Source organism: Oncorhynchus masou, chromosome 28 (genome assembly GCF_036934945.1).
Source record: "Oncorhynchus masou masou isolate Uvic2021 chromosome 28, UVic_Omas_1.1, whole genome shotgun sequence".
NCBI lineage: Eukaryota > Metazoa > Chordata > Actinopteri > Salmoniformes > Salmonidae > Oncorhynchus > Oncorhynchus masou.
The window spans coordinates 40966809-41038897 of record NC_088239.1 but is presented as its reverse complement, the minus strand read 5'-3'; the positions used below and the strand labels follow the sequence as shown (position 1 = coordinate 41038897).

The following is a 72089-nucleotide window of genomic DNA, read 5'->3' as shown; positions in this document are numbered from 1 at the left end:
ACTGTGCATTCGGAAAGTATTCAGACCCCTTGACTTTTTCCAAATTTTGTTACGTTACAGCCTTATTGTTAAATTGATTAAACAGTTTCCTCCCCCTCATGAATCTACACACAATTCCCAAATGTATAAAAATAACAAACTACATAAGTATTCAGACCCTTTACTCAATTATTTGTTGAAGCACCTTTGGTAGCAATTACACCCTCAAGTCTTCTTGGGTATGACGCTACAAGCTTGGCACACCTGTATTTGGGGAGTTTCTACAGATTCTCTCAAATTATGTCAGGTTGGATGGGAAGTTTTGCTGCACAGCTATTTTCAGGTTTTCATCAAGGATCTCTCTGTACTTTGCTCTGTTCATTTTCTTCTCTGATTGTGACTAGTCTCCTTGCCACTGACTTGGTGATTCCAAACTTCTTACATTTAAGACTGATGGAGGATACTGTGTTCTTGGGGACCTTCAATGCTGCAGAAATGTTTTGGTACCCTTCCCCAGATCTGTGCCTTGACAAAATCCTGTCTCGGAGCTCTGAGGACAATTCCTTCGACCTTATGGCTTGGTTTTTGCTCTGACATGCACTGTCAACTGTGGGACCTTATATAGACAGTGTACCTTTTCAAATCATGTCCAATCCATTGAATTTACCACAGGTGGACTCACGCTGTAGATACATCTCAAGGATGATCAATGGAAACAGGATGCACCTGAGCTCAATTTCGAATCTCATAGCAAGGGTGTGATTACTTATGTAAATAAGGCATAGGCCCCCAAATAATCATAGACCCACTCAATTGGGAGGCAGGTGCACCCACTGGGGAGCCAGGTCCAGCCATTCAGAATATATATGTTTTTTTTCCCTCACAGAAGGGCTTTATTACAGACATAAATACTCCTCAGCAATTTATGGGATCTTTTTTTTCAGCTCATGAAAAATGTGACCAAACACTTCACATGTTGTGTGTATTTTTGTTCAGTAGAGTTTATTTATTCAGAAGAGACAAAAATAGAGATTACTTTAACACAAATACCACACAAAATAATGTAAACAATTACAATCAATACACACAATTCAAGTGAGGTATATAATCGACTTGTACACCAATATATTTTTGTTTTAGATCCTGTATACAGACCATTGCAGTGACTAGATCTTCATAGAGTAAACCCATGCTGTACTGAACGTGTGTACTGTTTTCTGTGGTTCAGGCCAGTCATGTAAGGGGAGTGGTGCTGAGTCTGAGACCAGGTTGAGTGTGGAGGCTTTGAGACAGGGGATGGGGGCCTAGGATGGGGGCTCAGACCTAGGGTGTTAAAACAACCAACCCAACTACGTCTGAGTGACTTTATTTCCTTTGACACGTGTCCTGTCTGAATCTCAACGTAATGTTTTTAAAACGTGTGCCTCACCACTCGTTTGAGAGGCGAAAATAAAAGTTGTGTCTCCTGATGTGTTGGATTCATCTCCGGCCAAATGACAGCCCACACTGAGCCGAGAGACACTTGGGTTAGCAGGATAATGTTGAACAAAAAAATTCTAACTTCCCCTAACATAACCCCCTTCATATGTTTCATGGACTCAGTGTAGTCATATTCCATTTGATCATACCCATCTTGAGGTTTGGACTGAAGCGCTCTCTGTGTAATTACAGACGTTAAGATGTTATTCTCTGCTAGCTATAGGCGTGTGTATGTATTTCTGTCTGCGGACATGGATGGTTGATTGTGTCTATTGTCGCCATAATTGTTTCATGTTGTCGCATCTCATCACGGCTGGCTATAGGATTCATGTGTACTTAAGTTGCCATGGCATTAAGAATATTCACAGCTATACTGTATTTTCAGTGCTTGAAAAGTGAAGAAGTATTTATACATTTCGATTCGTGTCTAAGAAAACAACAAGGAGCTCTACAACCTAAGAGAGTCTCATTCGATTTTAAATCTGTATAGATTTACTCACCGGCTACTTTTGTAATGTGGTGGTGGTGGAGCTGCAGTAAAAACATGTTTTTAAGCTGGTGACTACCCTGTGTTAATGTTAGAGCTGAGCCTCAGGGTGCACCTGGGGGTGGGCGGTGGAACAACAGGAAAAAAGACTAATAGTGTATTTTTATTTAACTAGGCAAGCCAGGGTAGCCTAGTGGTTAGAGCGTTGGACTAGCAACTGAAAGGTTGCAAGTTCAAACCCCTGAGCTGACAAGTTACAAATCTGTCGTCATGCCACTGAACAGTTAGTTAACCCACTGTTCCTAGGCTGTCATTGAAAATAAGAATTTGTTCTCAACTGACTTGCCTAGTAAAATAAAGGAAAAAATTTAAGGTAAGAACAAATTCTTATTTACAATGACGGCCAAACCTGGATGATGCTGGACCAATTGTCCGCCGCCCTATGGGACTTCTAATCACAGCCAGGTGTGATACAGCCTGGATTCAAACCAGGGACTGGAGTGACACTGTCACGTTCTGACCTTAGTTCCTTTGTTTTAGTATGGTTAGGGCGTGAGTTGGGGTGGGCAGTCTATGTTCCTTTTTGGAATTTCTGTGTTTGGCCTGGTATGGTTCGCAATCAGAGGCAGCTGTCAATCGTTGTCCCTGATTGAGAACCATACTTAGGTAGCCTGGTTTCACTTTTGAGTTGTGGGAACTGTTTCGATTTTGTTATTTCACGTTGTCGTGTTTTGTTTTGTTCAGTGTTCATTATTCTTATTAAACAATATGGACACTTACCACGCTGCGCATTGGTCCTCCGATCCTTCCTACTACTCCTCCTCGTCAGAGAAGAAGACCGTTACAGAATCACCCACCACCAAAGGACCAAGCAGCGTGGTAACGGGCAGCAGCAGCGATCTCCAGAATCCTGGACATGGGAAGAGATCCTGGATGGCAAGGGACCCTGGGTACAGCCGGGAGAGTATCGCCGCCCCAAGGCAGAGCTGGAGGCAGCGAAAGACCGTTACAGACACCTCTTGCACTGAGATGCAGTGCCTTAGACCGCTGCACCACTCTGGAGCCCTAGTGTATATACTATGGTAGGAATACTATAGTATTAACTGTAGTGTTTTTGTATTTACAGCTTACTATAGTATAAATACTGTACTATTTAAAAATATATGTATATACTGACTGTATTATAACAATTACTGTAGTGTTTTTGGAGACCGTCGTATACTGTAGCATTTACTGTGGTATTTTTGTTATATTATCTTTGACATATTAGCGTAGGCTTTCTTCTTGAGGAAACCTACTGGAGAAATACTAAAAGAGCGCATTTTCCATAACCTGTAGGTAGGTCGGTAGGTAGGACTAGGTTCTGAACAGAGACTTCAGAGCGTCTGTTCTTTTTAATAACCTGTAGGGGACACAATATATGATTTATACTAGTAGGCATGTAGGATTCTCACTTACGAGTGGCACACATTGGGATATGGGGGATGCGGGGCCAGGGTTATACAAACTAAATACTGTAGTATTTACTGTAGTAACAAAATGTTGTGTTTTTGCAGACTAGTGTTTTTGCAGACATTTGTTGTATTCACAAAAGTGTTTTTTTGTGGATAATACTGTAGTATTTACTATATTTTTCGACAGTATACTAAATACTACACATGGTCGAGGGATACTACAGTGTGTAGTATAGTATTGCACAGTATACTACAGTTTACTACATAATTCTACAGTAAGTACTGTAGTATTATATCGTAAACTATATTTTTTATGCAGGGAGGGTTGAGGGCTTGGTGGGTCAGGGCTGGAGGGCTTGCTGTCTGGCTGGGGGAGGTCTGGCTGGGGAGGCCTGACTAACTGGCTGGCTGGCTGGTTGGTTGGTTGGGGAAGGCTGTGTGGGTTGGGATGGCTAGGTGAGTTGAGGAGTAGGGTTGGCTGGCGGCTGGCTGTGGGAGAGCTGGATGGATTGTGAAGAAAGGCTGACTGATTGACTCCCTCCCTCCCTCCCTCAGCCTTTCTGAGGTTGCCCCACAGCTCCATGTCATCACCAGTGAGGTTATGGTGAAGGAAGGGTTAGGGTGTGTTCTGAAGTACAGCTCTCTGTTTGGACCAGCAGGGCCTCCCTATAGGGTCGCCTGAGGTGGGGTTGGGCTGGGGTGGGGTGGGTGCTTAGTGGGTGTGGGTGGGACGGTGGGAAAGGGGCTCCTCTCACGATGACAACCAGATGGCAGAGGAAAAACATTTACTGGACTGTGCGTCAATCTAACATTGTTCTATTTAATTGATAGTTTGTTTCATAAGGATTCTTCCCTTTACCTTTTACCAATGCATACTTTTCACTGAAAACATGTTTTTTTTCTTTGTGTGTGTGTGTGTGTGTGTGTGTGTGTGTGTGTGTGTGTGTGTGTGTGTGTGTGTGTGTGTGTGTGTGTGTGTGTGTGTGTGTGTGTGTGTGTGTGTGTGTGTGTGTGTGTGTGTGTTCACGTGTACAACTGAAGTTGAGTGAGTTCATGTCAAAGAGAGGAAGAAGATAATATAGATTTACTTTACGAGATGGGGGCATCAAATAAAAATTACAGAAATGCTTTTGGATTGAGAATGACGTACTAAAGAGAGAGAAGTTGAGTTTTTCTGGTTTTGTGGGATGGTATTTTTAATAACAGTGAGAGAAGGAAGGCAGAGCTAGTGGCCAGTGTGGCCAGAAGGCAGCAGTTGACTTGGGGAAGTTTCCCTGTCCGTTTCTCCCTCCCTCCCTCTCAGACATCTCGTTTGGGTGAGGAACTCTGCCAGCAGGGTAGTACACACCTGTGTCCCAAATGGTACCCTATTCCCTATATAGTGCACTACTTTAGACCAGAGCCCATACTACTATTGGCTCTGGTCAATAGTAGTGCACTGTGTAGAGAAAATTGGGACTTACCCCAAGATCATTATACTGTTGCTTTGCCAGTGGGTCCTGCTATGTAATTATCCAACACACACACACACACACACACACACACACACACACACACACACACACACACACACACACACACACACACACACACACACACACACACACACAATTTCTATTTTCAATGAACATGCATCCATAGAGATACAGGCAGACATACAGTCATGACTGAAATTATTGGCACCCTTGATAAAGTGATAAAGATGAATCCTTTGTGGCTGTTAGTAGAGCATTTTTTAAATATTTTTAAGACGGGGTTACAAATTATTGGCACTCCAATTTTCAATACTCCGACACCTTCCCTTGCGAGGAAAACGGCATTGAGCCTTTTTCTAAAATGTGTTATGATATTGGAGAACACGTTGGGAGGGATCTTAGACCATTCCTCCATACAGAATCTTTCCAGATCCTTCATATCCTTCATCTGCTCTTATGGACTTCCCCTCTTCAATTCCAACCACAGGTTTTCAATGGGGTTCAAGTCCTGAAACAAAATGTTGATTTTGTTTTGGCTGAAAGATCCACAACCAGGTTTTTGGATAAAATATCAGTCAAGTTCATGATGCTTTTGACCTTAACAAGGGCCCCAGGACCAGTGGAAGCAAAATAGCCAGATAACATCAAAGATCCAGCACCCTATATTAAAGTAGGTATGGGGTTCTTTTCTGCTTGTCAATGCCTTCTTTCCATACCAAACCCACCATTGGTGTGTGTGGCCAAAGAGCTCTATTTTCATGTCATCTGACCACAGCACTTTTATCTACCTCCACCGGTTTCCATTTTTTTGACGTCATCAAAATAGAGCTCTTTGGCCACGCACGCCAGTGGTGGGTTTGGGATCGAAAGAAAGATGTGATACGCAGAAAGGTACCCCCATACCCCCAAAAAATAATCTATTTCGCAAAGCTGTGGTCTGAATTGAAGAGCGCAGTCCATAAGCGCAGACAAAAGATAAAAGATCTGGAAAAGATTCTATATGGAGGAATGGTCTAAGATCCCTCCCAATGTGTCCTCCAATCTCATAAAACTTTTTTGAAAAAAGCTCAGTGCCATTATTCTCGCAAGGTGCGATATTTTAAGCAGTGCTTAATTTAACAGGATCCGGCACCACTCCGTTTCGTTACCTATTTGGCCGGATCCGGTACCTCTCATGGCATGACAAATTCATTTTCACTTTTTGCAATGTAAAAATTCAAACAGACAAATTCATTACAGTTACATCTTAATTCTCCTGCCCCCCCTAAAAAACTGTCCAGTATTCTAAGAATTGATGTTAGAGACCAATGTGTGGCTGTCGCTGTGTGAGAAACACGGCTGTATCACTCCCATAAGTAGAATGATCAATACTATTATTATTTTTTAATTCGCCAAAGTTATAGAATTATTGATGTCTTTTAAAAAATAAATAAAATAATTCAGAATAGCCTACTACACCATGAGAAGGATTAGCCCCTTTTTTTCAATTTTCACCGAAATTGACATACCCAAATCGAACTGCCTATAACTCAGGCCCTGAAGCAAGGATATGCATATTCTTGGTACCATTTGGTACCATTTGAAAGGAAACACAAGTTTATGGAAATGCGCATCATTGGGTGACTCAGTGAAACTGGAAAGCATTTCTAAGACTATAATTTTCTCCTCATATTGTAGCATTCAATATGTCTCCACACACCTAGGCCTAGGCTGCTCCCGAGTGATGCAGCAGTCTAAGGCACTGCATCTCAGTGCTAGAGGCACCTCTACAGACCCTGGTTTGATTCCAGGCTGTAGGGTGGCGCACAATTGGCCCAGCGCTGTCCGGGTTAGGGTTTGGCCGGGCTGGCCGTCATTGTAAACATGAATTTGTTCTTAACTGACTTAACTGACTTGTTCTTAACTGACCTTTATTTGATAAAGGTCAAATAAATACAAATAAAGGCTATTGATGGATTCAAGACAAGGTCGTTTTTATTGATCTCAGTTTATCAGTGTCAAAGTAGCCTGCCATTTCAATCATTTGAGATTCTGCCAAAGTCTCCAGTCGTGTAAAATGAGGTATGAAATCCATTTATAAAAGATCATGTTTTCCCGGGCTCTAGGCTACTAAAAATGTTCCCCATGTGTGCAACTTTTGTAAGTGCTCCTACTCTACTGCTCTATGCCACTACCCAAATGCGATGATATGCATGCAATGATTTTTATTAGGCTGCAATTTCTGAGGAAGCCAGCTCTTGAAAGAGTAGTGTCGATGTAGATGGTAAAAATCTATTGAATGATACTAAAAATGCTGGTCAGGAGTTTGAAGTCCTGGATGCTTGGTTAACATTAGACAACAACAAAAAATACACCAGGGCTAATCATTTGGAGCCTGGTTTGCTTAAGTGTGCAGCACCCCTTATTGCTGGCCCGGTAGCCCACATTTTTTATATAACATTGTAATCAGGAAGAGTTCCAAAAGCATGGAAATCCACAAATGTGCTGCCACAAGGGTGGGGATACAAATGATCTTGACAACTATCACCCCATTTCAAGACTACCTTCTTTAGCTAAGATTCTTGAATCCTTGGTTAATGTACAACTTTGTTCCTTTTTAGCTGATAATTGTATTCTTAATATAAACCAATGAGGGTTTAGGCCTGGGCATAGTACTACCACAACAACCACGCCTAGTTGTCTAATGAACTTATCCTCTGCAGCAGAGGTAACTCTGGGTCTTCCTTTCCTGTGGTGGTCCTCATGAGAGCCAGTTTCATCATAGCGCTTGATGGTTTTTGCGACTGCACTTGAGCAAACTTTCAAAGTTCTTGAAAGTTCCATATTGACTGACCTTCATGTCTTAAAGTAATGATTGACTGTCGTATCTCTTTGCTTATTTGAGCTGTTCTGGTCTTGGTCTTTTTCCAAATAGGGATATCTTCTGTATACCCCCTACCTTGTCACAACACAACTGATTGGCTCAAACGCATTAAAAAGGAAATGACAAATTAACTTTTAAGAAATTGAAATGCAATCCAGATGACTACCTCATGAAGCTGGTTGAGAGACTGCCAAGACTGTGACAAACTGTCACAGGCAAAGGGTGGCTATTTTAAGAATCTTAAATATAAAATATATTTTAATTTGTTTAACATTTTTTTGGTTACTACATGATTTCATGTGTTATTTCATAGTTTTGATGTCTTCACTATTATTCTACAATGTAGAAAATAGTAAAAAATAAAGAAACACCTTTGAATAAGTAGGTGTTCTAAAACGTTTGACCGGTAGTGTATACTGTACTAACACATATACTGTATTAAAGCTGCAATATGTAACTTTGTGCACGAACCGACTAAATTCACATAGAAATCTTAGTTGTAGAATGGTCATTCTCTTTGAAAGCATGTCTAAGAAGAGGTAGATATGTTCTATGTGCACTATTTCTACTCTTCCCGCTCTTAAGTTTAGTTTTTGCGTCTTTTGGTTTTGTACACCAGCTTAAAACAGCTGAAAATACAATATTTTGTTACGGAAAATACATTAGTCAGCAGTTTAGATGGTACATTGATTCTGTACACTATACTTGCTTGAGTTCTCTACACTTACTATTAGAATTTTAGTAACTAGGAAATGGAGGAGCGATTTATAAACATTAAGGTGTTCCAGCACACAGCTTTGACCTATCACCTACTGCAATGTTGGTCTATTGTACTTCAAACAATGTTTATGCAGGTTGCTTAAGATTTAACCTTCTCAAACAGCCTAATTCATACTCTTAGATGAAGTGTTCCCAATATAATGTGATTTGTACTGCATACAAGTTAAAGTATTGGACTCTTCACACACCACACTAAACCATTCCACTACCTTTTCAAGCTTTTTTTATTATATAAAAGCAAGCAATGCTTGATTGAGCGAGCTGTTTTGTCTTATAGTAATGTAGTGCCAGCCTGTATTTGTGCAAAACGTAATTGAGAAGAATATATATTTCATAACATCTCTTTTTGGTCAGTAGATGCCGAACATAACAACAGGTGGGAGTTTCTCCCATTCTTCTCAACAGAGCCTCTCAAGTTCTGTCAGGTTGGATGAGGAGCATCGCTGCACAGCTATTTTCAGGTTTCTCCAGACATGTTCAGTCAGGTTCAAGTCCAGGCTCTGGCTGGGCCACTCAAGGACATTTGTCCCAAAGCCACTCCTGCATTGTCTTGACTGTGGGCTTAGGGTCATTGTCCCGCTGGAAAGTGAACCTTAGCCCCAGTCTGAGGTTCTGATCGCTCTGGAGCAGGATTTCATCTAGGATCTCTCTGTACTTTGATCCACTCATCAAATCAAATCAAATCCAAAATCAAATCAAATGGTATTGGTCACATACACGTGTTTAGCAGATGTTATTGCTGGTGTAGCGAAATGCTTGTGTTTCTAGCTCCAACAGGGAAGTAATATCTAACAAGTAATATCTAACAATTTCACAACATATACCCACTACACACAAATCTTAGTAAAGGAATGGAATTAAGAATATACAAATATATGGACGAGCAATGTCAGAGCGGTATAGACTAAGAGTAATATAAAATACAGTATATACATATGAGATGAGTATTGCAAAATATGTAAAAAATTATTAAAGTGGCTAGGGATTTCAAGTCTATGTGGCAGCAGCCACTAATGGCTATATAACAGTCTGATGGCCTTGGGATAGAAGCTGTTTTTCAGTATCTCGGTCCCAGCTTTGATGCACCAGGAACTGACCTCGCCTTCTGGATGATAGTGGGGTGAAGTGGCAGTGGCTCGGGTGGTTGTTGTTTTGCTGTGGGGATCTTTTTCAGTGGCAGGGACATACCGCCTGGTATGGCAACTGCACCGCCAGGAACAGCAGGGCTCTCCAGCAGGTGGTGCGGTCTGCCCAATGCATCACCGGGGGAAAACTACCTGCCCTCCATGACACCTATAGCACCCGATGTCACAGTAAGGTTCACCATGCTTCACCGTAGGGATGGTGCCAGGTTTCCTCCAGATGTGACGCTTGGCATTCAGGCCAAATAGTTCAATCTTGGTTTCATCAGACCAGAGAATATTATTTCTCATGGTCTGAGAGTCCTTTGAGTGACTTTTGGCAAACTCTTTTGGCTGTCATGTGCATTTTATTGTGGAGTGTCTTTCGTCTGGACACTCAACCATAAATGCCTGATTGGTGGAGTGATGCAGAGATGGCTGTCCTTCTGGAAGGTTCTCCCATCTCCACAGAGGAATTCTGGAGCTCTGTCAGAGTAACCATCAGACTCTTGGTCTACTCCCTGACCAAGGCCCTTCTCCCCCAATTGCTCCGTTTGCTGGGCGGCCAGCTCTAGGAAGAGTCTTGGTGATTCCAAGCTTCTTCCATTTAAGAATGATGGAGGCCACTGTGTTCTTGGGGACCTTCAATGCTTCAGAAATGTTTTGGTAGCCTTCTCCAGGTAATTTGGTCTCGGAGCTCTATGGAAATTCCTTCAGTTTTAATTTTAATACATTTGCAAAAATTTCAGATTTTTGTGTAGATTGATAAGGATCAGGCTGTAAACATAACAAAATGTGGGAAAAGTCCAAGGGTCTGAAAACTTTCTGAATGCACAGTAATTTATTGTCCAGCGCCCGGTTTCCCAAAATCATCTTAAGTCTAAGTTCATCATTAGAACTTTAGTAGGCACATTGTTAAATCTCAGAGCTGTTTCCCAAAACCATCGTTACCAAGGTTGCACTTGAAAACACTTGCTTTTTACCAACTGCCTCAGACCACTCATAAAACAGCTGTAGATGTCTGTAGATGGGGTTTTTTGCCCTTGCGCATCACTTTATACACAGAAGATCTCTGCTAAATATGGAATCAAGATGTTTATCTGTCTGTGACCAACAATAACTTCAGAATGAAGTTGAATACAATACAAAGTTGGCAATGTCTTTGCAATTGTTATAAACAAGCAAAGGGTAAAAATATGCTTCAAATGAAAACCGAGATGACTGCATTAAAAGATACAGTAGGCTACATAGGCCTATATATTTCAATCATATTGAAATCTATTTCATGTTCAATCAATTAACTTCTATTTTGCTCATTTTAGGCTACTGTCTTACATTTTTTTCTCAATTTAATGATGTGTAGATCTAACGTGCCGAATTTTCAATTTAGTGCATAGCCCAAGCATTGAAATAAGCAGCCTCAATATTTGCAGCCATATATGCCAATTTATTTCTAGTAGCTGATCCGTTATCAGTGTTCTAATGGTAAGGGCAAGACTTGAATTGAGAACGCGGATCTGAGAGTAGAGCTGGCTTTATTTCGATCCTGTCAGTATCTCTGATGACTCACTTAGAAGGACCTACGCCGACATCTTTGGGAATTTTTTGGGGGTGTTCACTCACTGCAATGCACAGGCAATGTGCTAATTGCATGTGCATTGGCCAGGTTTAGATTCAAAATAGAGTACCATATTATGAGTCATAATACCCATAAAACTTAACAGTCTGTTACACACGCCTCTATGAAGAGGGAACGAAACACCCTGCTACAACTAAACTCTCCGTGAAGTGAAAGAGGTATGGACTGTAGGCGGATGACAACAGGCAGAATGTGGTACCGTTTACAAGGACTTTATTCCTTTACACGGTCATATGGGGAAAAGGGGCTGGACAGAACCAAAGCAAAGAAAGTAAATCTCAAAGCCCCCTCTCCTATCTTACCTGCATAACCAATACTTACCTAATTTAGCACCACCTGGTGCCCTAACCAAAATACAGGGGGTGGTCCGCCCAGGTCTTACCTATTGTGCCTAGACAATGAATATACTACGGGTATATGTATGCCCGCGGGCCTCTTGCCTAAGCACTCCCTAGGTGCCTTCCCCTTCCCCCCTGGGAACAAATGAAACAGGAGAACAAATAATTTCTCAAACAAACTAAGAAACAAAGGACATCAAATAAGCTCTATCTGAGCAACAAACTCACAGAACACACCAACTGCTACCAACAACTAACATAGTAAATTATCCACAGCCATCAGCCTCCTCTCTCAGCAATGATTCTCTATCACATTCAATCCCTCTGCAATGGCCTCCCAGCAATGACTCTTTTCTGAACAGGACACTGGCTTTTATATAGCTTCTGAATGAATGTGTAACTGGAGACAGCTGCGTCTTGACGAGGGGGCGGGGTCAGCTCTCCAATTAGCCATGGAGTCAACCAATCAGCTGCTTGAGGGATTTCAGGAAGCCATTTCCTGAAAAAAAAACATGCAAATACACAAACTACAACACATAAACTGGGGAACGTAACACGTCCACCACAAAAATTGCAAACCTAGTTTTGCAATAACAAAAGCCAACGCATCCCCAGTTAGTAAACCTGTGATAGAGCATCAGCAACCACATTCGCCGAGCCCTTCACATAAGCGATCTGTACATTATATCCTTGTACAATCAGAGCCCACCGCATAAGGCGGCGGTTCTGGTTGTACATTTGTTTCAAGAACACCAATGGATTATGGTCCGTGAAGACCATAACAGGCAAGGCACTGGAGCTCACATATACCTCAAAGAACTTTAAGGCAAGCAATAAAGCCAGCGTCTCTTGTTCAATTGTAGAGTACCTTGACTAACACGAGTTGAACTTACGGGAGAAGAAACTGATGGGCCGATCCACTCAGTCTTCATCTTCCTGTAAGAGAACCGAACCCACCCCCACTATACTAGCATCTACCTCCAACTTAAAAGGTTTGTCAAAGTTGGGGGCGGCAAGCACTGGGGCACTACAAAGTAGCGCTTAGCGGACTCAAAAGCATAGTTACAGTCCTTGGACCACTTGAATGGTACCTTGGGACTAAGCAGAGATGAAAGGGGAGTACTACCATTGAGAAATTCTTACAGAATGTACGATAGTACCCTACCATCCCTAGGAATCTGCGCAACTGGCGGCGAATCGTGGGAGCAGGAAAAGCAACAATTGCTTCCACTTTGCCAGTTACTGGGCGCACTTGACCTCGTCCCACTTGTTTCCCTAAGTAAGGGAATTCACCCCTGTAGTGGACAAAAATGAATGGCAAATTATTGGCATAGTACAAACCATGTACACATTGGTCAATACCACCCAAATCGGCGTTGATTCATGCAAAGTTTACTTCAAATGCCATATGGCTATTGCCAGTTGTAACACTTCAAAAATCCAACAGGTGGCGTGTGCGCTCCACCGTGGTTTTTCATATTGATATTGGACTCCAAGACAACATCCAAAAGCCAAATTTTGAAAAAATGGATTTTTTGTCAAAAACTTATCACCCCTTAAAAAAGTGCTTTCTGGACCGTTTTTTGAAATTCTTTCGCTTTTTTTGTCAATTACACATGTGTAAGAACTGTATGAATATACTTTTGTCCAATTTTATTATCATTATTTTTTTATTTTTTTTTACTTGCGCATTATTGCATGTGTTTTGTCCATCTGCAATATGATTTCATAGGAAGTCAGAAGTCAAAAGTCAATAATTGCAAAATGTCATAAAAAACTTCACACACCCCTAAAAAAGTGCTTTCTGGACCGTTTTTCGAAATTTTTTCGAATTTTGTGTCAATTACACACGTATAAGAGCTGTATCAACATACTTTAGTCATATTTTATTATCATAATGGTTGTTTTTTTTTACTTGTGCATAAGGCATATGTTTTGTGGGGGCCAAATGTCATAAGAAATTTGACATGCTCAAAAATCCTTCAGAAATGCAAAATTGACTGGCCTGATGAACTCAGGATGGCCGGGCAGTGATTGTTGTTCCTTTCAATCACTCGTGGTGTTGATTTCATCATGTCCATTTGTTTATGTTTTCTCACTTTTGCAAAGTCACTGTGCATTTGCAATATGGTTAACTGGGCATTCACCATCACCAATTTGTCATGCTATAAAAATCGTGCAGGAATGTCAAATTGACTGGCCCGATGAACTCGGGATGGCTGGGCAGTGATTCTGGTACCTCTCCATCGCTCGTTTGGGTTGATTTCAGAATGTCACTTTTGGTGATGGTACCTCACTGTTAAAACATATTGCAAATGTTGTCTCACTTTTGCAAAGTCACTGTGCATTTGCCATATGGTTAACTGGGCAGTCACCATCACCAATTTGTCATGCTATAAAAATCATGCAGGAATGCCAAATTGACTGAACCGATGAACTCGGGATGGCTGGGCAGTGATTCTGGTACCTCTCCATCGCTCGTTTGGTTTGATTTCAGAATGTCACTTTTGGTGATGGTACCTCACTGTTAAAACATATTGCAAATGTTGTCTCACTTTTGCAAAGTCACTGTGCATTTACCATATGGTTAACTGGGCAGTCACCATTACCAATTTGTCATGCTATAAAAATCATGCAGGAATGCCAAATTGACTGAACCGATGAACTCGGGATGGCTGGGCAGTGATTCTGGTACCTCTCCATCGCTCGTTTGGGTTGATTTCAGAATGTCACTTTTGGTGATGGTACCTCACTGTTAAAACATATTGCAAATGTTGTCTCACTTTTGCAAAGTCACTGTGCATTTGCCATATGGTTAACTGGGCATTCACCATCACCAATTTGTCATGCTATAAAAATCATGCAGGAATGCCAAATTGACTGGCCCGATGAACTCGGGATGGCTGGGCAGTGATTCTGGTACCTCTCCATCGCTCGTTTGGGTTGATTTCAGAATGTCACTTTTGGTGATGGTACCTCACTGTTAAAACATATTGCAAATGTTGTCTCACTTTTGCAAAGTCACTGTGCATTTGCCATATGGTTAACTGGGCATTCACCATCACCAATTTGTCATGCTATAAAAATCATGCAGGAATGCCAAATTGACTGGCCCGATGAACTCGGGATGGCTGGGCAGTGATTCTGGTACCTGCAGTCAATTTTAACAGTGAGGTACCATCACCAAAAGTGACATTCTGAAATCAACCCAAACGAGCGATGGCTCGTTTGGGTTGATTTCAGAATGTCACTTTTGGTGATGGTACCTCACTGTTAAAACATATTGCAAATGTTGTCTCACTTTTGCAAAGTCACTGTGCATTTGCCATATGGTTAACTGGGCAGCAATTTGTCACCATCAGGAATGCCAAATTTGTCATGCAGTGATTAAAAATCATGCAGGAATGTCTCACCAAAAATTTGTTAACTGGGCACCAATTTGTCATGATGCAGGAATGCCAAATTGACTGGGATGAACTCGGGATGGCTGGGCAGTGATTCTGGTACCTCTCCATCGCTCGTTTGGGTTGATTTCAGAATGTCACTTTTGGTGATGGTACCTCACTGTTAAAACATATTGCAAATGTTGTCTCACTTTTGCAAAGTCACTGTGCATTTGCCATATGGTTAACTGGGCATTCACCATCACCAATTTGTCATGCTATAAAAATCATGCACTGGGCATTCACCATCACCAATTTGTCATGCTATAAAAATCATGAATGCCAAATTGACTGGCCCGATGAACTCGGGATGGCTGGGCAGTGATTCTGGTACCTCTCCATCGCTCGTTTGGGTTGATTTCAGAATGTCACTTTTGGTGATGGTACCTCACTGTTAAAACATATTGCAAATGTTGTCTCACTTTTGCAAAGTCACTGTGCATTTGCCATATGGTTAACTGGGCATTCACCATCACCAATTTGTCATGCTATAAAAATCATGCAGGAATGCCAAATTGACTGAACCGATGAACTCGGGATGGCTGGGCAGTGATTCTGGTACCTCTCCATCGCTCGTTTGGGTTGATTTCAGAATGTCACTTTTGGTGATGGTACCTCACTGTTAAAACATATTGCAAATGTTGTCTCACTTTTGCAAAGTCACTGTGCATTTGCCATATGGTTAACTGGGCATTCACCATCACCAATTTGTCATGCTATAAAAATCATGCAGGAATGCCAAATTGACTGGCCCGATCACCAATTTGTCATGCTCATGCAGGATGGCTGGGCAGTGATTCTGGTACCTCTCCATCGCTCGTTTGGGTTGATTTCAGAATGTCACTTTTGGTGATGGTACCTCACTGTTAAAACATATTGCAAATGTTTTCTCACTTTTGCAAAGTCACTGTGCAAAATGGTTAACTGCAGGAATCACCAATTTGTCATGCTATAAAAATCATGCAGGAATGCCAAATTGACTGGCGATGAACTCGGGATGGCTGGGCAGTGATTCTGGTACCTCTCCATTGATTTCAGTGTCACTTTTGGTGATGGTTGATTCCAAATGAACGTCCATTTGGTGATGTTTCTCACTCTTGCAAAGTCACTTTTGTGCATTTGCCATATGGTTAACTGGGCAGTCACCATCACCAATTTGTCATGCTATAAAAATCATGCAGGAATGCCAAATTGACTGAACCGATGAACTCGGGATGGCTGGGCAGTGATTCTGGTACCTCTCCATCGCTCGTTTGGGTTGATTTCAGAATGTCACTTTTGGTGATGGTACCTCACTGTTAAAACATATTGCAAATGTTGTCTCACTTTTGCAAAGTCACTGTGCATTTGCCATATGGTTAACTGGGCATTCACCATCACCAATTTGTCATGCTATAAAAATCATGCAGGAATGCCAAATTGACTGGCCCGATGAACTCGGGATGGCTGGGCAGTGATTCTGGTACCTCTCCATCGCTCGTTTGGGTTGATTTCAGAATGTCACTTTTGGTGATGGTACCTCACTGTTAAAACATATTGCAAATGTTTTCTCACTTTTGCAAAGTCACTGAAAATTTGTGCAGGAATGCCAAATTGACTGGCCCGATGAAGTCGGGATGGCTTGGCAGTGATTCTGGTACATCTCCATCGCTCGTTAGGGTTGATTCCAGAATGTCCATTTGGTAATGTTTTCTCACTCTTTCAAAGTCACTGTGCATTTGCCATATGGTTAACTGGGCATTCACCATCACCAATTTGTCATGATATAAAAATCGTGCAGGGATGCCAAATTGACTGGCCCGATGACCTCGGGATGGCTGGGCAGTGATTCTGGTACCTCTCCATCGCTCGTTTGGGTTGATTTCAGAATGTCACTTTTGGTGATGGTACCTCACTGTTAAAGCATATTGCAAATGTTGTCTCACTTTTGCAAAGTCACTGTGCATTTGCCATATGGTTAACTGGGCAGTCACCATCACCAATTTGTCGTGCCATAAAAATCATGCAGGAATGCCAAATTGACTGGCCCGATGACCTCAGGATGGCTGGGTAGTGATACTGGTACCTCTCCATTGCTCGTTATGGTTGATTTCAGAATGTCGCTTTTGGTGATGGTACCTCACCGCTTAAACATATTGCAAATGGACAAGAGTCACCTGCAAGTCACCGTCCATCAGTCAATTTGATATCATTTTGACACCAAACTGATACAAACTGACACCAAACCCACTTTTCCCAACTCGTTTAGGAGCCAAGTATCACATACTTCAGAGCTGGCCCAAAATTCACAAGGCCTTCGGTACAAAACATTAAAAAAACATAAAACACATAGTTACTTTCTAGCTGCGGGGCCAGTTCGGACATTATGTGTAGTCCTATGTGAGGCGACCCCGAATCCCGAGTTTCGGCTCGATAGGTCATTTGGTGTCCGAGTAAAAGCCTAATTGGTGCTGAAAATCCACTTTTTTCCATGCCTTGCTACGGGGTCCTTGAATGAGCTATCGGACAGAAACGTTGGGGTCCGTGTCTATGGGCCAAGCCGGTTTCAATGCACCTAGTCTTGTGTCTCTGAGACTTTTCTAAATGTCGCCATTTTCGTAATGGTCAAAATGAATTGAAGTCATTGCAAATGTTCGACGCTGTTTCTCGGTCCGAGAACCTTCTAGAGCGCCGTAACTCACCACGCACTATCTACCTGAGGTCTAGAACAGGATTCTAAAGTTTCGGAACTCTAGGTCTGACGGTTCTTTTTTAGCTCGAACTATTGGAGGCACTGTCAGTCTCTACACACCCCAATACGTCCCTCCATCCAAGTTGTGTATCTGTGTGATTTATTTTTCCTTTGAATTTTTATGGGAAAAATGACTGATTTACAGTTCATGGGGGTTGTCTAATCACACATATGAAGTTTTGGACAGATCTGATTTTTTTAACCCTTCCAAACAGCCCCTGAGACACCAATTATGGCACTTCCGGTTGGCACAGGAAGCTATAAATATATGATTGACATAGAAACCTACGGAATCCTGAGTTTTAAGTCTTTAAGTTGAGAATTGACTGATCTACACAGGGTTGAATAATGCAGAGTCATTTCCACCTTTGGAGGTGATGTACATCCAAATACCTTTTGGGTCAATTTAACCACTTCCGGTTGCTCCAGGAAGCTTAGAATCGACACAGGTAGACCTCATAGTGGTCTGATGGAATGTCATAGAAGACAGGTTCATACAGCAATCATAACCCATATAGACTCCAGGTTGTATTTAGGGGAGCAGGCAATGTATTCCTATGGGGAGAGAAGTCAATGCACACTGTTTTTATGTAAACACCTTCTTTTAACTGTGAAGGGTTAATGTCACACGGTCAAGGTTAGGCTTGCACAGATCGGGAGGACCTTAGGAACAGTCCTGTGTTTGAATTGTCCTTCTAAACCTAACGGTTCCGCCGCTGTCACCCAAAATCAAATGACATTGTGGTGCAGGCTTCATTGTGGGCCTATTTTTCTCATGGTCGCTGCGCTTAGACCGAGCGAGCTACGGTCAAGCGGGATATCTCGTTGAACTCGGCACGGCCTTGGGATTATGTTTATGCCATTGCCTGCTCTCTGTGTCTTTAAACACCACGCTTTGTCACTCCATCCTTGCTGTGTGTGTGTGTGAGAGCTTTTCTTTGACATCTGTTGGGAGAAATGACTGATTTACAGTTCATGGGGGTTGCCTAATCACACATATGAAGTTTTGGACAGATCTGATTTTTTTAACCCTTCCAAACAGCTCCTGAGACACCAATTATGGCACTTCCGGTTGGCACAGGAAGCTATAAATACACACATGTCTTGACTGACATAGAAACCTACGGAATCCTGAGTTTTAAGTATTTAAGTTGAGAATTGACTGATCTACACAGGGTTGAATAATGCAGAGTCATTTCCACCTTTGGAGGTGATGTACATCCAAATACCTTTTGGGTCAATTTAACCACTTCCGGTTGCTCCAGGAGGCTTAGAATCGACACAGGTAGACCTCATAGTGGTCTGATGGAATGTCATAGAAGACAGGTTCATACAGCATTCATAACCCATATAGACTCCAGGTTGTATTTAGGGGAGCAGGCAATGTATTCCTATGGGGAGAGAAGTCAATGCACACTGTTTTTTTGTAAACACCTTCTTTTAACCTCTTACACTTATGGTGGCGCTATTTCATTTTTGGAAGAAAAACGTTCCCGTTTTAAACAAGATATTTTGTCACAAAAAGATGCTCGACTATGCATATAATTGCTACTGTTCGAAAGAAAACACTCTGACGTGTCCAGAAATACAAATATCTTCTCTGTGCGTGCCCTTTAACGTGAGCTTCAGGCAAAACCAAGATGACTTGGCATCCAGGAAATGACAAGGATTTTGAGGCTCTGTCTTTCATGATCTCCTTATATGGCTGTGAACGCAAGAGGAATGAGTCTGCCCTTTCTGTCGTTTCCCAAGGTGTCTGCAGCATTGTGACGTATTTGTAGGCAGATCGTTGGAAGATTGACCATAAGAGACCACATTTACCACGTGTCCGCCCGGTGTCCTGCGCCGAAATTGGTGCGCAAAAGTCACCTGCCAGTATTTTTCCATGGGGCACAGAGAGAAGCAAGCTTCCACGAACTGCATGTCAATGAAGAGATATGTGAAAAAACACCTTGAGGATTGATTCCAAACAACGTTTGCCATGTTTCGGTCGATATTATGTAGTTAATCCGGAAAAAGTTTCACGTTGTAGGTGACTGCATTTTCGGTTCGTTTCGGTAGCCAGGCGCAATGTAGAAAACGGAACGATTTCTCCTACACACAGACGCTTTCAGGAAACACTGCGCATTTGGTATGTGGCTGGGAGTCTCCTCATTGAAAACATCAGAAGCTCTTCAAAGGTAAATGATTTTATTTATTTGGTTATCTGGCTTTTGTGAAAATGTTGCGTGCTACATGCTACACAAAATGCTATGCTAGCTTTGCATACTCTTACACAAATTAGTCAATTTCTATGGTTCAAAAGCATATTTTGAAAATCTGAGATGACAGTGTTGTTAAGAAAAGGCTAAGCTTGAGAGCAAACGCATTATTTTAATTTTATTTGCGATTTTCAGAAATCGTTAACGTTGCGTTATGCTAATGAGCCTGAGGCTTAGTCACAATCCCGGATCCGGGATGGGGAGTTTCAAGAGTTAATGTCACACGGTCAAGGTTAGGCTTGCACAGATCGGGAGGACCTTAGGAACAGTCCTGTGTTTGAATTGTCCTAAACCTAACGGTTCCGCCGCTGTCACCCAAAATCAAATGACATTGTGGTGCAGGCTTCATTGTGGGCCTAATTTTCTCATGGTCGCTGCGCTTAGACCGAGCGAGCTACGGTCAAGCGGGATATCTCGTTGAACTCGGCACGGCCTTGGGATTATGTTTATGCCATTGCCTGCTCTCTGTGTCTTTAAACACCGCGCTTTGTCACTCCATCCTTGCTGTGTGTGTGTGTGAGAGCTTTTCTTTGACATCTGTTGGGAGAAATGAGTGATTTTACAGTTCAGGAGGGTTGCCTAATCACATATGAAGTTTTGAAAAGATCTGACCTTTTTAACCCTTGGATACAGCCACTATGACACCATTTAAGGCACTTCCTGTTGGCACAGGAAGCTATAAATAAACTCATATCCTCATTGGGGTATGCCTTTACAGAATCCTGAGTTTTAAGTCTTTACGTTAAGAACTGAGTTATTTACGGAGGGTTTAGTGAGTGTGTGTTATTTCAGAAAATCATAGAAAATCACAGAAATGTCACAGAGCTCCACAGCACACTTTAAAAATATTCGTATGAACACCCTGCAACTGGATCTGTAACCGTTGAAAAAAAAAACACCTATATCTGAACATCACAATCTGGTCATCGTACGATTTCTCTTAAATGACGATAGATAAATGGCTGATTTTTTTTTTATTGACACCGGAGGCTCCTTGACTTTGACGTGAAGTGAAAAAATCATTTCTCTATTTTCATTTTGGACCTTTAATCCCAGAAATATGGCCATAACTCAAAAACCGTTGAGGCCTAGACGCCATCTTGTTCGGGGCCATCTGCCCATTATGCCAAACCTACGCTCACCAAGTTTCAGCTTCGAAATATTTTCAGTTTTCGAGATATGGCCCGTCGTGATTCGGGATGTTTTGTCCAATAGCAATATGATTGCTTATGCCCTCTTGTGGGATCTTCCGGCATAGCGGAAAAATGGACCAAAATTTGATTATTTTATAAAACGAAAACCGAATGTCCGACAAAGTTCATTTGATGACTTCCCGGTAGGTCTGGCCCTGCCGCTCGGCCCGACGCCGTCCGCGAATTTTAAAAATGTTTTCGGACGTCTAGTAAGGGACCGTACATTTCCAATATGGACTTACTCACTAACCATACGGTGATTGTCAAAAAGTTCCCTTAAGGTATGTAAGTCACTGTAGCCTTCCCAAACTCACACTTGGCCAAATTGAGGGTTAAAGAAGCATTCTCCAACCGCTGAAACACACTTTTCAAAGTGGAGAGATGATCAGACCAAGTAGACGAATGAATCACCACATCGTCAAGGTAAGCAGTACAATTTGGCACATCTGCAAACACAATGTTAACTAGCCGCTGAAAAGTAGCAGGTGCATTACACATGCAAAAGGGCATCACAGTGAATTGTACAAAGTTATCTGGCGTAACAAAAGCCGATATATCAGAAGCTCGAGAGGTCAGAGGCACCTGCCAATAACCTTTTAGCAAATCTAACTTACTAACGTAAGCAGCAGAGCCAATTCTATCAATACAGTCATCTAAGCGAGGTAGAGGAAAAGAATCAGACTTTGTAACTGCATTTCCGCGATGATAGTCCGTATATAAGCGGGACGTACCGTCAGGCTTAGGAACAAGAATACATGGGGAACTCCAGGAGCTGTTACTGGGTTTTGCCATGTCATTCTGTAATAAATAAGCTACCTCACTTTTCATTACCTCCCTTTTCTTAGCATTAACCCGGTACGGATGCTGATGTATAGGAACAGCGTTCCCCACATCCACGTCATGTTCCAAGATGGATGTGCGACTTGGAATGTCCTTAAACACACTGAGAAAACTGTTTATCAATAGGATAAGATCCTTAGTTTGATCGTTATCCAAATCTTCCATTTGAGAGGGTAACTTCTTCAGCATCTCTGAATTACATAGGCGAATTACACCTTGCCGTAACGTATGGCGTAACTCCAACCCGTCCTCCTTATCCTCATCTAGGTCCCAGCCAGGCTTCAGCACCACCGCAGCCACACTTGAGACGGCGTGCTGGACCGGCTTACTTGAGGAGCTGTCGGGAGAATCACGCACATAATATGTTTTCAGCATGTTAACATGACACACACGGGAAGAACGCCTTCGATCTGGTGTCTTTATCACATAAATGGTGTCATTGAGTTTCTTTTCCACCAGATATGGTCCAGAAAAACGTGTTGACAAATATGAGCCAGGGATTGGCAACAAAACTAAAACTTGATCCCCTGGTACAAATGAACGGCCAACAGCCTTTTTGTCATAATGCAACTTCATGCGTTTTTGAGACAAGGAGAGAGAATTTTGGGCTAACTCACATGCGGCGTGCAGTCTCTCCCGCTTTTTACTGACATAATCCAACACATTTTTAGGGGCGCTACTGGGTGTAGGAGATAAGATATGCTCCTTCAAAACTTTCAGCGGACCCCGTGGGGTGTGTCCAAACACAAGGTCAGCAGGGCTGAACCCTAAGGACTCTTGTATCGTTTCCCTTATAGCAAGTAGGACAAAGGGCACCCCCTCATCCCAATCAGTACTGGTATCCATACAATACTTGCGTAGCATTGCCTTCAGCATCTGATGCCAGCGTTCGAGAGCCCCTTGACTCTCTGGACGATACGGACTGGAGACCTGATGGGAAATACACAATGTCTTTAACACATTTGAAAACAGTTTAGACATGAAGTTGGATCCCTGATCAGTTTGGATTACTTTAGGGAGTCCAAACGTAGAGAAGAACTTCACTAGTGCCTTCGCCACAGTCTTAGCCGTAATAGTACGGAGAGGAATAGCCTCTGGGTATCGAGTAGCACTGCACATTATTGTTAGTAGGAACTGGTTACCTGAACTGGTTTTCGGCAATGGACCTACACAGTCATTATCACTCTTTCAAACGGTTCCCCCTCCATAGGAATCGGGCAGAGCGGCGCTCGAGGAACTGTTTGATTCACTTTCCCAGTGAGTTGACATATGTGACATGTTTTACAAAATTGGACCACGTCAGACTTCAAACCTGGCCAGAAGAAATGACAAAGGACCCGGTTATAAGTCTTTGTGATCCCAAAATGTCCAGACCACGCCTGAGTGACAGCACCTGCTGTCGGAACGGTGTAGGAACAACCACTTGACACACTTCACTCCAGTCATTAATGGTGTCATGAGATGCCCATTTCCGCATCAAAACTCCTGCTTCCATATAAAGTAGGCGGTCTCTCTTGTTTTAGCTTCCTCAATGGAAATTACCGAAGCAAAACACTTGCGAAGACTGGTGTCTTCTTTTTGACATTCAATCACCTTCTCGGGGGTGACAGACAAAATAATGTCATGTAATTGGGGCACAATTTCATTTTCCCCTGCCTTAGTTTTTACGGGGGTAAAAACTGTTGGCATTGTAGAAGGCATACTCGGTGCATTGTCTTCTACCTCAACATTCTCAAAAATGGAACTAGTCAAATCTCCTAGCTTGCGAGATTGTGCCCTCGTTAACACACAAGCAGGAAAAACATGTGGAAATGCTTGAACCAATTTCTCATCTGTAGTTCTGATTTCTGGCTTGTCTACTACCTCTAACACAGGAGTGACATTACCACCAGCAATATCATTCCCTAGTAGCAATGTGACTCCTTTTACTGGCAGTGTAGACACTACACCAACACAGAAACGTCCTGATACCAAGTCTGACATTAAGTGGACCCAGTGTAATGGTACAGGTACGGTTTTTGTCTCTATCCCCTGTAATATGACATGTGAGCTACAATACGTTTCAGGAGACCAGGGTAAAGCATCAGTAATGATTACTGACTGCGCCGCCCCGGTGTCTCGTAGGATTTGGATAGGCTTTTGATCAGCTTGTTCTCCTGTTAAGGAAACATTACCGGCAGAGATAGACGGAGCATAGACAGGATCCGGTTTCTCAAATGCTGAATCAATAATTCGATCCAATGGACGACGAGCCAGAGACTTGACTAAACCCAAACTTTTCATTTTTGGGGATGGTGACTGGGACGGTTGCGGTTTATTTTTCAAAACTGGGCAGTCCGCAATCACGTGACCCTTTTGGTGACAGTAAAAACATTCACGGATTTCATGAAAAGGCTTAGGGTTGTCAGGGGAAAAGCGACCTGAACGAGGAACTAATGACCGGCCTTCAAAAAGTGGTGCACCAAAGACAGTCTTGTGTGTCAAGCGTACTCATCTGCCAACACTGCTGCTTGGGCCAATATCGTCACCTTCTGTTCATTTAAATGAACTACAATTCTTATCTGGGAGGTTGCTTTTAAAGTCCTCCAACAGCATCAACTCCCGAATCTCAGCAAAGGTGTAATCTTTGCTGGCTGAACACCAGCTACTAAACAGAGACTCTTTGTCCCTTGCAAATTCAACAAATGTACGGTGAGATGTTTTTTTGTGGTTCCTGAAGCGCTGCCTATAAGCTTCAGGCACCAACTCATACCGCAACACGGTAGTTTTAACTGTATCGTAGTGTGAACTGTCTTCCAGGGAGAGAGCAGCTATTACTTCCTGAGCTTTCCCAGACAATTTACATTGTAAGAGGAGCGGCCAAACCTCGAGTGGCCAATGCAGCGCAGCGGCCACACACTCAAACGCAGAGAAATAAGAATCAACTTCCGACTCCCGGAAGGGAGGGACTAAAGCTATGTTTTTACTCACATCGAAGTGGGTTTGATGATGAGCAGCTTGTGGAGTTACACTGGAGCCAGCGTCTAGCTCCAGTTGTCAGATCCTCACCTCCTTGTCAGCTTCTATTTTCCTAATTTCAAGTTCAAAATTCATCTGTCTCTCTTTATCTTTTTGCTCCATTTCTAACCGAGCCAGCCTTACCTTCAGCCTAGTCCCATCTGAACGACCCAAAGCAGAAGATAAAGGATCGAATCGGGGCAATATAAAGGGGGTACGAGGAACCCCTTCCTCCGCCCTGTCCTCCGACTTGGCATTGGAAGGTCTACCCGTCTCCTCTCCTTGCAGTGAGAGAATCCGTTCTCTCACTTAACCCTCCCTGACTAGCACCAAAAGCTCAGCCTTTAGGGCTTTCTCAGGGAAAACAAATCCATAATGGTCAGCTATAGCTATAAGGTCTACTTTACGAAACCTCACCAAACAATCAATAGAGGGCGCTTAAATAAACTTGGCGATGGCTGATGCAGCCATCTTATACAATGCAGTCTCCTGAACACACTAACTAAACAAGTCATCCAAACTCACAACCTGCCATCACACCTCAATCACTAACCACAAAGAGCTCAGAGTAGCAGGGTCCGGTGGGTTTAATGGAAATATCCCGGATGAGCCCCCATTATGTTACGCACGCCTCTATGAAGGGGGATTGCAACACCCTGCTACAACTAAACTCTCCTTGAAGTGAAAGAGGTATGGACTGTAGGCGTGAGTAAGGATGACAACAGGCAGAATGTGGTACCGTTTACAAGGACTTTATTCCTTTACACGGTCATATGGGGAAAAGGGGCTGGACGGAACCAAAGCAAAGAAAGTAAATCTCAAAGCCCCCTCTCCTATCTTACCTGCCTAACCAATACTTACCTAATTTAGCACCACCTGGTGCCCTAACCAAAATACAGGGGGTGGTCCGCCCAGGTCTTACCTATTGTGCCTAGACAATGAATATACTACGGGTATATGTATGCCCGCGGGCCTCTTGCCTAAGCACTCCCTAGGTGCCTTCCCCTTTCCCCCTGGGCACAAATGAAACAGGAGAACAAATAATTTCTCAAACAAACTAAGAAACAAAGGACATCAAATAAGCTCTATCTGAGCAACAAACTCACAGAACATACCAACTGCTACCAACAACTAACATAGTAAATTTTCCACAGCCATCAGCCTCCTCTCTCAGCAATGATTCTCTATCACATTCAATCTCTCTGCAATGACCTCCCAGCAATGACTCTTTTCTCAACAGGACACTGGCTTTTATATAGCTCCAGAATGAATGTGTAAACTGGAGACAGCTGCGTCTTGACGAGGGGGCGGGGTCAGCTCTCCAATTAGCCATGGAGTCGACCAATCAGCTGCTTGAGGGATTTCAAACTACAACACATAAACTGGGGAACGTAAACACAGTCAAACAAGGAAATGTTCCAATCGTTTTTCCACCATTCATTTTTCCCATAGAGGAAGTTAGATACACTTAAAATAAGGGCTTACCCTGGCGTGACATGTTAATAACCATGTAAATGTCTCTAGGACTGATTTTTTTTTTACTTGGGGCAAAAAAAGTGACTGAATGCAGCCGGCCGCACCCGGGAGACCAATGGCCCAGCGTCATCTGGCTTAGGGAAGGGTTTGGCCGGCAGGGATGTCCTTGTCCCATCGTGCACTAGCAACTCCTGTGGCAGGCCGGGCGCAGTTCACACTGACGGTTGCCAGGTGTACAGTGTTTCCTCCGACACATTGGGGCAGCTGGCTTCCGGGTAAAGTGGGCATTATGTCAAGAAGCAGTGCGGCTTGGTTGAGTTGTGTTTCGGAGGACACACAGCTCTCGACCTTCGCCTCTCCCGAGTCCGTACAGAAGTTGCAGCGACGAGACAAGACTGCAACTACCAATTGGATACCACGAAATTGGGGATAAAAAGGTGTAAAATGTAAATATATATATATATATATATATACACACCTTATTTTATCCTTGTGTTGTATGAAGCACTTTAAAAAATAACATTCATCCATCGGACATGACAATGACATTAATGCATGCCAGTAGCTAAACAGTTAACTAGCGAGATAACCAGCCAAACGACACTATCTGTAACGGCGTTCTTGTTTAGTTGAAGGAGAGTCGGACCGAAATGCAGCGTGTAAGTTACTCATGTTTATTAAGTGAAAGACAAAAACGAACGAACTAACACGAATAACTATTAAATACAAAAAAACAACAAAACAGAACGAAACCTAATACAGCCTGACTGGTGAAACTAGCACAGAGACAGGAACAATCACCCACGAAATGCAAAGCGAAAAACAGGCTACCTAAATACGGTTCCCAATCAGCGACAACGAGAAGCACCTGACTCTGATTGAGAACCGCCTCAGGCAGCCAACCTAATTAACACCACACACACCCCTAATCAACTAGAATCCCAAACACTACAAACCCCAAAACGAAAATACAATACATAATAACCCCATGTCACACCCTGGTCTGACTAACTAATAAACTAAAACACACAATACTAAGACCAAGGCGTGACAGAACCCCCCCCCCCCTAAGGTGCGGACTCCCGAACACACCTCAAAACCATAGGGAGGGTCCGGGTGGGCATCTGTCCATGGTGGCGGTTCCGGCTCCGGACGTGGACCCCACTTTATAATTGTCATTGTTCCTCCCCTTCGCATCCATGGATAATCCACCCTAACCGCCGACCATGGCCGAATAGTCCTCACCCAGAACCCTACATAATAGAAGAGCAGCTCGTGACTGAGGGGCAGCTCGGGACTGAGGGACAGCTCGGGACTGAGGGACAGCTCGGGACAGAGGGGCAGCTCGGGACAGAGGGGCAGCTCGGGACAGAGGGGCAGCTCGGGACAGAGGGGCAGCTCAGGACTGAGAGGCAGCCCAGCACTGAGAAAAAGCCCAGTACTGAGAAAAAGCCCAGCCAGGAAGTAGAATCCGGCAGATCCAGGCTGACTGGCGGATCCTGGCTGACTGGCGGATCCTGGCCGACTGGCGGATCCTGGCTGACTAGCAGATCCTGGTTTACTGGCGGATCCTGGATGACTAGCAGATCTGGAAGAGTCTGGATGACTGGCAGCTCTGGAAGAGTCTGGATGACTGGCAGATCTGGAAGAGTCTGGATGACTGGCAGCTCTGGAAGAGTCTGGATGACTGGCAGATCTGGAAGAGTCTGGATGACTGGCAGATCTGGAAGAGTCTGGTCGACTGGCAGATCTGGAAGAGTCTGGTCGACTGGCAGATCTGGAAGAGTCTGGTTGACTGGCAGATCTGGAAGAGTCTGGTTGACTGGCAGATCTGGAAGAGTCTGGCTGACTGGAATGGTCTGGCTGACTGGCAGATCTGGAAGAGTCTGGCTGACTGGCAGATCTGGCTGCTTCATGCTGATTGACGGCTCAGGCTGCTCCATGCAGATTGACAGCTCTGGCGGCTTCCTGCAGATTGGCAGCTCCATGCAGACTGGCAACTCCATGCAGACTAGCAGATCTGGAAGAGTCTGGCTGACTGGCAGATCTGGAAGAATCTGGTTGACTGGCAGATCTGTAAGAGTCTGGTTGACTGGCAGATCTGGAAGAGTCTGGCTGACTGGAATGGTCTGGCTGACTGGCAGATCTGGAAGAGTCTGGCTGACTGGCAGATCTGGCTGCTTCATGCTGACTGACGGCTCAGGCTGCTCCATGCAGATTGAGAGCTCTGGCGGCTTCTTGCAGATTGGCAGCTCCATGCAGACTGGCAACTCCATACAGACTGGCAGCTCAGGCTGCTCTATACAAACTGACAGCTCTGGCTGCTTAATGTAGACTGGCAGCTCAGGCTGCTCTATACAAACTGACAGCTCTGGTTGCTTAATGTAGACTGGCAGCTCAGGCTGCTCTATACAAACTGACAGCTCTGGCTGCTTAATGTAGACTGGCAGCTCAGGCTGCTCTATACAAACTGACAGCTCTGGCTGCTTAATGTAGACTGGCAGCTCAGGCTGCTCTATACAAACTGACAGCTCTGGCTGCTAAATATAGACTGGCAGCTCAGGCTGCTCTATACAAACTGACAGCTCTGGCTGCTTAATGTAGACTGGCAGCTCAGGCTGCTCTATACAAACAGGAGGCTCCGGCAGCGCTGTAGAGGAGGAAGGCTCTAGAACCGCTGAACAGACGGGAGACTCCGACAGCGCAGGAGAGGGAGAAAGCGCTGGCTGCGCTGAACAGACAGGAGACTCCAGCAGCGCTGTAGAGGAGGAAGGCTCTAGAACCGCTGAACAGACGGGAGACTCCGACAGCGCAGGAGAGAGAGAAAGCGCTGGCTGCGCTGAACAGGCGAGGCGCACTGAAGACCTGATGCGTGGTGCTGGCACTGGTGGTATTGGGCCGAGGACACGCACAGGAAGCCTAGTGCGGGGAGCTGCTACTGGAGGGCTGGGGTGTGGAGGTGGTTCTGGATAGACCGGACCGTGCAGGCTCACTGGAGCTCTTGAGCACCGAGCCTGCCCAACCTTACCTGGTTGAATACTCTCGGTTGCCCTGCCAGTGCTGTGAGGAGAAATAGCCCGCACTGGGCTATGTAGGCGAACCGGAGAAACAGAGCGCAAGGCTGGTGCCATGAAAACCGGCCCAAGGAGACGCACTGGAGAACGGATGCGTAGAGCCGGCTTCATAGCATTTGGCTCGACGCTCAATCTAGCCCGGCCGATACGCGGAGCTGAAATATACCGCACCGGGCTATGCACCCGCACTGGGGACACCGTGCGCACCTCTGCATAACACGGTGCCTGTCCGGTCTCTCTAGCCCTCCGGTATGCACAGGGAGATTGCGCAGGTCTCCTACCTGACGCAGCCATACTCCCTGATAGCCCCCCCCCCCAAAATAATTTTTGGGGCTGCTTTTCGGGCTTCCATCCAAGTCGCCGTGCTGCCTCCTCATATTTGCGCCTCTCCGCTTTAGCCGCTTCTAATTCCTCCTTGGGGCGGCGATATTCACCTGGCTGAGCCCAGGGTCCTTCTCCGTCCAGTTCGTCTTCCCATGTCCATTCACCGAATAATTCCTCCTCCCTTTGTTGCTCCAGCTGTCGCTGCCTGTTAACACGCTGCTCCTGATTACGCTGTTCCTGCCTGTTGACACGCTGCTCGGTCCGAGAGTGGTGGGTGATTCTGTAACGGCGTTCTTGTTTAGTTGAAGGAGAGTCGGACCGAAATGCAGCGTGTAAGTTACTCATGTTTATTAAGTGAAAGACAAAAACGAACGAACTAACACGAATAACTATTAAATACAAAAAAACAACAAAACAGAACGAAACCTAATACAGCCTGACTGGTGAAACTAGCACAGAGACAGGAACAATCACCCACGAAATGCAAAGCGAAAAACAGGCTACCTAAATACGGTTCCCAATCAGCGACAACGAGAAGCACCTGACTCTGATTGAGAACCGCCTCAGGCAGCCAACCTAATTAACACCACACACACCCCTAATCAACTAGAATCCCAAACACTACAAACCCCAAAACGAAAATACAATACATAATAACCCCATGTCACACCCTGGTCTGACTAACTAATAAACTAAAACACACAATACTAAGACCAAGGCGTGACACTATCTAGTCTGTTGTATATCATTATTTTACCTGCAGTGCAAATGTCTCTCTCTGTCTTTTCTCTGGTAATTACCCACTGGCGCACACGCAGATGGTGTGCACATCATGACCTTTCCAGGATTGCTGACAAAAATGTGCTATAACTGGACAAATTATTATTAACTACCAATTATTATCAACAAATGTGCAAACTTGGCTCGCTTTGATCTAAAAAAAATGCATCTTATGACTACATGGTTGAAAGATTGCTTGTGCCTGTCAATGCAGGCCTACAATAATTATACTCAGATGCGCTCTGCAGAGATTGGGAGGACAGCGAGCAAAACATAGCATCCGAAGGACACTTTGATTAAATTCTGATCCTATTCTGATCAGAGTAGCCACATTTTTTGATATAGTGATTTTTGTGTGATTTTGTTTGACTTGTCCATTCAGACAACTTAAATCTGTAATCTGCTTGTCCAACAATTATTTTACTTGCACGCATTAATGTCTAGCCCTGTTTATCATCCGACTAGTGATAGCTAGCTACAGCTGCTAGCCTGCTACTAGCTAGCTGCTGCTGTTGCACAGCAACCAAGTTGCCGGTCCCGGTTATAGAACTCTTGAGATTCAGCTGAAAAAGATGTTATCATTGTCAGAAATGCTACAGAAAGTTAGTGTCACGCCCTGGTCGAAATATATTATGTTTATTCTTCATTTATTCGGTCAGGCCAGGGTGTGACATGGGTTATTGTGGTGTGTTTTTGTCTTGGGGTTTTGTGGGATGTCTAGCGTTAGTCTATGGATGTCTAGCGTTAGTCTTTTTGTTTTGTAGTATTTGTATTGATTCGTGTTTTACGTTGTTTCATTTAACATGGATCGCAATCTACACGCTGCATTTTGGTCCGACTCTACTTCGCCTACAGAAAACCGTTACAGAATCACCCACCACAAACGGACCAAGCAACATGTCAACAGGCAGGAGCCACAGGAGAAACAGCGTAAAAAGGACTTTTGGACTTGCGAGGAAATCCTCGACGGGAGAGGACCCTGGGCTAAACCAGGAGAATATCGCCGCCCCAAAGAAGAACTGAAGGCGGCGAGAGCTGAGAGGCTTTGGTATGAGGAGAAGCAAAGCAGCAGCAGGAGCAACAATATCGGGACTACACTACTTGGGAGGAAATAGACAGGTGGGCGGTCGACCCAGGGAGAGTGCCGGAGCCCGCCTGGGATTCACTGGAGCAGTGCGAAGAGGGTTATAGGAGAATGGAGATGGCGAAGCAAGCACGGCGGCACGGAAGGAAGCCCGAGAGTCAGCCCCAAAAATTTCTTGGGGGGGGCTCACAGGGAGTATGGCTACGCCAGGTAGGAGACCTGCGCAAACTTCCTGTGCTTACCGGGGGGCTAAAGAGACCGGGCAGGCACCGTGTTATGCTGTGGAGCGCACGGTGTCTCCAGTGCGGGTGCATAGCCCGGTGCGGTATATACCAGCTCCTCGTATTGGCCGGGCTAGAGTGGGCATCGAGCCAGGTAAAGTTGGGCAGGATGCCAGTCTGCATGGAGTTGCCAGTCTACAAGGAGCTGTCAGTCTGCAAGGAGCTGTCAGTCTGAAAGGAGATGTCATTCTGCAAGGAGCTGTCAGTCTGCAAGGAGCTGTCAGTCTGCATGGAGCAGCCAGTCTGCAAGAATCCGCCAGAGCTGTCAGTCTACATGGAGCAGCCAGAGCCGCCGGTCACCATGGAGCAGCCAGATCCGCCAGTCAGCCAGACTCTTACAGATCCGCCAGTCAGCCAGACTCTTCCAGATCTGCCAGTCAGCCAGACTCTTCCAGATCTGCCAGTCAGCCAGACTCTTCCAGATCTGCCAGTCAGCCAGACTCATCCAGATCTACCAGTCAGCCAGACTCTTCCAGATCTGCCAGTCAGCCAGACTCTTCCAGATATGCCAGTCAGCCAGATTCTTCCAGATCTGCCAGTCAACCAGACTCTTCCAGATCTGCCAGTCAGCCAGGATCTGCCAGAACCGTCAACCAACCAGGATCTGCCAGAACCGTCAACCAACCAGGATCTGCCAGAACCGTCAACCAACCAGGATCTGCCGGATCTTCCTCTCAGTGCTGGGCTTCCTCTCAGTGCTGGGCTTCCTCTCGGGGCTGGGCTTCCTCTCAGTGCCGGGCTTCCTCTCAGTCCCGAGCTTCCCCTCAGTGCTGAGCTTCCCCTGTCCCGAGCTTCCCCTGTCCCGAGCTGCCCCTGTCCCGAGCTGCCCCTCTGGCCCGAGCTGCCCCTCTGTCCCGAGCTGCCCTTCCGTCCGGAGCTGCCCCTCTGTCCCGAGCTGCCCTTCCGTCCGGAGCTGCCCCTCTGTCCCGAGCTGCCCCTCAGTCCCGAGCTGACCCTCAGTCCAGTGGGGTTCTGGGTGAGGACTACTCGGCCATGGTCGGCGGCGAAGGTGGACTATCCTAGGACGCGAGGAGGGGGGACTAAGACATTTATAGAGTGGGTTCCACGTCCCGCGCCGGATCCGGAGCCGCCACCATGGACAGACGCCCACCCGGACCCTCCCTATTGTTTTGATGTGCGTCCGGGAGTCCGCACCTTAGGGGGGGGGGGGTCGAAATATATCATGTTTATTCTTCATTTATTCGGTCAGGCCAGGGTGTGACATGGGTTATTGTGGTGTGTTTTTGTCTTGGGGTTTTGTGGGATGTCTAGCGTTAGTCTATGGCTGCCTGAGGCGGTTCTTAATCAGAGTCAGGTGATTATCGTTGTCTCTGATTGGGAACCATATTTAGGCAGCCATATTCTTTGTGTGTTTCGTGGGTGATTGTCCTTCGTGTCCTTGTTCCTGTCTCTATGTTAGTTTACACTAGTATAGGCTGTTTCGGTTTTCGTTAAGTTCTTTTTGTTTTGTAGTATTTGTATTGATTCGTGTTTTACGTTGTTTCATTTAACATGGATCGCAATCTACACGCTGCATTTTGGTCCGACTCTCCTTCGCCTACAGAAAACCGTTACAGGTAGCACATGGTTGGTTCTTAATGGACAGAAATTGGCAAGTGAGAGTGATAAATTCTGAATGTAATAAAAAATGTTGCACCTACATTTTTTAAGTGCAATGGTCATTTTTTAGAATTTGAGCTAGGTAGGCACAGAAAATACTCAAACTCAATTGCTAAAGACCCTTTTTTTAAATTAGGTATGTGTTTCTCGGTAAAGGGCTGATGGCTCATGACCAGATGCGGGAGTGTGTTGTGTATCTCAAATCAATTTGATTTGTGAATTTTCATAGAGATTGGTGTCATATTGGCTTAGATATGATGCTTCAACGAACGCCATATTGCCCCCACAATAATACACATTCCCATTTACTGTAACAATTAACATCAAATACAAATATTTTATAATATGAATCTATAATAATCATAGTGTAAAGGAGTCATCTTCCTGCAATAATGGCTTCTATCCTACAGTATATAATGCTAAAGTACATATATACTGTATATATCATTCCCTCCCTTCCCTTGTCCTCAGCTGAGCCTGACCCAGTACGATTAGTCACTCTCAAACCTGCAATTGTATCCAGGGCCCAATATAGGATGTAGAATGCTAGGGTGGGCTGCGTATGTGTCACACAACAAAGCTTCACACAAGGGTGTTGCCTGCTTTTAAACATCCTCCCCCTAACCTAACCACCAGGCCCATGTTGTTTGCATGGAAACAGAGCGATTGTGCGCAGTCCGGCCAGCTAGCTAGATCCCCACCCTCTACTTGAGGCCAGATTGCTCCTCCCTCCCCTGCCTGATTTAGTCTCTCTCTCTCTCACCCCCTCCCCTCTCCCCCACAGAACAGAATGAGCCAGGCCTACTGCCTGCACACCATGGCACCTAACACTCAACGCTCACCCCCATTCTCACTCCATAGGCAGTCCAGCAAAGAGGAGGGAGGAGGGCCCCGGCCTCCACCTCTGGCCCCCAGTCAGCCTACACGTCTGGTCTAGTTTGGCCTCCCACTTCTCCATTTCTGCATCTACTAGCTGTCTAGCTCTGATGCTGGACCCTCACTGAATTGGGACCCATACTGATTCTGGGTTTTAAAGCAGGATATAAATCATGTGAATGGGCAGTTCAAATAGTTATAAGAGACGGTGGCAGAAACATTATGTACAAAATAAGTTACAAGTAACACAGAGAAAAAAACGCATACAATAGCATAATTGGTTAGGAGACAGCAGCCATTCTCTCTGGAGCCATCATTCCACGCATCCATACCCGTGTCCTGTTCCTTGTGAGCGGTAGCTCCAGCCTTTAGCTCAGCATGGATGTTGCCTCTAATCCATGGTTTTTGTTTTGGATACGTTATTATAGTCACTGTGGGGACCACATCGTCTATGCAGTTATTGATGAAACCTGTGACTGTTGTGATAAGCTCTTCAATGCTATTGGATGAATCCCAGAACATATGCCAGTCTGTCCTAACAAAACAGTCTTGTAGCCTCGCATCTGCTTCATCCAACAACTTCCATATTGAGCGCATTACTGTACTGTTTGAGCTTTTGTATGTAAACAGGAAGCAGGAGAATAGTCATGGTCAGATTTGCCGAAGGGAGTGAGAGTTGTATGCGTTTCTGTGGGTAGAATAAAAGTGGTCTAGAGTTTTTAGCACCCCAAGTGTTGGTAGAAGTGAGGTAGGACAGTTTTAAGTCTTCTTGCATGAACTTTTTATGGCTGCAGGGGCAGTATTGAGTAGCTTGGATGAATAAGGTGCCCAGAGTAAACTGCCTGCTACTCTGTCCCAGTATTGGATAGAAAACACTCTGAAACACTCTGAAATTTCTAAAACTGTTTGAATGATGTCTGTGTAACATAACTCATATGGCAGGCAAAAACCTAAGACAAATCCAACCAGGAAGTGGGAAATCTGAGGTTTGTAGTTTCATTTAAGTGATTGCCTATCCAATATGCTGTATCTATGGGGCCAGATTGCACTTTCCAAGGCTTCCAGCAGATGTCAACAGTCTTTAGAAAGTTGTTTGAGGCTTCTATTGTGGAAGGGGTCAAATAAGAGCTGTTTCAACAAGTCGACTAATCATTTGTATACTGCGCGGTCACGCGTGCGTGCCGTTCCTTCTTTTCCCTCTGTAATGAATACGCTATTGTCCGGTTGGAATATTATTGAAGATTTATTATAAAAATACCCTAAGAATTGATTGTAAACATCGTTTGACATGTTTCTACAAACTGTAATGGAACTCTTTTGACTTTTCGTCTGGATTTTTGCCTTTGGAATAGTGCCTTTGGAATAGTGAACTAAACACGCAAACAAAACAGAGGTATTTGGACATAAATATGGATGTAATTGAACAAAACAAACATTTCTTGTGGAAGTGGGAGTCCTGGGAGTGCATTCTGACGAAGATCAGCAAAGGTAAGTGAAGATTTATAGTGCTATTTATGACTTTTGTTGACTCCACAACTTGGCGGGTAACTGTATGCCTTGCTTTTGTGGCTGAACGCTGTTCTCAGATTATTGAATATTGTGCTTTTGCCGTAAAGCTTTTTGAAATCTGACACAGCGGTTGCATTAAGAACAAGTTTATCTTTAATTCTATGTAAAACATGTATCTTTCATCATAGTTTATGATGAGTATTTTGATATGTTCTGCTTTCGCCGAAAAGCCTTTTTGAAATCACTGTGGTTGGATTAACGAGAAGTGTATCTTTAAAATTGTGTAAAATACTTGTATGGTTGAGGAATTTTAATTATGAGATTTCTGTTTCGAATTTGGCGCCCTGCACTTGCACTGGCTGTTGGCGAGGTGGGACGCTAGCATCCCGGACGATCTCAGATAGGTTAAATTAGTGTTAAATACAAGTAATACCAAGCTCATGCGGTTCTCAAAGGTTACAAAATGTTGACCCGAGGACCTACATATTTACGCTATAAATGGAGCCCAAATTGAGCATGTATCAAAAGAAACTGTCTCCTGCAGAGAGGAACTATGACGTTGCCGATCGGGAGCTCCTGTCGGTAATGTTGGCATTAGAGGGGCGGAGACACTGGCTGGAGAGCGCCTAAGACCTGCTCCTCGTCATCGGACCCATCCCCCTGGCCGGCGTCATCCTGCAGCTGGCGATCCAGCTTGTCCTGGCAACCCATCATTACGCACACCTGGCAACCCTCATTACGCACACCTCTGATTACTCCCTCTTTATCTAGCACTCCCTTGCATCACGCTTCAAGCAGAGTTGGTTCTGTGTTCATGTCCAGACACTTCTCTTGTTGTGTACCACTCTATATTCTTTATTATTAAACTCACCAAATGTACCTGCTTCTTGACTCCTAGCGTCATTGTTACTGACATGTAATATTGTAACTTTCCAGGTCTCTCTTATGGGAGACTCGAATGAAGCGCCTCCATCTTATTCTCAAGTGGTTGGACATTTGCCAATAGAACAGAGGGGCGCACCGTTCGGTTTTCTCTTCGCCTCAATTTCACCAGAACTACACTTTCTCGTTTTGGTAGCCCATGGAACAAAGGAATAGGGTCCGCTATGAACTGCCTGGCCGGTTCCTGTCTCTCCACTGGGATTCTCTAACCCTATTACAGGGGCTGAGTCACTGGCTTACTAGTGCTCTTTCATGCCGTCCCTAGGAGGGGTGCGTCACTTGAGTGGGTTGAGTCACTGATGTGATCTTCCTGTCTGGGTTTGCACCCCCCCTCTTGGGTTGTGCCGTGGCGGAGATCTTTGTGGGCTATACTCGGCCTTGTTTCAGGATGGTAAGTTGGTGGTTGAAGATATCCCTCTAGTGGTGGCTGTGCTTTTGCAAAGTGGGTGGGGTTATATCCGTCCTGTTTTACCCTGTCCGGGGGCATCATCGGGTGGGACCACAGTGTCTCCTGACCCCTCCTGTCTCAGCCTCCAGTATTTATGCTGCAGTAGTTTATGTGTCGGGGGGCTAGGGTCAGTTTGTTATATCTGGAGTACTTCTCCTGTCTTATCTGGTGTCCTCTGTGAATCTAAGTATGCTCCCTCAAATTCTCTCTTTCTCTCTTTCTTTCTCTCTCTCGGAGGACCTGAGCCCTAGGACCATGCCTCAGGACTACCTGGCATGATGACTCCTTGCTGTCCCCAGTCCACCTGGCCGTGCTGCTGCTCCAGTTTCAACTGTTCTGCCTGTGGCTATGGAATCCTGACCTGTTAACCGGACGTGCTACCTGTCCCAGACCTATTATTTGACCATGCTGGTCATTTATGAACATTTGAACATCTTGGCCATGTTCTGTTATAATCTCCACCCGGCACAGCCAGAAGAGGACTGGCCACCCCACATAGCCTGGTCCCTCTCTAGGTTTCTTCCTAGGTTTTGTCCCTTCTAGGGAGTTTTTCCTAGCCAACGTGCTTCAACACCTGCATTGCTTGCTGTTTGGGGTTTTAGGGTGGGTTTCTGTACAGCACTTTGAGATATCAGCTGATGTACGAAGGGCTATATAAATACATTTGATTTGATTTGTGAACGGTGGAACAGCTGAGTTGGAGTTGAAGTCGAAATCGAGATTAGTAACTGATCTGATGTCCAGAAGTGCTTGGTGGTCATATGTGATAATAGTATGAACTTTCTATACAAAAAAGTGAAGATAGCCACGATAAAAGTCCCTATATAGCAAAGTTTGGTTGAACTCGAAAATATTTGCCCTTGTCTGTCTGCCTCATCATGCCCAAAGTTGGGTCGGAAATTATTGACACCCTTGATAAAGATTAGCAAAAATTACTGTATTAAATAAATATTTCAAATACTGAGCTATATGGGATATTATATTATTTTATACTTATACAATTGCTCAGAGAAAGAGATTTTGTTTAACAAGTACATTTTCTATTCAAACCTCAGTTTTTCAATTAATTTCAAGTCTGGAGACTGAGATGGTCATTGCAAAAAGTTGATTTTGTGGCAAATGAATAATTTCTTTGTGGATTTTGATGTGTGCTTGGGGTTATTGTCTTGCTACAAGATCCACTTGCAAATAAGTTTCAGCCTCCTGGCAGAGGCAAAAATATTATTGTACTGTGTAAAGTTCATGATGCCGTGGTCCTTAAGAAGGTCTCCACGGCCAGTCGTTGCAAAATAGCTCCATAACATCAAAGGTCACTTGGATTGGAACCAGGACTTTGGTCAGATGACCATGCACACCAGTGATGGGTTTGGTGCTGAAATGAGATTGCATGATGAGCATATATTCATTTAGACAACCTACATATGTAAATATATATATATATATATGTATTACTTGTTACACAAAATCTCTTTCTCTGAGCAATTGTATTAGTATAAAATATAATTTCCTTTTTTTAGCATACAATATAGCTCAGCATTTGAATGATATATGGTGTCAATAATTTCGGATCCCTAATCCGGACGACGCTGGGCCAATTGTGCGCTGCCCTATGGGACTCCCGATCACGGCCAGTTGTGATACAGCCCGGGATCAAACCAGGGTCTGTAGTGATGCCTCTATCACTGTGATGCAGTGACCTTAGACCGCTGTGCCACTCGGGAGCCCATCATCACTATCAAAGCAGATACATCACCTTTTAAATGTTGATATTTGGTTGAGTTGTCAACCAAACACAGTTCAATATTACTTTTGTAACACAGTAACTAACCCAAAGTTATCTTACAAACGAATGTAACTGTCACGTCTAATCAAGGTGGGTGGAATCAGGTGCAGAGAGCAGATAGCGATATGAAAGTTTTATTCTCCGGTGAACAAATAAACACGGTCACCCCAAAAATACACACAGGGTGAAAATATCCAACACAGGATAAAAGACGAACCGGAGAATAAGAAACACAAGAACACCGACAGACAGATGACAAATAAACAATCCCGCACAAAACAAGGGCGGGACAACCTACATTATATACAGACACTAATTAACTAAACAACACACAGGTGAAACCAATCAGACAAAACCAACAGATACACGAAAAGGGATCGGTAGTGGCTAGTAGGACGGTGACGACGACCGCCGAGCACCGCCCGAACGGGCAGGAGAGCCAACCTCGGCGGAAGTCGTGACAGTAACATTCAACCATAAAATGAAGACAACATCGATGGCCACATTTTGTTGTTACTTTAACTATAAATGCTTACTTTCGCTCTGGCGCTCGACATTGCCGGTCTACTAACCACCAGCCCCGACAATCTTTATTACACACACCTGCTCCCCATTGTCATGACGTGACTATCATTAATCTGATGACTGTTATTTATTTTATCAAACAAATTATGTTTAATTGTTACTCGATTAAATTAATCATGTAACATTTAACTCATTACAAATTTGGGGCACCACGGGATAATTTGTTTAAAGAGTTACTATCTCCCAACTTAAAATCTAAAGATATACAGATATCTCTTAAATCTATAATAGTACATTATTAATTATTAACTTATCAGTCTCATTCTGAACGTTGCATAATCCATGGATCCGCAAGAACCCTAGCTCTTTTGAATATTCAGAACTACACAAATTGATGTAAATAATTTGTTTATTACAGTTTCTCAATTGCCAAAACACAATTTCTGAAACCTTGCTCCATTTCCTGAAAACATTAAACACAAAACCTCATCTTCAAGCACTATTTACATAACCTCTGACTCCTCTTGCAAAATGAAACATTCGCCTCAAAACAGTTTTACCTGTGTTCAAAATCAAACACTGCTCTCAAATCATAAACAAAGTGATCAAAATGATATACACTCTCAAGCAGACAGTAAACAATACACCGAAAAATAGAAAACACATTGTTCAAAACATACAATTCTCAGGGAGAAGTACATTTTTATCAAAAAAATATTCATATTTTTCCGTCATTGTCTTTTGATGAACGAAAACATGTTCTATCATATGGTAGCTCAAAATTGATCAGAAATTATTACTCTGCTTTGCTCTTTGCAATTTTGTTTTTTGTTCTTCCTCCTCCTTTTACCCCTATTTTTACAGTACTGTACCCTGCATCTAACAAACTTGTCCTTTGTCTCTGTGATACTGTAATTCTTGTTCTTTGTTGATATGAACCTGCAACCAGTCAAAATCTATTCAGCAGTCAGTACTGTTAATAAATGGAAAGCACAATGTTCAGGGCCATACAATTTGTCCATTGTACAGTATACAGCCTACAATGCACTGTACTACATAATCCATTCTCAGACTTTGTCCTTCCCACCTTCAACAACCTGTTTGCTCTCTGAACTGGCTTATATTTTTTGTGTCGCATCATTTGAAACTGGTTAAATCAATTTTGAGTGGTTGTGTTCAATCAATGACATATGTTCTCTATTTGTATTTGATTGTTGCCACTTCTGTTTACCAGTATGGATGACATGTGCATTAGAGTGCAGAATGTGAAATGGTTTAAGGTATTGACAACAGACTGCATAATTAGCTAAATGAGTACAGGCAACTGAGAACTTTGTTCAGCCAATGGGTTTTAGTGTTTTAGCAACTGAGAAAAACTGTAAGTAACACAGAAATACCATACACACTTACATGAGATAAAAATCCCTAGTGGACTGACACGATATGACGGCTTGTTACACAATGCAAAGGGGGTGGGGAAAGAGAGAGGGAGAGACAGAGTCAACTTATCGTACATACATTTGGAAACTACGCTCACAGTACCCAGAATACTTGGCACCCTAACCACCGCTCATTGGGATTAGAATTGCAGTATATATTTACGCATAGATGCCTTTCTGTGGCGTCTCTCTGTTGAAACCAATCGATCCATTTATGGGTAGTGGCTCAATGTTAGACAATGTTGTCCACCAGAGGTCACAATGACCTTCTTAGTTGTAGAGCTTCTCTGATCTTGGAGTGTTCGTTAGAATAGATACTTCAGACGTACCAACAGTTGTATCAGAGGGGATTGTCTTTCACCGCCTTATGGGACTCTCAATCATGGCCGGATGTGATACAGCCTGGATTTGAACCAGGGACTGTAGTGACACCTCTTGCACTGAGATGCAGTGCCTTAGACCACTGCCCCACTCGGAGGAAATATAGGTTGTAATTTCAGTGATCAATGTCTCAAACAGAATATTACCCAATTGAAGAGGTTCAAGTTACCCAGTGTCCACATAACTGAGGAGTTAACAAGAAGGCACAGGAATGCCTCTTCTCCCGCAGGAGGCTGAAATGATTTGGCAATGGCCCCTTAGATCCTCAGGAACCGTCTTGAAGGCCCAACAGAGGGGTGTTGCAGATGAGGAAAAACTCCCAGCCATCCAGGACGTACAAGCCAGGCGGTGTCTGATAAAGGCCTGAGAAATTCTCAAAGACTCCAGCCATCCGGGACATGGACTATTCTGCATGTTCCCGTCCGGTAAGTGGTACCGGTGCATCAAGGCTCAGACAATAGAAGTAAACTATTACTCCTGTTTACATGTATATATTAACATTATTATATTAGCATAAAAATGTATATATTCCTGCTACCAGTCACTTTTCAGCCAGTATATCATACTCTGCAGATCCTCTCAAGCTCTGTTAGGTTGGATGGGGTGCATTGCTGCACAGCTATTTTCAAGTCTCTCCAGAGATGTTTGATTGGGTTCAAGTCCGGAATCTGGCTGGGCCACTCAAGGACATTCAGAGACTTATCCGAAGCCACTCCTGCATTTTCTTGGCTGTGTTCTTAGGGTCGTTGGCCTGTCGGAAGGTGAACCTTTGCTCTAGTCTGAGGTCCTGAGCACTCTGGAGCAGGTTTTCATCAAGGAACTCGCTGTAACTTGTTCCGTTCATCTTTCCCTTGACCCTGACTAGTCTCCCAGTCCCGGCCACTGAAAAACATCCCCATAGCATGATGCTGCAGCCACCATGCTTCACTGTAGGGATGGTGCCAGGTTTCTTCCAGAAGCGACGCTTGGCATTCACCCCAAAGAGTTCAACCTTGGTTTCATCACACCAGAGAATCTTGTTTCTCATAATCTGAGAGTCCTTTAGGTGCCTTTTGGCAATGTACACATCCTGGTAATCCGTCTGGCCCTGTGGCTTTGTGAATGTTTGACTGGTTTAAAGGTCTTGCTCACATCAGCTACATCGGCTATGGCGTGATCACATAGTCGTCCAGAACAGCTGGTGCTTTCATGCATTCTTCAGTGTTTCTTGCCTCAAAGCGAGCATAAAAGACATTTAGCTCGTCTGGTAGGCTCGCATCACTGGGCAGCTCCTGGCTGTGTTTTCCTCAGTCCGTAGTAGTTTTCAAGTAGTAGGATTCAATGTTTGTCCTGTATTGACGCTTTGCCTGTTTGATGGTTCGTCTGAGGGCATAACGGGATTTCTTATAAGCGTCCGGATTAGTGTCTCACTCCTTGATTAGCCGGCTGTCATGTGCCTTTTTCTGAGGAGTGGCTTCCGTCTGGCCACTCTAACATAAAGGCAGAGTGTTGCAGAAATTGTTGTCCTTCTGGAAGGTTCTCCCATCTCTCCAGAGGAGCTCTGGAGCTCTGTCAGAGTGACCATTGGGTTCTTGGTCTACTCCCTGACCAAGGCCCTTCTCCCCGATTGCTCAGTTTGGCCTGGCGACCAGCCCTAGGAATAGTCTTGGTGGATTTAAACTTCTCCCATTTAAGAATGATAGAGGCCACTGTTCTTGGGGACCTTCAATGCTGCAGAAATGTTTTGGTACCCTTCCCCAGATCTGTGCCTCAACACAAAACTGTCTCAGAGCTCTACAGACAATTCCTTCAACCTCATGGCATGGTTTTTGCTCTGACATGCATTATCAACTGTGGGATTTTATATAGACAGCTGTGTGCCTTTCCAAAGCATGTCCAATCAATACAATTTACCACAGGTGGACTCCAATCAAGTTGTAGAAACATCTCAAGGATGATCAATAGAAACAGGATACACCTGAGTTTTAATTCATACTTTTATTTGTATTCTATTTACTATTATTATTATTATTATCACTGCATTGTTAGGAACAACCTCTCAAGTTAAGAGTTACACTACTATTTTACACCCTTTGTATGTGGCGAATAAACTAATAAACTAGTAAACTAATATTTACTTTAATGTTGAGAGATGGAATTGAATATGATTATGGTTCCTTTGCCATGGCTTCCCGATCATACATTACTAACAGAGACCATTCAGGGATGTCAGAATATTGACAGGCTGAACACACACATGCTCACACATGCACACACACACATAGATGCAGGCACCCATGAACATGCATGCACACACACACACACAAAACACAAGTACATACACGAACGGCCACACACACACACACACACACACACACACACACACACACACACACACACACACACACACACACACACACACACACACACACACACACACACACACACACACACACACACACACACACACACACACACAAAACATGTGTATTTATTTACTTATTGTTTTACATCCATCAGGGCCTAACGTTACAGACAACACCCTCCAGCCAACTTTTTTCGTCCTAATGGTTTTACATCCAACCACAGGACTTACCATTGCACCCAGACCTGAGCCCCTCCACCCCGTGGTGAGGCGACTGAAATATGAAAGTGTGTATGCAGGTGTGTGTGGAGCCAGCCGATCATCTCTATTCTACCAGCGTGTATGTATACACACCCTTTTTTGCGTGTCTGTGCGGGCCCCTGTGTGTGTGTGTCCGCGCCCCTGCGTGTGTGTCCTCACCCCTGGGATGACCGTCATCTGTTAAACCAACCCACCCCCTCAGCTCACCCTCCAGGGGGGTCATGAGAGGAGGAGGTGAGAGACATCGCCTGCATGGTTTAATTTTCACCTCCTTCACTGTGTCTCCAGCCAGGCCACTGGTGACAGAGGTGCACTGTGGCGTGCTCTCTGTCTTCTCTTCTGCTGCTTTCAGTCTCAGCAGATGTCTCAATATTTCGAAAGGTTCCATCCCCAACTGTTAAGCTAGAACTCTGCCTACGTAGAAGCCTTGTAGCCATTTGTGTTTGTGCCACATTTGTGTCTGTTTGTGTGTGCATGCTTGTGTGTGTGTGTGTGTGTGTGTGTGTGTGTGTGTGTGTGTGTGTGTGTGTGTGTGTGTGTGTGTGTGTGTGTGTGTGTGTGTGTGTGTGTGTGTGTGTGTGTGTGTGTGTCTGTAGTGTGTGTGTATGCATGTGTCCGCATGCCCGCATATGTCCATGTGTGTGTTACTATGTTAGTAATGCTTTGAGAGGCAGGTAGGAGCAGCAGTGTGTCGGTCTCATCAGCTGATGAGATGTTTACAGGGTCTGTGTGTGTAGCCTGGAGGGAGCCCAATGAGAATGTTCTGCGCTCTGCCAGGGTTGAATAGTAATTGGACATCCCAATGCAACAAGGTTCATTACCTGCAAAATGATTTGCAATGCAGAATACACTGCTATAGATGTGTATTGGCATTTGGAGATACCCCCCTAACTAGAAATGATATGGACTGGATGCATAAACAACTTGGTTCAATATTCATGTTTTGGGGAGAGGGAAATTAACATGAAGTTAGTCCATAATGTGTGTTGGGTTCTTATTTCCAGGAATCTCAATATAATTCTCAAACACAACATACCATTATGTAAGTGTGTCATTGTGTAAGAGAGAGTGGGTGAGTTGAGTTTGGCATGTTAGTCTACTCTGTGCCTGCCCAGGCAGGATGGGCATCCGACAGGCAGCTAATAGGTACAACAGGATTTTCAGAATGAGCAGCTAGTGACAGTCATGTGAAAAACTAAGTACACTCCCTGGAAAGTTTGTACATATTTGGACAGGTGGATATGTAATCTTCACTTCAACACTATTGACAGGTAAAGGTAACCTAATTTAACAAATGACACTAAACGATTATACTTTGCAATATTTTATTTATCAAAAGCTACAAAAATGCGATTCCATAGTGTGGAACAAACAAGTACAGCCCTAGCTTCAATAGCTGGTGTTGACCCTTTGGCTGAGATAACTTCATGTAGCCATTTCTTGCAATGGTCTATCAGTCTCTTACATCGACTCAGAGGATGTTTTTGCCCATTCTTTACAGTACTTCTTCAACTGTGTCATGTTTGAGTGTTTTCTTGCATGCACGGCCCGCTTCAAGTCCCCCAACAGCATTTCGACAGGATTGAGTTCTGGGATTTGAGTCGGACATTCCATAACCCTCCATTTCTTATTTTTGAGCCATTCTGTTGTAGCTTTGCTTGTATGTTTTGGATCATTGTCCTGTTACAACTTGCAGACTTGTTGTCGAGTTGCTGTGCGTTTTGTTGCCAACCTATTTTGCTATCTGACAACTTTACGGTTTTTACTTTTTAATTACCGTTTATATTATTAGTATTTTTTTCCTCAACTTTTTCACTCCGGACGCTTTATCTGGACACGGTTCGTCAGGACCTCCAACAGCCGAAGCTCGTAGTAACATTAACATGATGCCTTCTAATTGCAGTCCTCATAATATACAGGAGAACGATCGCCTTACTGCGAGGATTGCTGTGCTACAAGCCCAGCTTCAGACGCAATCGTTAGGCAAGGGTAATTTCAGTGTAGGAAAGGATGAAACAGCGTCTGTGCCACCAGTAAGTACAGATAGTAGTATAAATCCCCTGGCACAGTCCCCGCAGCCGGACAACTTTCTCACGGTTTCTGGAAGGAAATGCTGTTGGAACGCTCAACCGGTGTCGCTCATTCAGCCGACAGAAACTTTCAACCGGTTTTCCCCATTAAGCAGCGAGTCGGAGTCAGAGGCAGAGTCTTCTCTGGTCTCTACTCCTCCCTTTACGGGGTCTGAGACGCCGAAGCTTCCCACCATTAGCTCTGACAAATTGAAAACTCTAGTCATTGGCGACTCCATTACCCGCAGTATTAGACTTAAAACTAATCATCCAGCGATCATACACTGTTTACCAGGGGGCAGGGCTACCGACGTTAAGGCTAATCTGAAGATGGTGCTGGCTAAAGCTAAAACTGGCGAGTATAGAGAATATAGAGAAATTGTTATCCACGTCGGCACCAACGATGTTAGGATGAAACAGTCAGAGATCACCAAGCGCAACATAGCTTCTGCGTGTAAATCAGCTAGAAAGATGTGTCGGCATCGAGTAATTGTCTCTGGCCCCCTCCCAGTTAGGGGAGTGATGAGCTCTACAGCAGAGTCTCACAACTCAATCGCTGGTTGAAAACTGTTTTCTGCCCCTCCCAAAAGATAGAATTTGTAGATAATTGGCCCTCTTTCTGGGACTCACCCACAAACAGGACCAAGCCTGACCTGCTGAGGAGTGACGAACTCCATCCTAGCTGGAGGGGTGCTCTCATCTTATCTACCAACATAGACAGGGCTCTAACTCCTCTAGCTCCACAATGAAACAGGGTGCAGGCCAGGCAGCAGGCTGTTAGCCAGCCTGCCAGCATAGTGGAGTCTGCCACTAGCACAGTCAGTGTAGTCAGCTCAGCTATCACCATTGAGACCGTGTCTGTGCCTCGACCTAGGTTGGGCAAAACTAAACATGGCGGTGTTCGCCTTAGCAATCTCACTAGGATAAAGACCACCTCCATTCCTGTCATTATTGAAAGAGATCATGATACCTCACATCTCAAAATAGGGCTACTTAATGTTAGATCCCTTACTTCAAAGGCAATTATAGTCAATGAATCACTGATCATAATCTTGATGTGATTGGCCTGACTGAAACATGGCTTAAGCCTGATGAATTTACTGAGTTAAATGAGGCCTCACCTCCTGGCTACACTAGTGACCATATCCCCCGTGCATCCTGAAAAGGCGGAGGTGTTGCTAACATTTACGATAGCAAATTTCAATTTACAAAAAAAAATGACGTTTTCGTCTTTTGAGCTTCTAGTCATGAAATCTATGCAGCCTACTCAATCACTTTTTATAGCTACTGTTTACAGGCCTCCTGGGCCATATACAGCGTTCCTCATTGAGTTCCCTGAATTCCTATCGGACCTTGTAGTCATAGCAGATAATATTCTAATCTTTGGTGACTTTAATATTCACATGGAAAAGTCCACAGACCCACTCCAAAAGGCTTTCGGAGCCATCATCGACTCAGTGGGTTTTGTCCAACATGTCTCTGGACCCACTCACTGTCACAGTCATACTCTGGACCTAGTTTTGTCCCATGGAATAAATGTTGTGGATCTTAATATTTTTCCTCATAATCCTGGACTGTCGGACCACCATTTTATTACGTTTGCAATTGCAACAAATAATCTGGTCAGACCCCAACCAAGGAACATCAAAAGTCGTGCTATAAATAAATTCTTACTGCTGCTCGATCATTCTATTTTTCCAACTTAATTGAGGAAAATAAGAACAATCCTAAATTTATTTTTGATACTGTCACAAAGCTAACATAAAAATAAGCATTCCCCAAGAGAGGATGATTTTCACTTCAGCAGTAATAAATTCATGAACTTCTTTGAGGAAAAGATCATGATTATTAGAAAGCAAATTACGGACTCCTCTTTAAATCTGCGTATTCCTTCAAAGCTCAGTTGTCCTGAGTCTGCACAACTCTGCCAGGACCTAGGATCAGGAAAGACACAAGTGTTTTAGTACTATATCTCTTGATACAATGATGAAAATAATCATGGCCTCTATAACCTTCAAGCTGCATACTGGACCCTATTCCAACTAAACTACTGAAAGAGCTGCTTCCTGTACTTGGCCCTCCTATGTTGGACATAATAAACGGCTCTCTATCCACCGGATGTGTACCAAACTCACTAAAAGTGGCAGTAATAAAGCATCTCTTGAAAAAGCCAAACCTTGACCCAGAAAATATAAAAAACTATCTTCCATTCCTCTCAAATTTTTTGGGAAAAGGCTGTTGTGCAGCAACTCACTGCCTTCCTGAAGACAAACAATGTATACAAAATGCTTCAGTCTGGTTTTAGACCCCATCATAGCACTGAGACTGCACTTGTGAAGGTGGTAAATGACATTTTAATGGCATCGGACTGAGGCTCTGCATCCGTCCTCGTGCTCCTAGACCTTAGTGCTGCTTTTGATACCATCGATCACCACATTCTTTTGGAGAGATTGGAAACCCAAATTGGTCTACACGGACAAGTTCTGGCCTGGTTTAGATCTTATCTGTCGGAAAGATATCAGTTTGTCTCTGTGAATGGTTTGTCCTCTGACAAATCAACTGTAAATTTCGGTGTTCCTCAAGGTTCCGTTTTAGGACCACTATTGTTTTCACTATATGTTTTACCTCTTGGGGATGTTATTCGAAAACATAATGTTAACTTTCACTGCTATGCGGATGACACACAGCTGTACATTTCAATGAAACATGGTGAAGCCCCAAAATTGCCCTTGCTAGAAGCATGTGTTTCAGACATAAGGAAGTGGATGGCTGCAAACTTTCTACTTTTAAACTCGGACAAAACAGAGATGCTTGTTCTCCCAAGAAACAAAGAGATCTTCTGTTGAATCTGACAATTAATCTTAATGGTTGTACAGTCGTCTCAAGTAAAACTGTGAAGGACCTGGGCGTTACTCTGGACCCTGATCTCTCTTTTGAAGAACATATCAAGACCATTTCAAGGACAGCTTTTTTTCATCTACATAACATTGCAAAAATCAGAAACTTTCTGTCCAAAAATGATGCAGAAAAATTAATCCATGCTTTTGTCACTTCTAGGTTAGACTATTGCAATGCTCTACTTTCCGGCTACCCGGATAAAGCACTAAATAAACTTCAGTTAGTGCTAAATACGGCTGCTAGAATCATGACTAGAACCAAAAAATTTGATCATATTACTCCAGTGCTAGCCTCCCTACACTGGCTTCCTGTCAAAGCAAGGGCTGATTTCAAGGTTTTACTGCTAACCTACAAGCATTACATGGGCTTGCTCCTACCTATCTCTCTCATTTGGTCCTGCCGTACATACCTACACGTACGCTACGGTCACAAGACACAGACCTCCTAATTGTCCCTAGAATTTCTAAGCAAACAGCTGGAGGCAGGGCTTTCTCCTATAGAGCTCCATTTTTATGGAACGGTCTGCCTACCCATGTCAGAGACGCAAACTCGGTCTCAACCTTTAAGTCTTTACTGAAGACTCATCTCTTCAGTGGGTCATATGATTGAGTGTAGTCTGGCCCAGGAGTGTGAAGGTGAATGGAAAGGCTCTGGAGCAACGAACCGCCCTTGCTGTCTCTGCCTGGCCGGTTCCCCTCTTTCCACTGGGATTCTCTGCCTCTAACCCTATTACAAGGGCTGAGTCACTGGTTTACTGGGGCTCTCTCATGCCGTCCCTGGAAGGGGTGCGTCACCTGAGTGGGTTGATTCACTGATGTGATCCTCCTGTCTGGGTTGGCGCCCCCCCTTGAGTTGTGCCATGGCGGAGATCTTTGTGGGCTATACTCAGCCTTGTATCAGGATGGTAAGTTGGTGGTTGAAGATATCCCTCCAGTGGTGTGGGGGCTGTGCTTTGGCAAAGTGGGTGGGGTTATATCCTTCCTGTTTGGCCCTGTCCGGGGATGTCCTCGGATGGGACCACAATGTCTCCTGACCCCTCCTGTCTCAGCCTCCAGTATTTATGCTGCAGTAGTTTATGTGTCGGGGGGCTAGGGTCAGTTTGTTATATCTGGAGTACTTCTCCTGTCCTATTCGGTGTCCTGTGTGAATCTAAGTGTGCGTTCTCTAATTCTCTACTTCTCTCTTTCTTTCTCTCTCTCTCTCTCTCAGGAGGACCTGAGCCCTAGGACCATGCCCCAGGACTACCTGACATGATGACTCCTTGCTGTCCCCAGTCCACCTGGCCATGCTGCTGCTCCAGTTTCAACTATTCTGCCTTATTATTATTCAACCATGCTGGTTATTTATGAACATTTGAACATCTTGACCATGTTCTGTTATAATCTCCACCCGGCACAGCCAGAAGAGGACTGGCCACCCCACATAGCCTGGTTCCTCTCTAGGTTTCTTCCTAGGTTTTGGCCTTTCTAGGGAGTTTTTCCTAGCCACCGTGCTTCTACACCCGCATTGCTTGCTGTTTGGGGTTTTAGGCTGGGTTTCTGTACAGCACTTACAGATATCAGCTGATGTACGAAGGGCTATATAAATACATTTGATTTGATTTGATTTTGATTTGCAAGATCCATGTTTGGTTCAGCTTATTTTTTGACAGATGGCCTCACCTTTTCCTCAAGAATTCTCTGGTACAATACTGAATTCATGGTTGACTCAATGATGGCAAGGAGCAGCAAACCATAATGCCACCGCCTCCATGCTTTGCGGTTGGTATGAGGTTCTTCTGTTCAAAGGCAGTGTTTTTTTGGTTTTCGCCAAACATGGCATCTGGCATTGCAGCTAAACAACCCCACCTTTGACTGTCCAGAGCACATTGTTCCTGTAGTTTCGGTCTTTACCCAGGTGTTGTCTGGCAAACATCATTCATATCTTGATATTATTTTCTGAGAGCAGAGGCTTCGTCCTTCCTGACCTCCAATGGAGGCCAGTTTGTGCAACATTGATTATGGCAAGTGAGAAATGTATATCCCTTGACGTTAGCCTGGGATTCTTAGAGACTTCTATGACATCTTTTGGTCAGCTCTAGGGCTGAATTTGGTAGGATGACCTGTCCTAGGTAAATTGCCAGTGGTCTGGAATTTTCTCAATTTGTAGATGACACGTTGGACAGTGGAATGATGTACTTCGAATAGCTTGGAAATGGATTTGTAACCCTCTCCCAGACTCATGGTCATCAATAGTCTTTCTTCTGAGGGACTTGGATAGGTCTTTTGATCTTGTCATGATGTGTTACCACACACCCATATGGTTACGACCAAACCAGACCAAGTTGCTAATCTTTATGGAAGGCTGGATCCTCCCAACTCTCTAATCATTTGCACCTGCTTTGGAGCACCATATTCAAATTATTGCCGTTTTATGTGATGGTAAAGGTATGGGTCTACTAACTTTTCCACGTAACGAAATTGCATTTTTGCTCATTTTAATTGCATAACATTTTCAACATTACATTTTTTTGTGTGATTTGTTAAATTGGGTTAATGAATTGGGTCAATGAATGTGGTTGGAATTCAGCTAAAATATCCATGTATCCAAATATGTAAAAAAACAAAGACCACTTTCCAAGGGGAGTACTTACTTTTTTCACATGACTGTAGTTCTATTTTAAGGGATGGAGGGTGGTGGTCAGTGAGAGAGCAGGAAGTTAGTAAAGAGGTCACCTGTCTCCTGGGGGTCCATGCTGTGGTCAGCACTGTGCCCTGGTTGGTCAGTTGGTTCCCAGGGCTGATGGGAAAAGAAGAAGTATGATGAGGAGATGGAAAGAGAAGTGGAAACTACTGGGCTCTCTCTGGCACCAGGTGAGAGTGTGTGTCCTGGCCCAACGTTTGTGTGTATATCAGTCACACTGTCATGCCCTGACCTTAGAGAGCCTTTTTATGTCTCTATTTGGTTTGGTCAGGGTGTGATTTGGGGTGGGCATTCTATGTTTTGTTTTCTATGATTTTGTGTTTCTATGTTTTGGCCGGGTATGGTTCTCAATCAGGGACAGCTGTCTATCATTGTCTCTGATTGGGAACCATACTTAGGTAGCCATTTTTTCCTCCTTTCTTGGTGGGTAGTTAACTTGTTTTTTTGGCACTAATGCCCTGTAAGCTTCACGGTTGTCTTTTCGTTTGTTGTTTTGTTGGTGACATTTTGAAATAAAAAGGAAAATGTACGCTCACCACAATGCACCTTCTTCCAGCAACGGCCGTGATGGAACTACTCACCACCAAAGGACCAAGAAGAAGTGGTAAAGAGGACTCCTGGACATGGGAGGAGATCCTGGATGGAAAGGGACCCTGGACGGGGAGTATTGCCGTCTGAGGGAGGAGAGGGAGGTAGCTAAGGCGGAGCGGCGGCAATATGAGGAGGCAAGTCAGCGAAGCAGGCACGAGAGGCAGCCCCCAATTTCTTTGGGTGGGGGGGCACATTGGCAGATTGGCGGAGTCAGAGTATAGACCTGAGGCAACTCCTCGTGCTTACCGTGTGGAGCATGTGACTGGTCAGGCACCGTGTTATGGGGTGATGCGCACGGTGTCCCGAGTGAGTATTCACAGGCCGGTGTGCTCTGTGCCAGCATCCCACATTTGCCGGGTGGAAGTGAGCATCCAGCCAGAACGCGTTGTGCCAGCTCTGCGTTCGAGACCGCCAGTGTGCCTTCACGGCCCAGTGTATCCGATGCCCACCCCACGCACCAGGCCTCCTCTGTGTCTCTCCAGCCCGGTGAGTCCTGTGCCTGCTTCAAGGACCATGACACGAAGCCTCCAGTGATCCATGGCAAGAAGCTTCCAGTGATGATCCATGGCACGAAGCCTCCAGTGATGATCCAGGGCACGAAGCCTCCAGTGAGGAGTCATGGCACGAAGCCTCCAACGACGGTCTCCAGTCTGGAGCCTCCAGAATGTATGCTCTCCACGCTGCACCTTGGTCTTCTTCCAGCAACGGCCGTGACACACACACTCTCACATACACACCCTTATGAGCCTGGCCCTGCTTGATCTCATTTTCATGCTCTACGGTATCCATCTGCAATTCACTAAAATGTCTGGTCAACACCCCAAAGATAACACACTTACACCACACTACCCCCTCTTGGAAATGTTCTGAAATAATATGAATGATGAGAATGCTGAATAAACTCCCTACCTGAAAATTGTACAATGGGATATACAGAGTAACTAGTTAGATCAAAGTATTGCCTAAGTCATGGTCAAAACTGGCACATTCCATTTTAGCCTATTTGTTCTTGATGTGTTGAGATGGGTAGCTGAATTACTGGACAAAACTGCAATCAACACCAATATAGATGTGAAAATAAATTTGAGGTTGGGTGCATTTTCGACCCTGTATTGCATTTTGCTCATCAACAAGGACATCTGCAAACAGGGTGTTATTAAAGGCCACAAATTAGGCCTCTTCCTCTCACAGAAACCATTACTGAAACAAAACGTTAACAAATTACTGCAATAGGCTTTCCCAAATGTCTGACGTTTTCACAAGCATCCTCTACTGTGTTTTTCTGAGTGGTAGGTATCACTGAGGAACAGGGCCTTGAACTTCTGAATGTAGGCCTATGACATTTCCGCTTTTTGTTTCGAAGAGACAGTCTAGATACACCTTCACTGACACCTTGAATGCTTTATGTTTTGCTTCTTTGTTTGTTGATGACCACTCATCATTGTCAATTTAGAATTCATCTTTGTCTTTGCAAAGGTCCACCATGGCTGTTTTTGTTTGTACATTACTAAGGTTACACCACAAAGTCAACTTTACTTTGGCCTGTCAACACACTACTACTCTCTCAAACCTATCTAAAGAGGTCATCTTACACACACTGGCTCCTAATCTTTGTCATGTCTGTCTCAGTCCCTCATACTGAGAAACAAAGTGCAGTGGCCAAGCTGAGGGTGGAGAGACGACAACTGCAACAATGACTCAAAATCTCCTGTGTTTTTTTATTGATTTATCTACAAAGATGACACACATTCTGAAACTCAGGCTGAGAATTTTGCCATTACAGAAACTTCTTTCACATAGGACATGTTGCCTATAAAAACAATTGGTAAATGTTGATATAATCCCTGTTCAAACAGTGCCATCTTTACCTCTTTCTTGTCGGAATTGAGAGTCATAGTAATGACGTCTTTTTGTAGGTACTAACTCCAAAATGGCTCATTGGCCAAAGCCTATTGGGAAATTAATGTTTTTTGTAGGGGTTTTGGATAAACTTCGGAGATATTAAACATTTTGTTCTATGAGTTAATCTTCATAAGGTAACTGAAGAAAATTAGCTGTACCGACGTGAACCCCGCAGCAGCCCAATGCACTCTGGAGACGTCTCGCTGTAACGCCGTTAGTCTGCAGCCTATCATCACTGACTTGGTGAGACACACACTAGTGATGTACATCTTTCTCTTACAAGACACCTGAAACCCCACCTCTTCAAGGAATACCTAGGATAGGATAAGTAATCCTTCTCACCCCCCCCCCCTTAAATGATTTAGATGCACTATTGTAAAGTGGCTGTTCCACTGGATGTCAGAAGGTGAATTCACCAATTTGTAAGTCGCTCTGGATAAGAGCGTCTGCTAAATGACTTGAATGTAATGTAATGTCACTTTTTGTGAATTCTGAAGCATTTTCTTGAAGGTCTATGTCCCTAGCAGTGGAGCAAGGGCAGCATTCTCTGTGTTATCACTCTCTTTCATCCATCCATAGGATTTTACCTGACGACAAACAAGTTATTGCTCATGTATACCCTTTAATCATATATCATTGGAAAGCTGAGATTCACAGCAAATCCATGTTCAGGTCAACATAACTTTGACTTGAATAACTTTAAAAAGGAAACCATGATACATTTTACACCACCATAGTCCCTGTGCCCAAGAACACTAAGGCAACCTGCCTAAATGACTACCGACCCGTAGCACTTACATCTGTAGCCATGACATGCTTTCAACACCATTATGCCTCCAGGTGGTAAGATTAGGCAACACACGTCCGCCACGCTGATCCTCAACACGAGCTCCCCTCAGGGGTGTGTGCTCAGTACCCTCCTGTACTCCCTGTTTACTCTTGACTGCATGGTCAGGTATGACTCTGACCATATTATTATGTTTGCCGATGACACAAGAGTGGTAGGCCTGATTACCAACAATGACAAGACAGCCTACAGTGAGGAGGTCAGAGACTTGTCCGTGTGGTGCCAGGACAACAACCTCTCCCTCAACGTGATCAAGACAAAGGAGATGATTGTGGACTACAGGAAAAGGAGGACCGAGCACTTCCCCATTCTCATCAACGGGCTGTAGTGGAGCAGGTTGAGAGCTTCAAGTTCCTTGGTGTCCACATCACCAAAAAACTAACAGGGTCCAAGAACACCAAGACAGTCTTGAAGAGGGCATGACAAAAACCTGTTCCCCCTCAGGAGACTGAAAAGATTTGGCATGGGTCCTCAGATCTTCAAAAGGTTCTACAGCATCACCATCGAGAGCATCCTGACTGATTGCATCACTGCCTGCTATGGCAACTGCTCGACCTCCGACTACAAGGCACTACAGAAGGTAGCGCATATGGCCCCAGTACATCATCCTACAGGATTTCAATGTTTTGTTTTCTCCTATAGCATTTCTATAATTTTTTTCTTTAGGAATTATATTGATATTTGCATTAAAGATGCACTATGTAGAAATCCCTCCACCATTTCCTGGATGGTAAAAATCAAATTGTTCTTTCCATTTCAGTTTATGCGACAAAACAAGAAAGTGTAAATGGTCTTGTCACCCAACAAGTTGCAGAGTCCATTATTGAATTCTAAAGGATTTATCCTCCTAATGTGGCTATACACTCTACCCTCCAAACCTCTTAGACATGAAGGTGGACAGTGGACACATGGGACTGTACTGGTGGTCATAATGCAAATGGATTGCAGCCTTGAATCATTCCTATATTGTGGTGGTGAATAAACCAGAAATGAATATGGAACTGTTGTTTCTGATCAATAAATGTCGTCTTGTACTTGAACAAATTACAACAAAATACAATTTAATGTGTTCAATTAAGATTTATTTTTAAATAATTTGATTCTGACTTATCAAAAACCTATAGAATCCAATTGGATTACTTTTAATTTCCCTTAAGCAAAAAGTTGCCCGTTAGGATTCCAATAGGATTCTGATAAGGGTGACACAAAATCCTATAGGATTGTGAGAATATAGGATTTTATAGGATTATTTGACTAGGAATGTTGTAGTGTCTGCTCTGGTTTGTGTCTCAGTCCCGTGTGATGAGGGGTTATGTGTGCAGTGTGAGAAATCTAACCCAACATCCTCACTTCTATTTATCTTAAAGCTAACATAATGTCACGGTGGGTCTATGTGGAGGTTGAGGTTATTCTAAAGCTCATAGTTCTGGCCAAAACAAACCGTGGGTGTATACTTTTTTGGGGGTTGAATTGCACAGGTAGTGGAACAATATAATATAATTTTCCTTCTCTAGCACACAAAATTAGGTACATTATTTAAAAGCTAAAAAAAGAAGACCATTTCAAATCTAAAAGTGATTGACATTATTAAGAAATACATTAATTCATTTAAAACGTTCTCAAAAATGTACAGTGCGTACATTCACTTCACATAATATGTATTGGTGTGAGTAAAATCTTCTGCCTTTTCAGTAAGACTCTAAAGTGGACCCAGTATGCCCTGTTATGCCCCCTGGTATGCCTATGGGCAGGAGTAAATGCCCTAGGAGATGGACTGATTGAAGTGTCATTTATGGCTTTTATTTATACAGTATATTATATCCTCAAATCAAATCAAATCAAATCAAATTTTATTTGTCACATACACATGGTTAGCAGATGTTAATGCGAGTGTAGCGAAATGCTTGTGCTTCTAGTTCCGACAATGCAGTAATAACCAACAAGTAATCTAACTAACAATTCCTAATCTACTGTCTTATACACAGTGTAAGGGGATAAAGAATATGTACAAAAGGATATATGAATGAGTGATGATACAGAGCAGCATAGGCAAGATACAGTAGATGGTATCGAGTACAGTATATACATGTGAGATGAGTATGTAAACAAAGTGGCATAGTTAAAGTGGCTAGTGATACATGTATTACATAAGGATGCAGTCGATGATATAGAGTACAGTATATACGTATGCATATGAGATGAATAATGTAGGGTAAGTAACATTATATAAGGTAGCATTGTTTAAAGTGGCTAGTGATATATTTACAACATTTCCCATCAATTCCCATTATTAAAGTGGCTGGAGTTGAGTCAGTGTCAGTGTGTAGGCAGCAGCCACTCAATGTTAGTGGTGGCTGTTTAACAGTCTGATGGCCTTGAGATAGAAGCTGTTTTTCAGTCTCTCGGTCCCAGCTTTGATGCACCTGTACTGACCTCGCCTTCTGGATGATAGCGGGGTGAACAGGCAGTGGCTCAGGTGGTAGATGTCCTTGATGATCTTTATGGCCTTCCTGTAACATCGGGTGGTGTAGGTGTCCTGGAGGGCAGGTAGTTTACCCCCGATGATGCGTTGTGCAGACCTCACTACCCTCTGGAGAGCCTTACGGTTGAGGGCGGAGCAGTTGCCGTACCAGGCGGTGATACAGCCCGCCAGGATGCTCTCGATTGTGCCTCTGTAGAAGTTTGTGAGTGCTTTTGGTGACAAGCCGAATTTCTTCAGCCTCCTGAGGTTGAAGAGGCGCTGCTGCACCTTCTTCACGATGCTGTCTGTGTGAGTGGACCAATTCAGTTTGTCTGTGATGTGTATGCCGAGGAACTTAAAACTTGCTACTCTCTCCACTACTGTTCCATCGATGTGGATAGGGGGGTGTTCCCTCTGCTGTTTCCTGAAGTCCACAATCATCTCCTTAGTTTTGTTGACGTTGAGTGTGAGGTTATTTTCCTGACACCACACTCCGAGGGCCCTCACCTCCTCCCTGTAGGCCGTCTCGTCGTTGTTGGTAATCAAGCCTACCACTGTTGTGTCGTCCGCAAACTTGATGATTGAGTTGGAGGCATGCGTGGCCACGCAGTCGTGGGTGAACAGGGAGTACAGGAGAGGGCTCAGAACGCACCCTTGTGGGGCCCCAGTGTTGAGGATCAGCGGGGAGGAGATGTTGTTACCTACCCTCACCACCTGGGGGCGGCCCGTCAGGAAGTCCAGTACCCAGTTGCACAGGGCGGGGTCGAGACCCAGGGTCTCGAGCTTGATGACGAGCTTGGAGGGTATTATGGTGTTGAATGCCGAGCTGTAGTCGATGAACAGCATTCTCACATAGGTATTCCTCTTGTCCAGATGGGTTAGGGCAGTGTGCAGTGTGGTTGAGATTGCATCGTCTGTGGACCTATTTGAGCGGTAAGCAAATTGGAGTGGGTCTAGGGAGTCAGGTAGGGTGGAGGTGATATGGTCCTTGACTAGTCTCTCAAAGCACTTCATGATGACGGAAGTGAGTGCTACGGGCGGTAGTCGTTTAGCTCAGTTACCTTAGCTTTCTTGGGAACAGGAACGATGGTGGCCCTCTTGAAGCATGTGGGAACAGCAGACTGGTATAGGGATTGATTGAATATGTCCGTAAACACACCAGCCAGCTGGTCTGCGCATGCTCTGAGGGCGCGGCTGGGGATGCCGTCTGGGCCTGCAGCCTTGCGAGGGTTAACACGTTTAAATGTTTTACTCACCTCGGCTGCAGTGAAGGAGAGACCGCATTTTTCCGTTGCAGGCAGTGTCAGTGGCACTGTGTTGTCCTCAAAGCAGGCAAAAAAGTTATTTAGTCTGCCTGGGAGCAAGACATCCTGGTCCGTGACTGGGCTGGATTTCTTCCTGTAGTCCGTGATTGACTGTAGACCCTGCCACATGCCTCTTGTGTCTGAGCCATTGAATTGGGATTCTACTTTGTCTCTGTACTGACGCTTAGCTTGTTTGATAGCCTTACGGAGGGAATAGCTGCATTGTTTGTATTCAGTCATGTTACCAGACACCTTGCCCTGATTGAAAGCAGTGGTTCGCGCTTTCAGTTTCACACGAATGCTGCCATCAATCCAAGGTTTCTGGTTAGGGAATGTTTTAATCGTTGCTATGGGAACGACATCTTCAACGCACGTTCTAATGAACTCGCACACCGAATCAGCGTATTCGTCAATGTTGTTATTTGACGCAATACGAAACATGTCCCAGTCCACGTGATGGAAGCAGTCTTGGAGTGTGGAGTCAGCTTCTTGGTCGGACCAGCGTTGGACAGACCTCAGCATGGGAGCTTCTTTTTTAGCTTTTGTCTGTAGGCAGGTATCAGCAAAATGGAGTTGTGGTCAGCTTTTCCGAAAGGGGGCGGGGCAGGGCCTTTATGCGTCGCGGAAGTTAGAGTAACAGTGATCCAAGGTTTTTCCGCCCTGTTTGCGCAATCGATATGCTGATAAAATTTAGGAGTCTTGTTTTCAGATTAGCCTTGTTAAAATCCCCAACAACGATGAATGCAGCCTCCGGATAAATGGTTTCCAGTTTGCAAAGAGTTAAATAAAGTTCGTTCAGAGCCATCGATGTGTCTGCTTGGGGGGGGATATATACGGCTGTGATTATAATCGAAGAGAATTCTCTTGGTAGGTAATGCGGTCTACATTTGATTGTGAGGAATTCTAAATCAGGTGAACAGAAGGATTTGAGTTCCTGTATGTTTCTTTCATCGCACCATGCCTCGTTAGCCATAAGGCTAACCCCCACCCCTCTTCTTACCAGAAAGGTGTTTGTTTCTGTCGACGCGATGCGTGGAGAAACCCGTTGGCTGCACCGCATCGGATAGCGTCTCTCCAGTGAGCCATGTTTCCGTGAAGCACAGAACGTTACAGTCTCTGATGTCCCTCTGGAATGCTACCCTTGCTCGGATTTCATCAACCTTGTTGTCAAGAGACTGGACATTGGCAAGAAGAATGCTAGGAAGTGGGGCACGATGTGCCCGTCTCCGTAGTCTGACCAGAAGACCGCTACGTTTCCCTCTTTTTCGGAGTCGTTTTTTCGGGTCGCTGCATGCGATCCATTCCGTTGTCCTGTTTGTAAGGCAGAACACAGGATCCGCGTCGCGAAAAACATATTCTTGGTCGTACTGATGGTGAGTTGACGCTGATCTTATATACAGTAGTTCTTCTCGGCTGTATGTAATGAAACCTAAGATGACCTGAGGTACTAATGTAAGAAATAACACGTAAAAAAACAAAAAACTGCATAGTTTCCTAGGAACGCGAAGCGAGGCGGCCATCTCTGTCGGCGCCTGTAACTATAGATATGCCTACCGTAGATACAGTAAAATTAAAATGATCTGCTAATTTTGTTATTTCTGACTATTTTTCAAGTATCAGCCTCATAACTCTGAAATGGCCAATTAAGGATGTAGACTACAGAAACCTATACTTTCTTTAATGAACCTAATTGCCTGAAGCCCAGGTGGGGGGGGGGCGGTTGGTGAGTTCCACTAGTTGCAGTAAGTTGTTCCACGCAAAGTGGAACAAAATGTCCAATCTGTACAATAAGTTTATGAGACTCAACAGGTTCACATGGGTTCATCAGGCAGGGAGAGTTTTACATATAATTTAAAGAGTTCCTATCGATTGAGATGGAGCCGCAGGTCAGTTGATAGAGACACACACACACACACACACACACACACACACACACACACACACCGCACAATCAGGGCCCTGAGCTTTGTCAGGTCAGGATCCCTCCCACTCCTTATTTCCCATCCTGCCTAGCATGCTGTCATCAGAGATATGAGTGCTGAGCTACAGGCTGGTGGGCGGTACATCTAAGGTGAGGCAGGGGGTTATCGTTATCTTCATCATTATCTAGATGTGATTGGTTTCCACTGGAACAAAATGATCTGCTAATTTTGTTATTTCTAACCCACCTGTGTCTATCTGTCTGTCTCATGGGGGGATAGTGGTCTTTCCCCAAATAAGGTTAAAGCAAACTTGTCTAACTGCAAGCTCAATTGCATCTGATGGCTAACTGACTCTGAAGGTAGGTGGGCGGTTAGTAACTGAGAATGACATTTTCTCTCTGAAGGATGAAAGATTTGAAAGACTGGGGCAGCATAATCTTAGCTGATGTCAACCGTTGGCATGATCTGGATTCTGTGAGTCAGTTTTATGTTCTTGTTGATAATCTTGATTAAATCACAATTTCCATGTAAATGCTGTAGTTTCTATGTATTCACACAGTTATTTCAGGAAAAATAATAACTGTGAGAGGATGTGTAACCAATAAAGAAGGTGTATGATAAGAGGAAAGAGGAGTGATTCTAGTTGGTTGGCAGGATGCCTGTCCGACCAACATGCAGTATCTTGGTCTATCTATCTAACACTGGTGCAGCCTGCTCTCTTAGAAACAAAGGTGCTGTCTAGAACCTAAAAAGGAACTGTGGCTTTCCCCATAGGAGAACCCTTATTGGTTCCAGATAGAACCCTTTCGGGATCCATGCAGAACCCTTTTTTTGGGGGGTGGGCGGTCTACATGGAATCAAATTAGTTATCCTATGGGGACAGTGGAATAACCTTCCATACTGAGCAAAAATATTAAAGCTACATGCAACAATTTCAAAGATTTGACTGAGTTACAGTTATAATAAGGAAATCACACATTTTAAATAAAATTAATCACTGGGAGTACAGCTATGCATCTGTTGGTCACATATACCTTATTAAAGAAAGGTAAGGGTGTGGATCAGAAAACCAGTCAGTATCAGGTGTGAACATTTTACTTACGCAATTGTAACACATCTCCTTCATGTAGAGTTGATCAGGCTGTTGATTGTGGCCTGTGGAATGTTGTCCCACTCCTCTTCAATGGCTGCGCGAGAACTGGAACACGCTGTGTACACCTTTATCCAGAGCATACCAAACATGCTCAATGGGTGTCTGGTGAGTATGCAGGCCATGGAAGAACTGGGATATTTCCGGCTCCCAGAAATTGTGTACAGATCCTTGTAACATAGGGCCGTGCATTATCATGCTGAAACATGAGGTGATGGTCGCGGATGAATGGCACGACAATGGGCCTCAGGATCCATAGCTTATGCCTGCCCATACCATAACCCCACCGCCAGCATCTGTTCACAACATTGACATCAGCAAACCACTCTCCCACACAACACCATACACGTGGTCTGCGGTTGTGAGGCCGGTTGGATGTACTGACAAATTCGCTAAAACAACGTTGGAGGCGGCTTATGGTAGTGAAAATAACATTCAATTCTCTGGCAACAGCACTGGTGGCCTATCCTGCATTCAGAATGCCAATTGCATGTTCCCTCAAAACTCAAGACATCTGTGGCATTATGTTGAGTGACAAAACTGAACATTTTAGTTGCCTTTTATTGTCCCCAGCACAAGGTGCACCTGTGTAATGATCATGCTGTTTAAATCAACATATTGACATGCCACACCTGTCAGGTGGATGGATTATATTGGCAAAGGAGAAATTATAATTAACAGGGATGTTAACAAATTTGTGCACAGAATATCGGCAGAATTTTGTGAGCATGGAACATTTCTGAGATCTTTTACTTCAGCTCATAAAACATGGGACCAACACTTTCCAATATAAGTGTATAGCAATTTATTCTGATTCAGAATTATGCTTCTACATTGTACATTTTTATTTTCATAATATATGGCACTTTCTACACTGTGAGGGCTAATGTCATGAGTAAGTTGTTGAAAGATCCCTACTGCAAGAGGGAAAGAATGAAAATACAGCTGCAAAGAGGAAGTCATGGAGAGCCTGAAAGTAAGAAAACCTGGTGGGGGGGGGGGGGGTTGCTACATTGAGAGCAGCTGTATAGAGGACATGGTGGGTGGTAGTGGTGGAGCCCGTGGGTGAGCTCTACTCTGCTCTGGGCTTGACTGTCATTCGTCTATTATGAACTCATAAATATTTCCCAGTGTCTTGCCTTTTGAGTGAATTGTAGTTACCACCCATGACTGCAATGGTTTTCAGTACTGTAGCCTTCACCAAGTGAGTGTCTTAATGAATATGTCATCTTTAAAATTAAGCTCCTTATGACAATACACTGCATATATCATAAGGACTTTGAAGGTGTAGTGACACACAAACACATTTGTCTGAAACTCCTGGTTTACTGGCCATATCAAGCCTGCAATTCACATTATGCTGTCTTTTAAAGTCATGTGAAATTCCTATTGGAATCCAGAGTGAGCACATCCTGTCCCAGAGGGGTACCAGAGGGGATGGCTGCCGTCTTATCGGCTCTTAACCAACCATGCTATTTTGTTTGTTTTTTGCATTGTTCATAACTTGTTTTGTACATAATGTTGCTGCTACTGTCTCTTATGACCCAAAAACAGCTTCTGGACATCAGAACTGCGATTACTCACCTCGTATTTGATGAAGAGTTTTTCTTCAATGAGTCGGATGGGAGGGATTTACTAGAGATACCCGACCAAGCTCAGATCCCCGTCATTCGCTGGAGAAGGAAACTGAGATTTCATGGAAAAAGATCAGGGTGCCTTGTGAGGATCAGGCGACGAGTGGCTCATCTGCCGTTGCCTTCCATCCTGTTCAATCGCTGGAAAATAAATGGGAAGAACAGAAAGCACATATGTCCTACCAAAGGGACATTAATTACTGTAATATCTTATGTTTCAACGAGTCGTGGCTGAATGACAACATTAAGAACATACAGCTGGCAGGTTATCGGCAGGATAGAACAGCAGCCTCTGGTAAGACATGGGGCGGGGGCCTATGCATATACACTACGTTCAAAAGTTTGGGGTCACTTAGAAATGTTCTTGTTTTTGAAAGAAAAACACATTTTTTGTCCATTAAAATAACATCAAATTGATCAGAAATACAGTGTAGACATTGTTAATGTTGTAAATGACTATTGTAGCTGGAAATGGCTTATTTTTTATAGAATATCTACATAGGTGTACAGAGGCCCATTTTCAGCAACCTTCACTCCTGTGTTCCAATGGCACATTTTGTTAGCTCCTAGTGGCTTCTCCACGCATCGCGCCGACAGAAACAAACATCTTTCTGGTAAGAAGAGGGGCGGGGGCGTATGCCTTATGGCTAACGAGATGTGCTGTGATCACAGAAACATACAGGAACTCAAATCCTTCTGTTCATCTGATTTAGAATTCCTCACAATCAAATGTCGACCGCATTATCTACCAAGAGAATTCTCTTCGATTATAATCACAGCCGTATATATTCCCCCCAAGCAGACACATCGATGGCTCTGAACAAACTATATTTGACTCTTTGCAAACTGGAATCCATACATCCTGAGGCTGCATTCATTGTAGCTGGGGATTTTAACAAGGCTAATCTGAAAACAAGACTCAGCATATCGATTGCGCAACCAGGGCTGGCAAAACCTTGGATCATTGTTATTCTAACTTCCGCGACGCATATAAGGCCCTGCCCCGCCCTCCTTTCGGAAAAGCTGACCACGACTCAATTTTGTTGATCCCTGCCTACAGACAGAAACTAAAACAAGAAGCTCCCACGCTGAGGTCTGTCCAACGCTGGTCCGACCAATCTGATTCCACACTCCAAGACTGCTTCCATCACGTGGACTGGGATATGTTTCGTATTGCGTCAGACAACAACATTGACGAATACGCTGATTCGGTGTGCGAGTTCATTAGAACGTGCGTTGAAGATGTCGTTCCCATAGCAACGATTAAAACATTCCTAAACCAGAAACCGTGGATTGATGGAAGCATTCGCGTGAAACTGAAAGCGCGAACCACTGCTTTTAATCAGGGCAAGGTGACTGGAAACATGACCGAATACAAACAGTACAGATATTCCCTCCGCAAGGCAATCAAACAAGCTAAGCGTCAGTATAGAGACAAAGGAGAATCTCAATTCAACGGCTCAGACACAAGAGGTATGTGGCAGGGTCTACAGTCAATCACGGATTACAAAAAGAAAACCAGCCCAGTCACAGACCAGGATGTCTTGCTCCCAGGCAGACTAAATAACTTTTTTGCCCACTTTGAGGACAATACAGTGCCACTGACACGGCCTGCAACGAAAACATGCGGACTCTCCTTCACTGCAGCCGAGGTGAGTAAAACATTTAAACGTGTTAACCCTCGCAAGGCTGCAGGCCCACACGGCATACCCAGCCGCGCCCTCAGAGCATGTGCAAACCAGCTGGCTGGTGTGTTTATGGACATATTCAATCAATCCCTATCTCAGTCTGCTGTTCCCACATGCTTCAAGAGGGCCACCATTGTTCCTGTTCCCAAGAAAGCTAAGGTAACTGAGCTAAACGACTACCACCCTGTAGCACTCACTTCCGTCATCATGAAGTGCTTTGAGAGACTAGTCAAGGACCATATCACGTCCACCCTACCTGACACCCTAGACCCACTCCAATTTGCTTACCGCCCAAATAGGTCCACAGACGATGCAATCTCAACCACACTGCACACTGCCCTAACCCATCTGGACAAGAGGAATACCTATGTGAGAATGCTGTTCATCGACTACAGCTCGGCATTTAACACCATAGTACCCTCCAAGCACGTCATCAAGCTCGAGACCCTGGGTCTCGACCCCGCCCTGTGAAACTGGGTACTGGACTTCCTGACGGGCCGTCCCCAGGTAGTGAGGGTAGGCAACAACATCTCCACCCCGCTGATCCTCAACACTGGGGCCCCACAAGGGTGCGTTCTGAGCCCTCTCCTGTACTCCCTGTTCACCCACGACTGCGTGGCCACGCACGCCTCCAACTCAATCATCAAGTTTGCGGACGACACAACAGTGGTAGGCTTGATTACCAACAACGATGAGACAGCCTACAGGGAGAAGGTGAGGGCCCTCGGAGTGTGGTGTCAGGAAAATAACCTCACACTCAACGTCAACAAAACTAAGGAGATGATTGTGGACTTCAGGAAACAGCAGAGGGAACACCCCCCCTATCCACATCGATGGAACAGTAGGGGAGAGGGTAGTAAGTTTTAAGTTCCTCGGCATACACATCACAGACAAACTGAATTGGTCCACCCACACAGACAGCATTGTGAAGAAGGCGCAGCAGCGCCTCTTCAACCTCAGGAGGCTGAAGAAATTTGACTTGTCACCAGAAGCACTCACAAACTTCTGCACAATCGAGAGCATCCTGGCGGGCTGTATCACCGCCTGGTACGGCAACTGCTCCGCCCACAACCGTAAGGCTCTCCAGAGGGTAGTGAGGTCTGCACAACGCATCACCGGGGGCAAACTACCTGCCCTCCAGGACACCTACACCACCCGATGTTACAGGAAGGCCATAAAGATCATCAAGGACAACACCCACCCGAGCCACTGCCTGTTCACCCCGCTACCATCCAGAATGCGAGTTCAGTACAAAGCTGGGACCGAGAGACTGAAAAACAGCTTCTATCTCAAGGCCATCAGACTGTTAAACAGCAACCACTAACATTGAGTGGCTGCTGCCAACACACTGACTCAACTCCAGACACTTTAATAATGGGAATTGATGGGAAATTATGTAAAATATATCACTAGCCACTTTAAACAATGCTACCTAATATAATGTTTACATACCCTACATTATTCATCTCATATGTATATACTGTACTCTATATCATCTACTGCAGCTTTATGTAATACATGTATCACTAGCCACTTTAACCATGCCACTTTGTTTACATACTCAACTCATATGTATATACTGTACTCTATACCATCTACTGTATCTTGCCTATGCTGCTCTGTACCATCACTCATTCATATATCTTTATGTACATATTCTTTATCCCCTTACACTTGTGTGTATAAGACAGTAGTTTTTGGAATTGTTAGTTAGATTACTTGTTGGTTATTACTGCATTGTCGGAACTAGAAGCACAAGCATTTCGCTACACTCGCATTAACATCTGCTAACCATGTGTATGTGACAAATAAAATTTGATTTGATTTGATTTGACTTTAATGCTTAAATCAGTTTTACCTAGTTTCAGTCAGCATGTTAAATGTGCAACCAGAGGGAAAAAAATTCTAGACCACCTTTACTCCACACACAGAGACGCGCCCAACTGCAAGGCACAACAGAGGGTAGTGCATGCTGTATGTCTGTTTGTCTCTCTCAAATGTCAATATGCCTTGTATACTGTTGTTCAGGTTAGGTATCATTGTTTTTCGTTTACAATGGAGCCCCTAGTTCCACTCTTCATACCTCTGATATCTCCTTTGTCCCACCTCCCACACATGCGGTGACCTCACCCATTACAACTAGCATGTCCAGAGATACAACCTCTCTTATCATCACCCAGTGCCTGGGCTTACCTCCGCTGTACCCACACCCCACCATACCCCTGTCTGCGCATTATGCCCTGAATATATTCTACCATGCCCAGAAATCTGCTCCTTTTATTCTTTGTCCCCAACGCTCTTGGCGACCAGATTTGATAGCCTTTAGCCACACCCTCATGCTACTCCTCCTCTGTTCCACGGGTGATGTGGAGGTAAACCCAGGCTCTGCATGTCCCCAGGCACCCTCATTTGTTGACTTCTGTGATCGAAAAAGCCTTGGTTTCATGCATGTCAACATCAGATGCCTCCTCCCTAAGTCTCTCACTGTTGCCGCCTGCTACCGACCCCCCTCAGCTCCCAGCTGCGCCCTGGGCACCATTTGAGAATTGATCGCCCCCATCTAGCTTCAGAGTTTGTTCTGTTAGGTGACCTAAACTGGGAAATGCTTAACACCCCGGCAGTACTACAATCTAAGCTAGATGCCCTCAATCTCACACAAATCATCAAGGAACCCACCAAGTACAACCCTAAATCTGTAAACAAGGGCATCCTCATAGATGTTATCCTGAACAACTGGCCCTCCAAATACACCTCCGCTGTCTTCAACCAGGATCTCAGCGATCACTGCCTCACCTGCCCACTGCACTGAGGCTAGGTAACACAGTCACCACCGATAAATCCATGATTATCGAAAACTTCAACAAGCATTTCTCAACGGTTGGCCATGCCTTCCTCCTGGCTACTCCAACCTCGGCCAACAGCTCCGTCCCCCCCGCAGCTACTCGCCCAAGGCTCCCCAGCTTCTCCTTTACCCAAATCCAGGGTCCCACAGGGTTCAATTCTCGGGCCGACTCTTTTCTCTGTATATATCAATAATGTTGCTCTTGCTGCGGGCGATTCCCTGATCCACCTCTATGCAGATGACACCATTCTGTATACTTCTGGCTCTTCCTTGGACACTGTGCTATCTAACCTCCAAACAAGCTTCAATGCCATACAACACTCCTTCCGTGGCCTCCAACTGCTCTTAAACGCTAGTTAAACCAAATGCATGCTTTTCAACCATTCGCTGCCTGCACCCGCACGCCCGACTAGCATCACCACCATGGATGGTTCCGACCTAGAATATGTGAACATCTATACATCTATGTACCTAGGTGTCTGGCTAGACTGTAAACTCTCCTTCCAGACTCATATCAAACATCTCCAATCTAAAATCAAATCTAGAGTCGGCTTTCTAATCCGCAACAAAGCCTCCTTCACTCACGCCGCCAAACTTACCCTAGTAAAGATGACTATCCTACCGATCCTCGACTTCGGCGATGTCATCTACAGAATAGCTTCCAATACTCTACTCAGTAAACTGGATGCAGTTTATCACATTGCCATCCGTTTTGTTACTAAAGCACCTTATACCACCCACCACTGTGACCTGTATGCTCCAGTCGGCTGGCCCTCGTCATCTACAAGTCCATGCTAGGTAAAGCTCCGCCTTATCTCAGTTCACTGGTCACGATGGCAACACCCACCCGTAGCACGTGCTCCAGCAGGTGTATCTCACTGATCATCTCGAAAGCCAACACCTCATTTGGCCGTCTTTGCTTCCAGTTCTCTGCTGCCTGTGACTGGAACGAATTGCAAAATCGCTGAAGTTGGAGACTTTTATCTCCCTCACCAACTTCAAACATCACTGCAGCTGTACATAGTCCATCGGTAAATAGCCAACCCAATTTACCTACCTCATCCCCATACTGTTTATATTTATTTACTTTTCTTCTCTTTTGCACACCAGTATCTCTACCTGCACATGACCATCTGATCATTTATCACTCCAGTGTTAATCTGCAAAATTGTAATTATCCGCCTACCTCCTCATGCCTTTTGCACACAATATATATAGACTATGTTTTTTTCTTTCTACTGTATTATTGACTTGTTTATTTTTTACTCCATGTGTAACTCTGTGTTGTTGTCTGTTCACACTGCTATGCTTTATCTTGGCCAGGTCGCAGTTGTAAATGAGAACTCTTTCTCAACTAGCCTACCTGTTTAAATAAAGGTGAAAAACAAATGCGGCCCAGTACATCATTGGGGCCAAGCTTCCTGCCATCCAGGACCTCTATACCAGGCGGTGTTAGCTTATAGACTGTTCTCTCTGCTACCGCACGGCAAGCGGTACCTGAGCGCCACATCTAGGTCCAAGAGGCTTCTAAACAGCTTCTACCCCTAAGCCATACGACTCCTAAACAGCTAGTCAAATGGAAACCCTATCTGCATTGCTCCCCCCCCACCCTCTTCTACTTTGCTGCTACTCTCTGTTATTATCTATGCACAGTCACTTGAATAACTCTACCTACATGTACATATTACCTCAATTACCTCGACACCGGTGCCGCCGCATTGACTCTGTACCTGTATCCCCTGTATATAGCCGTTTGTGTTATTTACTGCTGCTCTTTAATTGTTATTCTTATATATATATACAGTGCCTTGCGAAAGTATTCGGCCCCCTTGAACTTTGCGACCTTTTGCCACATTTCAGGTTTCAAACATAAAGATATAAAACTGTATTTTTTTGTGAAGAATCAACAACAAGTGGGACACAATCATGAAGTGGAACGACATTTATTGGATATTTCAAACTTTTTAACAAATCAAAAACTGAAAAATTGGGCGTGCAAAATTATTCAGCCCCTTAAGTTAATACTTTGTAGCGCCACCTTTTGCTGCGATTACAGCTGTAAGTCGCTTGGGGTATGTCTCTATCAGTTTTGCACATCGAGAGACTGAATTTTTTTCCCATTCCTCCTTGCAAAACAGCTCGAGCTCAGTGAGGTTAGATGGAGAGCATTTGTGAACAGCAGTTTTCAGTTCTTTCCACAGATTGTCGATTGGATTCAGGTCTGGACTTTGACTTGGCCATTCTAACACCTGGATATGTTTATTTTTGAACCATTCCATTGTAGATTTTGCTTTATGTTTTGGATCATTGTCTTGTTGGAAGACAAATCTACGTCCCAGTCTCAGGTCTTTTGCAGACTCTATCAGGTTTTCTTCCAGAATGGTCCTGTATTTGGCTCCATCCATCTTCCCATCAATTTTAACCATCTTCCCTGTCCCTGCTGAAGAAATGCAGGCCCAAACTGTGATGCTGCCACCACCATGTTTGACAGTGGGTATGGTGTGTTCAGGCTGATGAGCTGTGTTGCTTTTACGCCAAACATAACGTTTTGCATTGTTGCCAAAAAGTTCAATTTTGGTTTCATCTGACCAGAGCACCTTCTTCCACATGTTTGGTGTGTCTCCCAGGTGGCTTGCGGCAAACTTTAAACAACACTTTTTATGGATATCTTTAAGAAATGGCTTTCTTCTTGCCACTCTTCCATAAAGGCCAGATTTGTGCAATATACGACTGATTGTTGTCCTATGGACAGAGTCTCCCACCTCAGCTGTAGATCTCTGCAGTTCATCCAGAGTGATCATGGGCCTCTTGGCTGCATCTCTGATCAACCAGCTGCCAGTATGAGCTTGTATGAGCTGAAAGTTTAGAGGGACGGCCAGGTTTTGGTAGATTTGCAGTGGTCTGATACTCCTTCCATTTCAATATTATCGCTTGCACAGTGCTCCTTGGGATGTTTAAAGCTTGGAAAATCTTTTTGTATCCAAATCCGGCTTTAAACTTCTTCACAACAGTATCTCAGACCTGCCTGGTGTGTTCCTTGTTCTTCACGATGCTCTCTGCGCTTTTAACGGACCTCTGAGACTATCACAGTGCAGGTGCATTTATACGGAGACTTGATTACACACAGGTGGATTGTATTTATCATCATTAGTCATTTAGGTCAACATTGGATCATTCAGAGATCCTCACTGAACTTCTGGAGAGAGTTTGCTGCACTGAAAGTAAAGGGGCTGAATAATTTTGCACGCCCAATTTTTCAGTTTTTGATTTGTTAAAAAAGTTTGAAATATCCAATAAATGTAGTTCCACTTCATGATTGTGTCCCACTTGTTGTTGATTCTTCACAAAAAAATACAGTTTTATATCTTTATGTTTGAAGCCTGAAATGTGGCAAAAGGTCGCAAAGTTCAAGGGGGCCGAATACTTTCGCAATGCACTGTATATATATATATATTTTTTACAGTGTATTGGAACTGTATTCCTTGACTCTTATGCAGACCACTGACACTGTAGTGTTACTTACTGTATATGGTTGGGTTTGTATTGACAATGAAGTATTGTTCTGCAAAGCAGTTGTTTGGTGTATTGTGTAAGCCTATTAGGGGAGGTGGGGCAAAGATTTAGCTGGTTGTAATGTTATTCACCAGTGTTAGGTGAGGTTGGGACGATGTTCCACAGACAGATCTGGCAGTGGGGCTGAGGGCTGAGATGAGGAGTGGGTGGGTTCTACACCGGCCTTGGTTGGGTTGGGGAGTACAGAGGGAGGGAGGCCGCCCTGCCTGCCCATCTGCACCCAGTCAATTGTAGGTTGTAGCGCCGTGCAGAGAGGCTCAAACTATGCTAAATAATGAGAGAGGCGGATCCTGAAATAG

At 44.3% G+C, this 72089-nt stretch overlaps 1 long non-coding RNA gene and 1 other non-coding gene across 2 annotated transcripts; one reads left to right on the top strand and one right to left on the bottom strand.

Annotated features, from left to right (window-relative positions):
* Positions 1 to 3216: 3216 nt before the first annotated feature.
* On the bottom strand, positions 3217 to 3269 carry LOC135518674 (U7 small nuclear RNA). The gene has a single exon (XR_010452211.1). It is a non-coding gene; the product is annotated as a U7 small nuclear RNA (small nuclear RNA).
* Positions 3270 to 45345: 42076 nt separating this feature from the next.
* On the top strand, positions 45346 to 52480 carry LOC135518583 (uncharacterized). The gene is made up of 3 exons (XR_010452178.1): positions 45346 to 45498; positions 50404 to 52046; positions 52433 to 52480. It is a non-coding gene; the product is annotated as an uncharacterized LOC135518583 (long non-coding RNA).
* Positions 52481 to 72089: the final 19609 nt, after the last annotated feature.